Source organism: Mangifera indica, unplaced genomic scaffold (assembly GCF_011075055.1).
Source record: "Mangifera indica cultivar Alphonso unplaced genomic scaffold, CATAS_Mindica_2.1 Un_0011, whole genome shotgun sequence".
NCBI classification, from domain to species: domain Eukaryota; kingdom Viridiplantae; phylum Streptophyta; class Magnoliopsida; order Sapindales; family Anacardiaceae; genus Mangifera; species Mangifera indica.
The window spans coordinates 345,019-417,107 of NW_025401103.1; the positions used below are offsets into that span (position 1 = coordinate 345,019).

The following is a 72,089-nucleotide window of genomic DNA, read 5'->3' on the forward strand; positions in this document are numbered from 1 at the left end:
TTTGTTGGTCTTTAATGCTGTGAGCGGGTTCTAACCATGGCAATGTAGAATAGGTGTAGAAGCTGCTAGGTTTTTAGTGGGAGAGAAAGTATGGTGTGTGGGTTTGGCAAATATGATATCTGGAAACATACAACCCCAGCCTTATAATTACACTAAATCATATGTGCCCCTTGTATTTAAGAAAATAACAAAGAGCTAGACTTTGATAGAAACGTATGACTGAGTTCCAGAACACCAAAATGCAAATTTCTCCCCTATGAACATTTACAGAAGGCTAACTGGAACCTGGCAGAAGGAAGAACATGATTGAATAGTAATATAAAAATAAATTAAAATGAACCTAATCGAAAATCATAAAATAATTGCTAATTAAACATCCAAAAATCCTAAAACTGAAATTTAAAACTATAATTGAAACACATAAACCGAAATTAAAAACAAATGTCCAGAAAAATTAAAATATAAGTATTAATTAAAATAAGATTGAAAGCTTGGGTTGCCTCCCAAGTAATGCCTTTGTTTACAGTTGTCGGCTCAACGTAATGCCTTCGTCTATTTATCAATGTAAACGAGAGCTTTCAGCTCCACTTCTTCGACACTTGCTATTTGCACTCCTTTGTAAAAAGGTTTGAGTCTGTGGCCAATAACTTTAAATACTTTCGAGATCGCTAAGCTCTGAATCTCTACTGCACCATAAGGAAAAACGTTAATAACAATAAAAGATCAAATCCAACGAGAACGTAATTTACCTAAAAATAATCAAAGTCTTAAATGATAAAGGAGAACTTTTTAGCCAAGTGAAAATTCTTTTCTGGAAATCATTTTGTCATGAAATGCTTTTGTTTTCTCCTTATAAATTCTAGAACTCTCGTAAGTGTCATTGTGAATTTCTTCTAATTCTTGCAACTGTAATTTCCTATGTTCACCACTCTCATCCAACTTCATGTTACATTGCTTGACAACCTAATATGTTTTATGCTTTAATTCAACTGGAAGATGACAAGCCTTACTGAATACCAGCCTGTACGGTAACATATCAATTGGCGTTTTGTACATTGTTCTATATGCCTATAGCACATCCTCCAAGCGCAAAGTCCAATCCTTTCTTGTTGGACCAATGGTTTTCTCAATGATAGATTTAATTTCTCTGTTCGAATCCTCAGCTTGTCCACTGGTTTGTGGATGGTACGTCGTAGCAATCTTGTGTGTTACACCATATTTTTTTAGCAGCGCCTCCACTGTTCAGTTACAAAAATGTTTCCCTTGATTGCTAATTAGAGCCTTCGGAATGTCGAACCTATTGAATATGTTAGATTTAAGGAAACCTAAAACAATTTTAAAGTCATCAGTTCGGGTAGCTTTCGCTTCTACCCACTTTGAGACATAATTAACCACTAATAAAATATAAACATAACCAAACAAAGATGGAAAAAGCCCCATGAGATCAATATCCCAAACATAAAAAATTTCATAAACTAAAATAAGAGTTTGAGGCATTTCATTTTTTTGTGAAATATTACCTGTTTTCTAACAGCGTTCACAAGATTTGCAAAAATAGTATGTGTCTTAAAATAAAGTTTGCTAGAAAAATCCATAATCCAGAATTTTTCTTGCTGTCTTTTTGGCTCCAAAATGGCCTCTACAAGCATATGAATGGCAGAAGGTAATAATAGAAAAAATTTCAGTTTCAGGTACGCACCTTCTTATAACCCGATCAGCGCAATGTTTCCACAAATACATATCATCCCATACATAATACTTTGCATCATTTTTCAGTTTCTCTCTTTAAGCCTTAGATAAATCAGCTGCCAATATGTTTGTACTAGGGCAGCCTACAGCTTGCTGAAAATAACTGCTCATCAGGAAATTGCTCCTGCAGATTCTGCTCTGTTTTCACATAAACCAGGCCGATTAAATAGTCAGCAACACGATTCTTTTGTCCAGTTTTATCCTTGATCTCCAGGTCAAATTCACTCAACAGAAGAATCCACCTTATAAGCTTTGGTTTTGCCTCCTTCTTTGTTATCAAATACCTAAGAGTTGCATGATCAGAATAAATAACAACTTTAGTACCCAATAAATAAGAACGAAATTTTTCTAATGCAAAAACAATAACCAAGAGTTCTTTTTCAGTGGTTGAATAATTTTTCTGTGCATCATTCAAGGTCATTGAAGCATAATATATAACATGTGGCACCCTTCCAACTCGTTGGCCCAAAACAACTCCTACGGCGTAATCACTTGCGTCACACATTATTTCAAATAAAAGATTCCAATCAGGTGGCTGAATTATTGGTGCAGAAGTCAGCAGCTGCTTTAACTTGTCAAATGCATTTTACACCCTTCATCAAACTTGAAAGCCACATCCTTTTGCAACAACTTGCACAATGGCAATGTAATACGAGAAAAATCTTTAACAAAGCGTCGGTAAAAACGTGCATGGCCAAGGAAAGAACGAACTTCCCACACACTAGCGGGGTAAGGTAAAGATTGAATAATATCAATTTTAGCCTTATCTACCTTTATACCTCTAGCTGAAACTACATGCCCCAAAACTATACCTTGCTCAACCATAAAATGACATTTTTCAAAATTTAAATCAAGGTTAATTTCAATGCATCTTTGTAAAACAAGTGCGAGATTATGCAAACAATTATCAAATAAATCCTCATGAACAGTAAAATCATCCATAAAAATTTCTATAATGTGCTCAACATAATCTGAAAATATACTGACCATACACCTTTGAAAAGTGGTCGATGCATTACAAGCTCTGAATGGCATTCCTCAATATGCAAAGGTTCCAAATAGGCATGTGAAAGTCATCTTCTCCTAATCTTCTGGAGCAATTGTGATCTGAAAGTATCTTGAAAAGCCATCTAAAAAACAGTAGTAAGCTCGGTCAGCTAGCCTTTCCAACATTTGATCAATAAATGGCAATGGAAAATGATCTTTATGAGTTACAGCATTTAATTTCCTATAATCTAAACAAACCCGCAACCCATTTTGAATTCGAGTGGGTACCAATTAATTATTTTGATTTTTTACCATTGTGATGTTGGTCTTCTTCAGTACAACTTGAACAGGGCTAACCCATTCACTGTCTAAAATTGGATAAATTACTCTGGCTTGAAGCAACTTCAAAATTTCCTTCTTTACTACTTGCATCATTGGCGGGTTCAACCTCTTTTGTGGCTGCCTAATTGGTTTAGCTCCCTCTTCAAGCAAAATTCGATGCATGCATGTAGAGGGACTGATTCCTTTAATATCAGCAATGGTTCATCCTATGGTTGTTTTGTGCTTCTTCAGAATCTACACCAGTTTTTCTTCTTGCTACTTATTTAATTTGCTGGAAATGATCACTGGTAAGGTCTTCCCATCTCTAAGGTACATATATTTGAGGTGATCTGGAAAATATAAGGTACCGATTTTTCATTAGGCACTGGCAGCTCAATATAAGATACATTACCTGTATTTTTCAGTTCCACAAACTCATTTATTTCTCCCACTGTATTCTGCACATCTGAATTTAATTTAAATTTATCACTTTCTTTCAAAATATTTTCATGGTTAGCCACTTCCAACTCATCTTCACCATCAAGTTCAAAAACTTCTTATGCTAGAGAATCAATTAAATCAACTGAATACACAGGAAGATCCACATCAAGATATTTCATAACATCATAAATATTAAATTGGACAGTTTCACCATCAAACTCTATGGTCAGTGTGCCTTTATGAACATCAATTTTTATTTTAGCTATTTTCAGAAAGGGTCTTCCTAGCAAAATAAGTGCAGATTGGTCATTATTTTCCATGTCAACATAAAATCAGTTGGAAAAATTAACTTGTCATTAACCTGAACAAAAACATCTTTAATCAACCCCTTAGGATATGCATTCGATCTATCGGCCAATTGAATAACTACACTAGTTTTTCTAAAGGTCCAAGATTAAGAGTAGAATAAATGGAATATGACATTACATTAATAGATGCTCCTAAATCTAACATGGTTTTTTCAATTTTAGTGCCACCTATTGTGCAAGGGATGTAAAACATACCTGAGTCTTTGCATTTTTCAGGAAGACTTTTCGAATTATGGCTGAAACATTTTCTCCTACCCTTATTTTTTCACATCTTTTGAGTCTTTGCTTTCTTTTCAATGTACACAGCTCTTTCAAAAATTTAGCATAGCGAGGCACTTGTTTGATTGCATCAAAAAGTGGGATATTGACTTCACACTTTCGAAAACTCTCATATAAATCTGCATTGCCTTCGTACTTCAGATTTAAAGCTTCAGGAAAAGGAGAAACAGGTTTATATTCACTGAAAGAAGGATTTCTACCAATCACTGTATTTTCAAAAAAATTATTTTCTGCTGCTAGTTCCTCTTTGTTTTATGCTTGCTATGTTAGTGTAGGTGGTGATTTAATCAGCATCTTCAACTTTTTTTCACTCCTCAACACTATTACACTAGCATTCTCCTTTAGGTTCACCACAGTTTGTGATGGTAGTTTGCCTGAATTTTGTGCTTCCAGCTTACTGATTGTAGTAGCCATCTGACTCATTTGATTTTCCAGATTTTGAATGCTTGTTCTAATTTCCTACTGAAATTTCATAGTGTTAGTAGCCAAAGTTTTAACAAGATCTTCAAGAGATGTACTTGAATTAGAATTTTGAGTTGGTTGCTGTTGTCTAAGAATGTAAGGCTACTGGTATGGCTGAAAGTTATTCGAAGGCTGATTTGCATGTGCATTCCTATAATGAAGATTAGATGATCTCTCCAACCTGAGTTATAAGTATTCGAATAAGGATTATAATTCTGATTTCGCTGCTATTGTCCTAGAAATCCACCTACTGCATTGGCTTGTTCAGAGTAGTCCTCCTGAAGTGTTGGGCATATATCAGTTGGATGCCCCTCCACTAAACAGATTCTACAAACTTTTGCTGCCTCCATTTGACGTACAAGAGTAGTTAGATCATCAAGTCGTTTTTCAATAAAAAAGACATTTACCTCATTGACACGTTGAGATGAATGGTCCGATCTATTCCCAAATTGTTGTGAATTTGACGCCATGTTTGCAATTAAATTTCGGGTTGCTTCAGGTGTTTTGTCAGTCAATGCTCTACCACTCACTGCATCAATCATATTCCTATCATTTGATAGGAGTCATTTGTAGAAATATTGAATAAGGAGTTGGTCACTAATTTGGTGATGTCGATAGCTTACACAGAGTTTTTTAAAGTGCTTCCAGTATTCGTATAAAGACTCTCCACTATGCTGCCTAATGCCATAGATTTCTTTCCTTATACTGGCAGCTCTTGATGCTGGAAAAGATCTCTCTAGAAATAGCCTTTTCAGTGGTGATACTTCCAGTAGGGAGATAATAAAGCCAATCTTGCGCATCATCTTTCAATAAAAACGGAAAAGCTCTCATCTTGATTTATTCTTCGATTACTCCATTCGTTTTCATACCAGTGCACACCACATGAAATTCCTTTAAATGTTTATAAAGATCTTCACCTACGGAGTCACGAAAAATAGGTAAAAAATGGGTCAGTCCAGCTTTTAATTCAAATGTAGTATTAACATCTAAATTAGGAAAAGTAATGCGGCGTGGTTATTGATTCAAATTTGGAGCAACAAGCTCTCTTAAAGTCTGATTTTCAGCCATGTGTTATTCTATTTCACAAGCAAATCTGTGTGCTTGCAATCTCCTTTTTGCTTATTTTCTCAACCCTTTTGCAGTCTTTCCAATCTCTGGATCAAATTGTAAATCAACTTGTTTCGAAGATCACGTAACGAACATACAAAGTAAAAACTCCCCGACAACGACGCCAAAATTTGGTAAGTGCTATTATTGACACTCAAATTAAAATCCTAAATTCCTGCAACAAAAATATAGTAAAGGAAAGTACGGATCATTCCCTCGAAGAGTTTTAATTATTATATCTCACAAATCAATCAAAACAAGAAAATAAAGAAGGCTTTGGAATTGAATGCAAATTATAATTAAAAACAATAAATAAAAATTCAGCAAAATAATCTAAAACAAATAATCAATTAAACAAACCTTGGTCTATGGTCACATCCACCATTGAACAATGATTAATCATCGATACCAAAATATCAAATTAATTATTCAAATATTCGTTGCAGTATTAATTACCTGTCATTCCTTATGATTAGTTAACTAAAAACATATATTCCAATTAACCCTTATTGATTAATAATTCAGATACAATCTCGAATTTAATTAAATAATAGCATTACGAATTAGAAAGACCAACGAAGCAAGACAACACAAGCGTACGATGTTGCATTTAATCTAGTTGATTATTTTCCTAGGATTTATAGTTCCTGACGTAGCAAACGATAAATCCCAGTTGCCACTTCGATTAGATGGATTGAACAATTACAAATTCGGCATCTAAACTAGCAGTAAATTATATTAATTGATAAACTAATCGCACCCCTTAGCAATCAACCAACACAATCATGATAAATAATTCAGAAAGATAATCAATACTTGAATAATTAAAAGATGCATTAAAGAACAAAACTTAATCTCACAATCATTGTAGTTCCATGGTTTCAAATTCCTTCAACCAAGAGAAAATATTCAGCCACTATAAACCATATTCAGCTCTCTAATCCTCCAATTATAATGATAAATCATCCTAGCAAACTAAAAATAAAAATATATATATTTTCTCCCTACTCAGATCTAGAAATAAAGATCAATCATGATCTCTTAATCCAGCCAAATAAATGTAATATATATCTTTCCCAAAAAGAAAGGAAAAAATATATATTTTGATATATATCCCTCCTCCAAAAATATTCTTCCTTATCTATCTCAATTGATCCCCTTTTCTAGCTAATAATTATCCCTTTTCTAGGAAGCAAATCTTGACATTTTGTGGACTTTTTCAACTGATCTTGACGTCCAGATTTAATTTTTGAATTCTGCTTTCGTCATTTCACATGTCCAAGCCTAGTCAGCATCACAGATTTTTGTTGATTCGTAAATCTACTTCATTTTTAGACTTCTTAGCCCAACTTATTCTAAAAAATATTCAAAGCTTCCTAAGTGCAAAAAATAAATAATTCCATTAGATTGAATTAAATTTCCACACAACATAAGCGAATTAGTACTCAAAATAATAACAATTAACGACGTTATCACTTATATTAGATTGGTTCACTGGTATGGAGGATAGGATTACTCGTAGAAATATAGGATCAGTCAAATCGAGAATAGGATGACTCATACGGAGGATAGGATGGTTCATATAGAGGATATAATCACTCATACAAAGGAGACATAATCTTATCACTGCACAGATACTGTCCGACAGGTAAAAAAGTTAATAATTTATCAGATATTTCAGCTATTTATATATGCAAATATATCAACCCTGTAATAATTATATATATTATTACAGTCTCCTTGTGACGATGGTGACGAACTATCGAGAGGCGTTCTGACATTCTTAGCTCTACTTGTTGTCGATGTAAGTGCTAAACATTGTGAGTGTATTGGAAATGATACTTTAGAAATACTTTTAGTCTTCTGTTAACTCGTAAATGTTGATATTGTTACAACATCAGTTCTTTGATGAGGGACCATCCAGAGAGGATCCTATTTTGACTTTTAATGTGGGCAATGACATATTATCGCATGAGGTTTTCCTATTAACACTTTCTATGATGGTTCAAGTAATTATAACGTCGTTTGTAAATGTTATATCCGAATTCAATATTTGTTGATTAATTGCCTATTAACTCGTTACCATCGACATTGTGACAGTAGTCTGGCGTTTCTGAAGCTACATCGATGGGAGATCCCATGATGACATCAACTCTAAAAATAGATGTACGTATAATATCGAAGTACACCTTCTAATCTTGATAAACATAATCTCTGATTAACCAATATAAAATGTTAATACTGTTACAAGATATTGGCGACGATGGATCACCCCACAAGGTTTCCCTAAAGCTCGAGCCCCCGTTTGCCTATAATGAGGTAATATCTTATCTCTATGACATGTGTGTTGGTTATCCAAACGACGTAATTTGAAACTGTCACTTTCTCCCACTTTAATTGCCTGTGCACACCATTTATATTCCTCATTAGAACATTTAACCACCCATATGAGTGTGTCAGATGTGCACTTTAAACTGATATCCCTTCTCAAGAGCATCTCGACTTATCGCATCATTGATATGTTTTTTACTTAGAAATAATGTACCAATTTTTGAAGAATCACTTCTAGGCTTCTAGATATAAATGGTTGATCAGGAAAAGGTGGTAACCAATGAAATGCATTAATACAAACATTCCCACCATCAGGATTTGTTTTACAGAAAACTACTTGTACCTTCAATATCTTCATTAACCTCTGGCTTCTCTTCAACCTCTAATTCCTCTATAGGAATATCATGCATAATCTTCCTATCAAATTCACTTCAATCTGGAAATTTTTCTTTCTTGCCACAAAGAAATTCTTCCGCAATATACAATACATCATCATCTACATCATTTAAGACTGCAAAGTCTTCCTCAGGAAATTCTTGTTTCGAATTGATCTGGAAATTTTGAATCCCTCATAAACCAATCTCTCGATCTTCTAGATAATTACTCAGCTCACCACCTTGTAAACTCTCATATGTTTGTTGAACCTTATAACTATTATTATTAATTGTAGTTGTTACAAAAACTAGAACACATTTTTTAAAAAGGTAGACAGACCAATAAAAACCACAACATCTTCATCATTCGAAATTTCAACAAGGATGTCATCATCAAGATGCTTAGTTTCATGCTTATCTGAAAGTTAAATATCCTTCAATCTATGTTACACTTGTCACTCACTATTTCGATTAATCCCTCAAATGTAGTGTGTTCGGGAATTTTAATCAATTTTCTTGTAACTATAACATATTTTATTACATTGTCACTCTTTTCTATCAACTTCCCCCCGTATCTAATTGAAGCATATCCAACCATTTAAATTAATCTTACAATAAAATATATAACAACATAAATAATATGGCCAGATATACTATTCTTAGATTTGTGGTACATTATTTTATTATTAAGTTTGAATTTTGTAATTTTATTTTTATTACACAATTATATATATTCCATAATTCGATTACATATCAATATAATTTAATTAATGTGATACTAATTTATGAAAATATCACTTTACCCTTATATTGTAAAATATCATTTTACCCTCAACTATTATCTAATCTAATCCTCTAACACTCTTTATTATAAAATATCATTTCACCCTATACTATTATAATAATTACAAAATACCCCCAATAATTTTTATTTATTTCTTTTTACACAACTCTAATTTATTATATAAAACATCACATATAATTACATTATTAATAAAATAATAACGATTGAAGTTATAATAGGTATAAATATTTCGATATCATGAAATTTTTTCTCACTCAAAATCTCAATCACAAACTTCTTTTCTCTCTTAGATAATGAGTAAACTCATATATATTAAAGATAAATGAATAGATGGTTTATATAGACATAGAGGAAAGATATTTTTGTTTTTTTTTTTTTTGGGACATTTTTGTTTAAATCCTTTAAAATGTGAGTATTTAAGGGTAAATTTGTTTACTACCCTTTAAAAAAGGGTAATTTAATTAATTTTCCTAAATATAGAATAAAAGAAGGGTAATTTCAGTATTTTATTGGATATTTAAAATATTTTAGTTTAAATCCTTTAAAGTATGAGCATTTTTATTTAAACCCCAAAATTAGGGATAAATTTTTTATTACCCTTAATAAAGGGGTAATTATTTTAATTTCCCAAATTATAATCCTTAATAAAATCTACACATTCCAAAATTAAAATATATATATACCTCCCCTAACACCCGATTGTCAAAATTTCCATGAATTAACGTCCATTCTCATCATCTTAACTTCGTACATACAAAACATGCCACACGAAGATCCCAACAATGCCAAATCAAAACCTTAATTACAACATGCTTCAACAATCAATACTTTAATTCAAAATTTCTTTCTACAATCAACATATTACACATCCCAGTCATAACAACAATCACGCAATAAACTCTAGACATCTTAATTCAATCTAATCTAGGCAGATTCTACTTGCCTTTGGTGAATTTTTTAAAAATTCCCTTACAACACTCACTGATCTATTCTTTAATTTCACTAATTCTTTCAATTTAAACATAATCCCCAAATTATAAAAATTAGGGTTCTTAGATTCTATTTCAAAACACTCAATTTCCTACAATTCACTTACCTGAAACCTTAATTGATCAAAATCGCCATCAATTTCCCTTGCTCACTTAAAGCATTTAAAACATTTGACGAGAAATAGCCTCTGAGTGAAAAAATGAGTTTGAAGATAGTAATATTGAATGGAAATTTGAAATTGTTGTAAAAGTTAAATTATATTAGTAGTAAATGAGTTCACATCACTATGAGTAGCAAATAAGTACACTATCACTACTTACCCGAAAAAACCAGAAAACATATCACTTACTGTGCATGTTCTCATTTGTTTACAGCAATATACTTTTTTAATAGTAAAAAGTCCTCGCACCTATGGTTGAATTCAATTTAAGTTTCTCAGCTTGAATAATAAAAATCAAATTCAAACCAATGATTAAACTCTTTTTAATAAAATAAATAAAGTTCAAACCAATAAGACTTTCAAACATGAATCGACTTAAATAAATCTAAAATTAAATTATTTTCAAACTAAATTTGAATCTCAACTCATTAATATCATAAACAAACTCTTCTAGACTCAAATCAATTTTGAGATGAACCTTATCTAAGCTCGACTTAGATCAAATCCAACCCTATCTAAACTTATTGAGATGATAATCAAACATAAAATCACAAGAGAAAAAGCATTTGGCACAACCTTGTGCCATAGAAATTAAGCAAAAGTTAAATGTGGCAAATGACATGATTGTATGCTAATTCTCAACTAAAGTAATAAATTGTTGTTTTTAAGGATATCAATAAGCTGCAAAATAATTATAAAAAAAAAAGCTTCAGCTTTACATCCAAAATAATTCAGGAACAAAGCACTCAAATGAACAATAGATCGACCATATATTGCACATAATCAAATTCAGGACTCTGGAATCATACACAACTAGGGCCTAACCAAAGCATAAAGTTTTCTTATGGCATGCCAGCTGCTAAAATATATTATCAAAAAGCAGAGATGAACTTCTGGATTCTGGACTGTGCTCGCTCCTTCTCCTCTGGTCCATCCAATTCCCCGATGTTGTCATGATATTCCTGTTATGCAAAAAGAATACACATACCCCACAAAGTAAGAATGCTCAGTAACATTTTCATGTTAAACATGATCTAACCACCTACCAATCACCGTGCCATATTTCAAACACATCTTCTATTTTTCATACAATACAGCAATTTTTATGGTTTCATCTCAACTAGAAATGATTTTCATGATAAATAGCCTTTCAGCATTTAAAAAAATAGATCTTTTACAAAAAAAAAAAAAAAAAAAGTTTGTAGGATGTTTAATTTAATAAATGTAATATAACTTGCTATTTTAAATTACAAAAAAAGAGATTTATTTAGAAGGAAATGCTTGAGCAAAATATTTAAAAGAACATGAGAATATTCTTGACAGTTCAAAACTTTAAATAAGTTTTAAAATAATTAATGAGAAACACCTGAGTTTTAAGCTTTGTCAAATGAAAATAAAAAAAAATTATTTCAAAACCTATAAGCTCTTTCGAATAACAACCAAACAACACTGAATATCTTCAAAAGAGCTAAAATCGAAAACCAAATGGACATTGAGATCATTTTACTTTTATGGAACTAGAAGAATGAGACACCAGAATGGAATTTCCTTTCCTTTCTGTTATGCCACTAGTCCTTAAGGTTTATAGGAGAAGGATTAGCCCCTGGGGCAAAGTACGCAAAGGATTAGTTCAGTTAGACAATAAGGTGGTGGGGGAAGATTCAGATGGATATCCAAGACTGGACATGAAGAAGAAATAGTTACAAGAGAAGGATAAGAAGGCAGTCCACCCAGAAGTATAGGTAGGGAATTTCCGTGTGGGAATTACAATGGAGGTTCTAGTGCCTCAAAGCTAGTTTATCTTTTCCTTTCCTGCATTTCTATTATTTATGTCTAGAGTATTATTTCAGTTAATTAGATCTACTATGGGTCCACCCAGAAGTATAGGTAGGGAATTTCCGTGTGGGAATTACAATGGAGGTTCTAGTGCCTCAAAGCTAGTTTATCTTTTCCTTTCCTGCATTTCTATTATTTATGTCTAGAGTATTATTTCAGTTAATTAGATCTACTATGGGTCAATAAAAGAAGTATTCCAGATTGTGAGTGTCGGTTGAATTTACATTTACATTTACGTTTATAGATTCCTATCAATGTAGTATCGAAGCATCATTCATGCTCGTGATAAGGATGGATTCATAGGAGGAAGTGTTAGAGAAAGAGATGGGTGAGGTGAAGGAACAATTGGGAGGGTAGACATGAAGCTTGACAAAATGGAAACAACTTTGCCAATTGTACATAATACCTTAGAAGATCTCGTGAAACTTATCAATAGGCAGCAAAATGGAGAAACAACCCAACCTAATCACTCCCATTGTGGTGTTTGCAAGTGGGGATTGGGAACTACACAATGGCCAAAAGGTTATGAGGTAGTAATCAATCAAGAGGGTGGATCTACTCTGAAAAACTAACCATGCCTCAATCGCATAGAAACTACCCATTCTAGTCATCTCAAACTCCTCATGGGCTAGTTTCACACCCCAATCCTTCATATATTTTCACTCACCATAGTCATTAATCAATTAGTAACATCAGCTTGGTCATCGGTTTGCGGATGGTGGGAGGTACCAAACAAGAGCTTAATGTGAAACTTTTCCCATGAGGTCCTCCAAAATGTCTATAGTCCATGGAATCTCATGTAACCTAACAATTTCTTTAAAAAATAAATCCGCCACATGTGACACATTATCAGTCTTATGGCACAGAATGAAATGTGCCATTTTAGAGTCAATCTACAACCGCCATGGTTGCATCTTTCCCCCTTTGAGTCCTTGGCAAAGCCACTATAAAATCCATATTTAAATCTTCTCATGGTTGCTTCGAAATGGGTAATGGATTATTAAGACTTGGTTTGAAATGGCCTCTAGGCATTTTGACATGCAACGCATCTTACAACAATGGCTTGAACATCCCCTTTAATTATTGCCCAATGAAAATGTTCCTTAAGAATCTCCAAAGTTTTGGTATCTCCAAAATCACTAGCAAGCCCTCCTCCATGTGTCTCCCTCACAATAAATTCCCTAAAACTCTCTTTAGGTACACAAAGCTTGTTACTCTTGAATAGAATGCGATCTTAGACTGAATAATCCTTAAATCCTCCCTTACTACTCAATTCCATCTCCTCATTCCTTCATAACACTCCGTCATCATATGAAACGCGAAAACCCTTGCATCTAAAATGGAAAGCAAAGTTCATCCACAACCACATTATTCACCCCTTGCTTGTAATTAGAGAAATACTGAAGATTCAACCCATTCGACATGTCTTGGGCTCAATTTCTGTTAACTTCAATGCTTGATAATCAAAATGTAGCATAAATTGTTTAAGCCTCAAGTAATGGCTCCAATGATCCAAGAGCCTCACAATCACATAGAACTCTAAATCATGTGTTATTTCATCTTCTAAATTCATTCAACCTTTCACCAAAACATTCAGTATGTGTATGCCCGTGATTCCCATACAGTATGCCACGTTCAGGGGCTCCCTTCAAATAGCATAGGATCTATTCTAAAGCTGCCCAATGATCGACCGTTGGAGAAGACATAAATTGACTTACAACGGTGACAAAATATGCAATATTAAGACGAGTCACTATAAGATAATTCAATTTTTCCACCAATCTTCCATATTTTTCAGGGTCATCAAACAATTTACCATCTTTTGTAAGTTGCAAATTGGAGATCATCGGAGCACTATATGGTTTAGCTCCCAATTTTCCTATCTCAGTTAATAAGTTAAGCATATATTTCTTTTAAGATAAGAAGATACCTTTCTTGCTCCTCTTCACTTCAATCCCCAGAAAATATTTCAATACCTCCAAATCAATTGTTTAAAACTGGGTGTGAAAAAACAATTTAAGAGATGAAATTTCTATAGTATCACTCCTAATAATAACAATGTCATCAACATACACAACTAGAAAAATACTACCAATTTCAAATTGTTTGTAAAAAACTGAGTGATCGCACTTGCTCTTTACCATGCCAAACTTTTGAACTATCTAACTAAATTTTCCAAACTAAGCACAAAGACTTTGTTTCAAACCATACAGGGATTTGCAAACTCGACAAACCTTTCCATATACCCTCTAAGCAACAAACCTAGGTGATTGCTCCATATAAACTTCTTCTTGAAAGTTACCATGTAAAAATACATTTTTGATATCCAACTGATATAAGACCAATCATATGTAGCTACCATAGAGATGAATAAACGGATAGAAATCAACTTAGCTATAGGGGAGAAAGTATCAGAGTAATCCACTCCATAAGTTTAGGCATATCCCTTAGTAACAAGACGTGCCTTGAGGCGAGCCACTGATCCATCAGGTTTAACCTTAACTGCAAACACACATTTGCATCCAATAGCTTTCTTTCCTACAAGTAGCGTCTAAAACATTCATCTCTTCTACCGTTAGCATCTAAAACATTCATCTCTTCTACCATAGCATCACGCCAGTTAGGATGAGATAAGGCTTCCCGAATAGTAGGAGTAGAAATATTGTCGATAGAGGCAATAAATGAACAAGTAGAAGAAAACAAGTGATCATAAGAAACAAAAAATGAAATAGGATAAGTGCAGTTGGGTGCTGCAGATTTGAATGTGATGAATTTGTATTTGGATTAATTCCAGATGAATGATTGTAAGAACGAACTATTGATTATCTTTATGAATAGTTTACTGTTCCATTAAAAGTTGCTAGCATAAGTTTATTAATTTACAAATTATCTGCGATTGCATCGTTTGTGGGAGTCATGGTTACAACGGAGTGGATTTACAGGTGAGATTACACTTTCTGAATTCCAGCAGTAGCATAGTGTCATCAGGTTCCTAACAAACTTGGTATCAGAGCCAATGACAAGGATGAAGGCTAAAGTTAACGGAATGGAAAGAGAGTTGGAGACCATGAGGGATAGAATGGATGGGTTTGACGGGAGGTTAAGAGAGATGAACGACAATATACAAAACGTTAACGGACGTTTGCAGGGCATGGAGACTGGAATGGAAACCATGAAAGAGTATCTGAGGGAGTTGAAAGAGCTGTTGACAGTGAGGGACGAGGGACCCTCCAACAAAAGGAAAGCTCCGATGGAGCCCCAATCATCCCCATCGGAGACATCACCGAATGAGGAACCCACACCCCCACCATCAACCAGGCATGTGGAAACAGGACGCGAAGGAGTTTCAAGGGAGCAGAGAGATGAAGCCGATGCTAATACCGGAGATAACCGACGTTAAATGGTTCACCGACGCCTAGAGTTACCAGTGTTCGTAGGAGAGGACCCAATAGGTTGGATATTCCAAGCCGAACAGTACTTTTCCATTAATCATTTAACTGAAAGGGAGAAATTAGTTGCAGCTGCAGTGTGCATGGATGGGAAGGCTTTGAGGTCGCTTTAATGGAGCGAAACGAGACAACACTTTGCCGACTAGAACGAGCTAAAGAAGGAGATGTTGATAAGGTTCTGCTTAGCCCAGGAAGGATCTCTGTACGAGGACCTCATGGCGTTGAGACAAACCAACACAGTAGAAGAATATCGTAGCCAATTTGAGTCCATTTCGACACCTTTGGGTGATGCAGTAGAAAAGGTCCTGCTTTCAACTTTCATGAATGGACTCAGACATGAAGTCCGCGCAGAAGTGAAGCTCTTTCGGCCGCCCTCGTTGAAGGAGGCGATGATCAGGGCACAGGAAATAGAAGAAAAGAATTGGGTTATTGACACCCGACCCGGAAGCTATCCACCTCGCCCCATTTTCAAGACCCAGCACCAAGCCCAATTCCGCCCAATCCACATTACGAACGCAGCTAACCCACCTATCCATAAAGCCTCCTCTGCGGCCCAACCCAATAGCCCAAACTCATATTATAGCCCGCCCACCCATCGATCCAACCCAACCAACACACACCTGATCCAAACTGGCCAACCCGTTCCAACCTGAGCGCCCAAAATTACTCAACTCTACGCAATCATCCCACCCCTAATTCCATTTTGCCACAGCCAAACAGAGGTGTTATCAGTTCTGCAGCATTGACAACGCCGTTAAGAAGAGAAGGGAATTACCGACGCCTTTCTAATGAGGAGTTTTGATCTAGACTTGAGAAAGGCATGTGCTTCAGATGTGATGAACGGTATTATTCAAGCCATAAGTGTCGTTTCAAGCAGTTTCGGGTGATGATAGCTTCGGAAGAAGAAGAGGAAAGGGAAGAGACTGAAGCAATTGAAGATGGAGAGGTGAATTTGGAGGAGAAGGAGATGGAGTTAACTCTAAACACCAGCTCAATAGTGGCGATAGACTCTCCAAAGACAATGAGGCTCAATAAACAGGAGAATGGCAATGGTTTTGTTAGACAACGAGGCCACCCATAGTTTCATTTCCAAAAGGTTGGTGAGAGAATTACAATTGTCAACTACACCGGTAAGATTCGCCGTCATGTTGGCGGACGAGAGAAAGGTAAGGGGTGAGGGCAGGTGTGATAATGTGGAGTTGAAATTTCAGGGGTTATCGGTAGTGCAAAATTTCTTTCCATTTGAATTAGTGAGTATTGACGTCATCCTGGGGGTGGATTGGCTATGCAAGTTGGGTGAGGTCAAGGTAAATTGGAATCTTCAAACCATGATTTTTGACTGGGAGGGAAAGAAAGTTGAGTTAAAAGGAGAAGCGTCATTGAGTCGCATGGAAACTTCCTTAAAGGCAATGGTTAATACAGTAAGACAAGGAGGGGAAGGGTATTTGCTAGAACTTAAGGGAATGGAAAGAAGAGAGGAAGTGGCCGCCTTACTGAGTGAGCCGAGATTGACCCGATTGTTGGAAGAATACCAAGCCCTATTCCGAGAACCTACAAGACTCCCACCCAAGCGAACCTATGATCATGCCATTAGGCTTCTGCCGTCGGTGCCGCCACCCAACATAAGACCATATCGGTACCCTCATTTCCAAAAAAATGAGATTGAACAGATAGTTGGCGAGATGATTGCAGTAGGTGTTATACGCCCTAGTGTGAGCCCATTCTCCAGCCCCGTTTTATTGGTGAGAAAAAAGGATGGTGGATGGAGGTTTTGTGTGGACTACCGTGCGTTGAATAAGGTGATGATACCGGATAAATTTCCCATTCCTACCATAGATGAGCTCTTAGATGAATTAACGAGAGCTGTGATATTTAGCAAATTGGACCTAAAGTCGGGGTATCACCAAATCCGAGTCAAGGAAGAAGACATGGAAAAGACGGCTTTTCGAACCCACGAAGGCCACTATGAGTTCTTGGTCATGCCGTTTGGGCTCACTAACGCACCGACGACCTTCCAAAGTGTGATGAATGAAATATTTAGGCCCTATTTGTGGAAGTTTGTGTTGATTTTCTTTGACGACATATTAGTTTACAGTCAGGAGATGGAGGACCACATGGAACATTTACGCATTGTGCTGGAGCTGCTACGCGATCATCAATTAGTAGTGAACAGAAAAAAATGCGCTTTCGGACAGACACGAATGGAATATTTGGGGCATATCGTATCGGCTAATGGAGTAGAAGCTGACCCGAAGAAAATTCAAGCGGTGGTGGAGTGACCACAGCCGAGGGATTTGAGGGAATATAGGGGGTTTTTAAGCCTAACAGGGTACTATCGGAAGTTTGTCAAAGGCTACAGAAAGATCGCCGAACTGCTTACTCAATTACTAAAAAAGGATGCCTTCGTGTGGGATGAAAGAGCCAGCAAAGCCTTTGAAGAACTCAAAACAGCAATGACCACAGTTCCCGTGCTAGCAATGCCAAACTTTTCGAAGGAATTCATAATTGAGACAGATGCTTCAGGATCGGGTCTAGGGGCTATGTTAATGCAAGGCGGACAACCGATAGCGTTTATTAGCAAAGCATTGTCCTTACGAAATCAAAGTAAGTCGTATGAGAAAGAATTGATGGCCATAGTCATGGCATTCCAAAAATGGAGGCACTACTTACTTGGGCGACATTTCATAGTTCGAACGGACCAGAGCAGCTTGAAGTTCTTAGCGAATCAGCAAGTGCTTGGAAATGACCAGTAGAAATGGGTAGTCAAGATGCTTGGGTATGATTTTGAGATTCAATACAAGCCGGGACGTGAAAATAAAGCCGCCGATGCGCTTTCTCGTCAACCGAACATGAAAGGAGAGATCTGGGCCATTTCCACAGTACAGCCAATGGGGTTAGAAGGTATAGACAAAGAGATTGCTGGGGATGAGAGACTTCAACGCATTATTCATGATTTAATGGCCGATGCTAAGGCACATGCTAGATATGAATACAAGAAGGGCAGGCTACTTTATAAAGGCAGAATGGTTCTCGCCAGCAACTCTACTTTTATTCCTAAATTCCTAGTTGAATTCCATTCTTCACCATACAGAGGGCACTCAGGCTTTATTCGGATATACAAGTGAATTGCAGCGGTATTACTTTGGGAAGGTATGAAGTCTGGCATACGGAGATATGTAACGGAATGTGAGACGTGCCAGCGAATGAAGTACGAAGCTACAAGTCCAACAGGTTTGCTCCAACCTTTACCTATACCTTCGAACGTGTGGGACGATATCTCGATGGATTTTATCATGGGGCTACCAAAGGTAGCGGGTAACGACACCATTCTCGTTGTGGTCGACCGATTAACTAAGTATGCCCATTTCATTGCCCTTCGACACCCTTACACAGCAGTTGATGTGGCCAAAAAATTTATATAAGAGGTGGTTAGATTACACGGGTTTCCTCGTTCAATCGTGACAGACCGCGACAGATTATTTTTGAGTCAATTCTGGGGAGAAATCTTCAAGGCAGCAGGCACCGTTCTCAAGTTTAGCTCAACCTACCATCCTCAATCCGACGGACAAACGGAGATAGTTAACTGGAGTTTGGAAACTTACTTGCGTTGTTTTTGTTGTAGGCAGCCACGACAGTGGCATTCATGGTTATCATGGGCTGAATATTGGTTTAACACAACCTACAATAGCTCAACGAGAATGACACCATTCAAGGCTCTCTATGGAAGGGAACTGCCAACTTTATTACGCTATGTGGAAGAAGTTTCCAAAGTGGAAGAAGTAAACAGTCTAATACATGAAAGGAATAATATTCTAGATGAGCTGAAGGACCATTTACATAGGGCTCAGGATAGAATGAAAAGGTTTGCTTACAGAGGCAGGCGAGAAGTGCAATTTCAAGTGGGCGATCGAGTATTCCTCAAAATGCAACCTTACCGATTTCGTTCGTTGGCAGTTAAACGAAATGAAAAGTTGAGTCCTCGCTTCAATGGACCTTACGAGGTGTTGGAAAAAATTGGCACAGCAGCCTATCATTTATCGTTACCTCCCACGGTTAAGATACATTCGGTCTTCCATGTGTTACAATTAAAAAAATAGATCGGAGATTCATCAAAAGTCCAGCCTCTTCCAGAATGTATGGCTGAAAATGGAGAACTAAAACCTCAGCCTTTGGAAATCCTAGGACACCGTTATTCGTCGCAAGGAGAGCTAGAGATCTTGATAAAATGGGAAAACCTGCCAAACTGTGAAAATTCTTGAGAATCCTTCACTGCCTTCAAACAAACTTTCCCTTTCTTTCACCTTGAGGACAAGGTGCCTCTCGATGGGAGGGGTAATGTTAGGTCTCGAGCGTACATTAACCGGAAAAGGAGAGCACAGGAGGATGGGACACGTGGCGACAGCAGGATCAACAACAAATCAATTCATGCAGAGACATGTGGCAACGCAATAATGGAGCAGAGGGCATGCATGCAGGCACTAGGACCACCAGCAGAAAAGAAAATGACTGATTACAATATAAAGCAAGGGGGAAGCAAAAGGAAGGGGGGAGCTGAAGAAAAAATGGTTTTGGGAGAGTACTAGGCCTTTAGAATTGCCTAGGGAAACTTGGGGAAATTTACTTGGTTTTGTTTGTGTTAGGATTATTGTTCAGTTAGGTGCTGCAAATTTGAATGTGATGAATTTGTATTTGGATTAATTCCAAATGAATGATTGTAAGAACGAACTATTGATTATCTTTATGAATAGTTTACTGTTCCATTACAAGTTGCTAGCATAAGTTTATTAATTTACAAATTATCTGCGATTGCATCGTTTGTGGGAGCCGTGGTTACAACGGAGTGGATTTACAAGTGAGATTACACTTTCTGAATTCCAACAGTAGCATAGTTTCATCAAGTTCCTAACACAAACTGACACGATTCACATTATGACAAAGATACATGAAGAAGATACATAACGAAATTTTGGGAATAACATCTTTAACAAAGGTAAAGAAGGATGTCCCAACCGACAATGTGTTTCAAATGGAGATAAGACGCTGGAACAAGCAATGGGATACGTAACGAAATTTTGGGAATAGCATCTTTAACAAAGGTAGAGAAGGATATCCCAACCGACAATGTGTTTCAAATGGATATAAGACGCTGGAACAAGCAATAGGTCTTGGTATTTGCATGTCAAGGATGTATAGACCCCCAGATTCATATCCTTTACCAATAATTTGTTTCATCATAAGATCTTGAAATAGACAATGATCAGAAAAAAATGCGACAGAACAATTAAAGGCACGAGTGAGCTTACTTACAGAAATTAAATTGAAAGAAAATTTTGATAGGCATAAAATAGATGACAGGGAAATTAATGGAGTTGGATTAACAGTGCTAGAACCAAAAACATGTGATGTTGATCCATCTGCTAAAGTAACACTAGAAGGAGATGCATGGGACTAGAAAGTAGAAAAGACTAAGGTTACCTATCATATGATCTATGGCACTAGAATCAATAACCCATTTGGGTGATGAGGAAACAAGACGTGTTTGGTTTACCTGACTCAACAATAGCAGTGATAGGAGTAGATAAAGACTTCAACGATTCCTAGTACTAAGAGAATTTGGCAAATTCATCTACAGAAATCATAATAGTATCTTCAATTGTAGAATTGGTGTTTACAATTTGTGTTGACTGAGATTTTTGAGTCTGATTCTGCAATTTTCTACAAGTGTGTTTTGTATGTCCAGGCTCATGACAATAATAATGGACAATCCCTCCTGAATCTTGACTCCGATTATCAACACCTCTTTCACAATTGTTGGTTCCTCCTCCTCTATTATTATTTTTGTTACATGAACGTCTTGTGTAAGATGCACTACTTCGACCAATAAGAGCACTATTATTTAGAAACAATGAGGTATTTTTTGTGCAAAGTACCCTAGTAAATGTGTCATGTAACAATGAAATCTCAGGACTAGCAAGAATCTGAGACTTAGCAGTCTCAAACTTAGGAGGGAGATTGGCTAGGAACTCATAATGGTCATCTGTTCTCATTGAGCTTGTTGAACTTTCACATCCAAACTAAATGATAACAACATATTGAGTTCTTCATAAGTTTTTTTAAAGTCAATAAAGTAAGAAGTAATCGTTTTGTCTTGTTTCTCTGCATGATAAAAAGCTTTGCACAACTCATATATACGAGAAATATTCCCTCTCCCAGAACACATGAAATCTAGATACTCCATCAATTTCTTAACCAATTCATAGTGATTAATCAAGCTAATTACCTCACTTTCAATGGAATTTCGTATTTGTAGAAATAATTAGGCATCATCTCTCAGCCATATCTATCTAGTACCATCCATAGGCGAGGTTTCCGTAAGATGATCATCTATCTCAAGGCTTAGCAAATAAAGTCAAACTGTCTTGCTCCATTCCAGGTAATTAGAGCCATTAAGCTTATGCTCCGTGATTTTTGACATTACAGAAACCATATCCCTCATAATTATAGGTTTATTATTAGCCATCATATGTATCCAAACCAACAGGAAGCCAAATCTAGCAAGAAAGTGTCTGATTGAATGATTTTTGCAACAATAGAGGATAAAGATGTGTTGAACGAGGACAGACAATACCAGAAAAAAGTGAACGAATGCGGAAAAGGGAGAAAATCTAATGACAAATACTATTCCGATGACGGTGACGACAAGTGCAACAGCGAACGACGATGGCCTTCTAAGGTTATGATCGTTGGCAGCTTCTGAGTGCAACGATGTCGACGATAAGACTTCACGCTCATCGGAGAAAGAGATCAGCAACTGATGTTGCCAAGAAAAGAGGCAACGCATGTAGCTCACGCGTTAGTCTTTTGATGATCGGATTCTGGGAATCGATCGATCTTCAGGCAAACCTAGCTCTGATACCATGAACAAAGTTGAATGGAAAATATGTTTTATTCATATTCATTGCTATAACGATACACATATATATACAAATTGAGAATCCTATATTAGGAAAGCAAAATATTTGATTTCTTATGATTACAATCCTACCATATTTACATCCCTATAATCTACTTCTACACAGTAATATATGATTTACATATTAGGTAACATAGTACAAAGGGTAAATTGATGTTTCTTGCTAGTTCCTCTTTTTTTTTTTTTTTTTTTGGGGCTTAGTCATTGATCCGATTCCTAAAACCATCCCAAAATCCTTAAAAACATTGCTTCAAATAACCATACACACAAACTTTGATTCTTGGGCACATCACTTCTTTCTCACATCCACCCGCCACAAGGATACATAATCCTTGAACTTAAGTATGACTACTTGACACTTCTTAATATCTGAGCATGTCTTAAATTCAGAAACCCTCAACTAATCAAGAAAATCATCTGAATTTAAACAACTCTTAAATTTCAGAATATCAACCTTAATCCCCCTGTCGTCGTTGTCATCATCATCCTCCCTTTTCCTTCTTCTATTCACCTAAGAGTCACTTGAGAGATGAATTTCTCCTTCATAATGGTGAGGTCAGATGTCTCGGGTGAGGTGGATGGTTTCTTCTAGGGTGTTGATTTGGTTGGGTAATGTTTGTGTTCAGGTGTGATGTGTTTGGGCTTGGTGTTGAGCCCTCATAAATTGAAGAACTACCACTAGTTGCTCTTTAATTGCATGGACCACTCCTTGAAAATTTCTATGGGCTAATTCCCATAGTGGGGCTACAGACGAAGAGTGGCTTCTATGTGACATGTTAATGATATAAGTTAGATATAAATTTGTGTTTAATGTTTGGGTGATTTTGGCTAAGGTGGAACTAGTGTTTAGTGTGATTTTGGTAATGTAAATGCATGGTTTAGTGTATGTGTTAGCTCAGCTAAAGGGATATATTGAGCTTAGGATATGTTTTGGGTAGGTTGAAAGTATTTACGTAGTTCTTAGTGTGTAAAGGTAAGTGCTTAAGCTAAAATAATGAAATCCAACAAAGGTAAAATTTTTTGGTCAAAATATCATAAATTCAACGTGAAATGAAGAAGACAAATCAACAACAAAACTTACACAACCAACCAAAGATCTGATACCAAATGATGTTTATTCAGTTAAATCTGAATGAGTTAATTCAAGTTTATTTAATCAATGTCCAACAACCAACCAAATTTACAACAACCAACTTCAATTCAACGACTCAATCAACACAACCAAGTAAAATTCAACAAGTTCATAAGAAATAAAACTTCATACGAAAAACTTAGAAGTAATGAAGTGTCAAAGAATCCAAAGCATAAAGTCCAAGCCACTAACTTTGGATGTCTTATGTGATTTAAAATTACAACACAAACAAAAGAAAACCATAAAAAATTGGACATTAATTAGCCATCTAGTTATCCCCCAAAAAACACTTTGAAAAGTTATCCCACATTAATAGAATTTTCCAAAATGGCAATGACAATAAGCCACCTATATATGACAATCATGTCTTTCGCTAAAAAAGTATCCCAAAAAACACTTTAACAAGTTATCCCACATTAATAGAATTTTCCAAAATGACAATGGCGATAAGCCACCTATGTATGACAATCATGTCTTCAGCTAAAAAAGGAATAACTTGTAACCACCTTTGTTTTTTTAGTACGTAAGCTTGTATTAAAAAAAAAAATACAAAGATCTAAGTACAAAACGGTAGCCACCCTCCTCAAGACATGCTAGGTTTAGGATAAAAGAAAAATTGAACTTATACATATCAATGTCATCGCTATAGCCTCTTGTCTGACTATTTACGAGATATCAAAGAGAAGAATAAGAGCATTACAAAAGAAAAGCACTAATGCATATGAAGGAAAACCCAATATATCCAATTAATGTCAGAAGGAGGGTCATTTATCTCCTTAATAGAAACATTTTTAGCCAACCTTTCATCAAGTCTCGTCTCCATTAATGCTTTGACATCAACTGAATTTTTTCCTTCCATTTGCATATTCAAATCCCACCAAAGCAAAGAATGTCCAAGTGTTGAAATTGGGCTAAATGGATCACCCACAAGGAAGTTTGGGTGGGCTAGGCAATTTTATGGTTAGTTAGTATTGTCTAGTGCATTATGAAGCATCTAGACAGAATGTGTACTGTTGTTGCTCTCTTGGGTTTTCTCTAAGCTCTTTTGAAGTTTAATGGATGAATTAGAGGTTGAATTCACACTAGATAGGTCCTATTGGAATGAAAAGGTAGCAACTGTGTTTGTTGAATTAAAGGAAGCAATGACTTCTCTACCTATTATAGCTATGTCAAACTTCGAGAAAGAATTGTAGTCGAAATCGATGCTTCTAGTACAAACAGTAAATTTTGGATGTAATATAACAGGTAAATAAACTACCATATTTCACTCAACAACTCTTTGCATGCACAAAAATAGACAATTGTATCTAAGCTTACAGATATAATTACATAAATTCACAGGGCAATGTATATTTAATTGTGTCCCAATTACATAAATTGATAATTGTATCTCAGATCAGGGAGTTTCGATAAATCATGAAAAAGTGAGACATTTATTGATTGGCCCTTCCCAAAGGATGTCTTTATGTGGGTTTTTGGACAAACCAGTTATTACCTAGAATTTGTAAAAGAGTATGGAAAGATTGCAAAACCATTAATTTGACTTCTAAAGAAGGATAGGTTCTATTGGAATCAAGAGGCAACAATTGCATTTGCTGAATTAAATGAAGTCACGATTTTTCTTCCCATTTTAGCTACATCAAACTTTGAGAAAGAATTTGTAGTCGAAATTGATGCTTCTAGTACAAAGGGTAAATAGAAGGTGTAATATAACAAGGAATAAACTACCATAATTCACTCAACAATTCTTTGCATGCACAAAAATAGACAATTGTATCTAAGCTTACAGATACAATTACATAAATTCACAAAGCCATGCATATTTTGTTGTGCCCCCAGTCTAGATGATTGGGGGTTATTCGTCGAAAACAGTTTGTTAGGCAAAATTTTGACACTTTGGTGTGTCCATATTTAGTAACCATATGAAAGAGACTAGAATGTTTGTACCTGAAGTATATCCTTAACTTCCTTCTTTGTAAGCTTTTGTTGCTTAAGTAATAGCTCAATTCTTGCTCTCATTTGGGGGTAACTGCACAAAAGATTAAAAAAACTCATATATTTATGCCAAACAATTAACTCAACATATTAACACCTTCAATGAAGAGACATGAATGAAACTCAAATGCATGTACTTACTCAGAGTACCAAAGATGACCCAGAATGATAGCAATTAACTGCAAGTTCAAACACAAGTATAATAAGACCACTGAACATATTGATTAAAAATACATAGTTCAACAATCTTATTGTGGTGTATAAATATGTAAATCCATTTTAATAGATCCTTTTAAAGAATAATTACTGGAATAAGATTTCAATTGCAAAGATTATTTCTAAAGCTTTAATTTCACATTCTATTCAGCATCATTAATTTCATTTAAGAAGCTGAATTGTAATTATTTAACATAAAATTTGCCAACTTCCCTTTCTTTTCCTTCACTGTGGTGGCTTTTATTAAGTTAATGGCTAAAGCAAAGGATCATATAGGGGAAGGCTCCATTATAAGCAGGATACAGTCAGGTTCTCATCAGCAAAAGGTGGATGACACAGCATTTTCTTCCATTTTAAGGATGAAACCAAGGTCCTGAATCTAGTGGCGTAGCTAAATTGTTTTTTCAACTTCTTTTTCAAAAAATAATCAGAAACAAACAAACAAAATCTGAATAAATGAGATTTAAAAAAAATACAAGAATGGACAAGGGATGCACTACAAATACTCAATTTCTAGGACAGGGGTTCCAAAAGGTATATAAAAACACAGAATTTCACTTATTCATCATCTCCAAAAATAATTGAATTCAGCACTTCTTCTATTTTTTCATGATAATAGTGTTTCTGATGGATTTTACAGCTTTAAAAAAAGAGAAAGAGAGAGAGAGAGAAATAATTCTCTCAAAAAACAGTAGAATTGATATCTGATGATAAAGATTAGTTAGCATCTTTAACAAAGGCAACTGCACTATATGGGCCTAAAACTCATGCCAGTCCATCAAATAAGAAATTATACTGATAAACAACAAGTGAGAATGAAGCCACCAAGAACAATAACAATTTCTGACCTGGAGAGTGTATAGTCCAGATTCAAGCCTCCGATTATACCTTTCTTCTTCATCCATCTACAGAATATAACAAACATTGTACAGTTATTTCAAAGTGGAATATGGATCTAGATACTAAATAAAAAACCAAAGGGTACTATTATTTAGACATTAGCTGTTTAAAAACTGACAAGAAAAAGAACATATGCCCTTAAACCCATTAAAAAGGGTCAGTCAAAAAAATCATCACAATTAAAGATAACAGTTATAAAGGTTATTTATTGCCCCCATGTGAAGTCAAATAATTTAAATTTCACAATCAATGATGACACAAAATATAAATCATATGACATAAATACAAAGAACAAATCACATCAGGACAGGTGGCAAAAGAGGCCTAAACTAAACTAAAGAGGACAAACTTTGAAGCCCAAAGAAATCAAATGCTTCATCTTCTTTCGCACTTCAAAGAAAGAGAAACAGTTAAGTTGCTTACCATTTTTGGTATGAAACTGTTAGGATCCCAAGTACAAGGTATGGGACTTGGATCCCACATTGGAAAGTATGGGCAACTAGTGTGGGGTTTATATGGTCTTGGGCTCTCCATCTCAATAGCTAGTTTTTGAGGTGTGATTCTCCTAAGGTTCGTATCATTTGGTATCAGAGTCATCACCATGTCTCCCAGTTGCAATCGTGCGACGCGGGTGGTGATGCTGGCATTGCAGTGTTCGCCCAGGGCTAGCAAGGAGCTAGCGCACAACCAGCCCGCGTGGGCGCCAGGGCTGCGGAGCGTAGTGGTATGTTAGGATCCCAAGTGCAAGGTATGGGACTTAGATCCCACATTGGAAAGTATGGGCAACTAGTGTGGGGTTTATATGGCTTTGGACTCTCCCATCTCAATAGCTAGCTTTTAAGGTGTGGTTCTCCTAAGGTTCGTATCAGAAACCTAAGAAAAAAAACTTAAATAGCACAACCAAACACATCAAAAGAAAATATTAACCAGTAGAAATGTCTATTTCACTGTTCATTGGCCAATCATCATGCTCAATAAACTCAAAAAATGACACCTCTGAAATAATCTTTCCACTACTATTTTGTTTGACATTCCCTGAGTTATCCCCTGATTATCTGACTGCACACAATGGCATGAAGTTACAAATAAAAACCATAATCATTGTTATCTTTGATGGCAATGGTCCTTTAACCCTTTTAAAGATAACAATGATTAAGGTTTTTATATGTTATCTTTGATGGCAATGGTCCTTTAACCCTTTTAAAGGGTTTCAGGACTTTCGATTTTTCTTTGTCAGATTTTTAAACAACTCCTGAATGAATATAATCTAAATAATAGATTACCTCCAAATCATCAATTTCGAGCTCATTCATTCGTTCAGTCTCTTCTGCAACTCTATCTGAATATCTGGATCAAGTTTTATAATCATTAGAGGGATATAAATCTTATAACAACTTGACCCAAAGTATGGCCAAACCATCCCCTAGTTCCAAAACAGAAAAGAACAACAATGGTTCATTTACTCTTCAAACAGAACAAAGTCAAGATTATCTGTGTGTCATGCCCTATTCAAAGAGAAAAGGATCACACACACACACACACACACATATATATATAAAATTAGTTATTTGGCTACATTAACATCCAAATTAGCCAGTACCTCATATACAACTCCATAAGACGATCTATCTTCTCACACTCGTTTTCCAAAAACTTATTCAACAATCTTTCCCTTCTAGAACCCCTCAAAATTCCACCTGTAAAGGAGGCATTAGGCAAACTATTGAAACACAATAAGTTTGACAAGGAGAACAAACATATAGCAATCACAACGGTACATAACTTCAACAAGAGCTTACATCTAATGTCCTCAGAAGCACAAATTGAGTAAACAAGCAATTAATCTCAACCAACTGAATTTCAACGCAAAAGACATCCCATTAATGCCAACATTCAGTTTAGGAGCAGTTTTTGGTCAACAATGAGCTTATTTTAATGCAATAACCCACATGTTTAGAGGCTTGGTAGTTGTTCAGTGCAATTCTCCAATCAGAACATTACACAGATTCAACAAGCTGAAATTGAATACCCCACAAGCACAAATAAATAATCAGCAAACTGATCTGGACCAACAAAATTTTCAAGACAGCAAGAACCATTAAGATATAACTTTTACAGGTCCTGTACCCAAACATGTAGGTTCAAGATGCAGTCTTATCCAGCAACGAAACCTAAGGTTTGACACATTAACATAACTTGATTTGGGCTCGCATAGCTATGATCAGTCAGATTACTGAGGTTGGTTAAAACATGGTTTCATCAGAAAGAAATTTAAAAAATTATATATAAATACAAGATAACAGAATGAATAATCCTGCTGTTTAATTGAGATATCATGAAATTGAGTTTCTCCATATTTTTTCCTTTTCTTTATATATGCAAATATAACTTAATAGGACATTATTAAACTACTAACCTTTTGCAGTCCAACACATAATACAATATGGATGGTTGTACACCTAGAAGATCTTAATGCAAAACAAGTCAAACAAATTAATCATTCTCCTTGATATTACAAATTAAAACCATAAATACTTGGCATAAATAGATTCACATGGAATGCATGTATTGTATGAAAGTTCAATCACATATGTTCCAGTTCGGTTAGGCTAGATGAAGGTCTAATTCACAGGACCAATCACCGCTAGTTACCGTACATAGGTTGGGAATTAGTTTGAAGTTCAACTTAACATTGTTCTTTCACCAGATTGGCAGCTTAGTTCAAACCATCCAAGATTGAAGATGCCTAATTATCCCTTCCAATACCCAAATTTAGACCCAACTCAATCCTTGACTTACATCAAATTAATGACCTAAGATCCAAAATTGACAAAGCACATTTCTTTCATCGAAGAAAATATGCCACAAACTTACAACTTTGAAAAAGGAACTCAACGAACATCCAATTTCCAGGTAATGTCATGCAAGAAGACTTTCTGATAATTTCAAAGTATCAAGAACAGAAATATGCAGAACAAGATACAAAACCATATCATTAGATTAATAGCCCAAATAATGTCACATCTTCAAAATCTAGAAGTAATAAAAATTAATAAATAATATCAAGAATCTTAAACAAGAAACATTTTCTTATAATAAACTAAAGAAGTGTATGAAACGATGAATTAATGAAGAAGATACAAATATGGAAAGTAGTTAAGACAGAAGACAAAAATCCAATGCAAGACATCCACAGCCTTTACACAAATTAAATTAAAAGTTGACTCAACTATGCAGTTCAAGAAGATTTGAGGTCTTTGTAATTGATTTTATCTTCACACATATTGTAGAGGGTACAATGCAATAAAAACTATTCTTTGACTAGTCACCCACTGCATTTAGGAGGTGGAGACAGAATAAATACTCAATATCCCAGTTATATCAATTCCAATAATAGACGAGATTGTATTCTGGATCTTTTGACCCATGAACTGAAATGGTTGACCTTTGATCCATTTTGCATTTTCTTCTCTTCAAGATACCAACAAAATTCAAATTCAATATAATTACACTAAATAAACATACTATCAAACTTAAAAAACCATTTATTTATGTACATATTTAAATGAATCACAATATAAACATAAAACACAAGTAAACACTCTTAAAGCTATTCACTTGCCTGCTTACCAAATAATGATGCAATTAGGGACACAAGGCGCTCCTCTAACTCCTCTTGGTATTGCTCTTTCTTGTTCTTCTTGCTCATGGGAATCTAAACAAAACAGATGACAAAATCATGGCTCATATAAATGTAAAATCTCCAAACTAGTTAACCATAAGTTTAGAAAGTCCAGCAGTGCCATATAGATCTAATAAATGTAAGAAACTTATGAATATACTATATAATTCTACTGGGAAGGGGCAGGACAGACAAGGAACTCCTATATTCATCAGCTGATCAATGTTTTAATAACCAAACCAGACCAAGAACTGGTCAAAAGGGCCTAGTCTAGGTCTTTCACAGTTGGACAACAACACCTGCACTCTACTTAAATATATATATACAACATATAACAAAAGAAACTTGTGGCCTCGTGATGCATTGCATTCTCTGCAAATGTTGGAAGTTGTGTTGGAAATGAAAGAGTCATACTGACGTCAACATGATGTTGACATCAGCATATGCTAATGTCCAATTAAAACGCCTTGACCCGGCAATTGTATATATTTAGACCTAGAAAAATTTGAAACGACCCATTAACCCAACATGACAATATACGAAAAAAATTAGGTTAAAGTTATGATTTTTGACACGAAAAATAGTTCAGATCGGGTTTGGATTGACCCCAAAAAAATAGGGTTGTGTTTAGATTGATACGAGGCCAACACGAATAACCCGAAAATTGGTAATAATACAACTGAATTATTATTATTATTGGTAACATTATGATTGAAAATTGATACAAAGCTTAACCCAATGTAGTTGAAACACCTGTTGGGATCAAAAATTGGTTGTTTGGTCAAATTTTTTACATATTTATTACATATTATAGTTTCAAATATGATTTACATATTTATTTTTTACCATTTCCTTTTTATGTTGATTTAGAAAATAATAACTTTAATTTGAATGAAATCACAGAGGATATTACTGATACTAACACAAGCAAAGAAGATTTTCAATAAAGACAATGCTTTAACACTCCTCTGTATTATGATTTTTTTGTTAAAACTTAATTTTAGTTTTTTTATTAACTTAATTATGTTAGTTACTTTAAATTAACTCTTAAATAGTTTTACTCCTTGAAACATTATAGAAATTAGTTGGTAATTTCGTTTGTTATTGATAACATTATTTTAAAGTTTGAAATTGTATACTTATTTGGATTTTTTAGTATGATATTTTGATTTTTTTTAATTCTTATAAATGATCATATAAAGAAACAATAAGCAAACTATTAATATTAACTTGAAATAGAACAATTTTATTTTGACAAAATGTCGTTTTATGTTAAATTTTGTTATGTGAGCGTGTGTTTTTTTTTTTAAATTAAAATCATGTTATTTCATGACATATTACAACGTATATTATTTCTTAACAAATCATATCGTTACTTGTTGTGTGTTTGACATGACTTTGTCTATTATATAGTTTGGATTAATTTGAATCAAGTCAAGTCAACTCAAAAATATTTAAGTTCGCCCTAAGATTGGGGTTTAAAAATTTTAACTCAAAACTCAAACTAACACGATACAAACACAACCTAATAACACAAACTATCAGGTCTACACATGTTCACTTTAAAGTTGATCCAAACTACACTAGCCACAAGGTACCAATCAATCCGACCTATCCAATTCGGTTTTCAAAACATTGCAGCCCCTTGTTGCCTTTTCTAGGACTTTCAAGCTAACAAAAGTTGCACCTGAGGGTAAGTCTTGTGTAGGTACAAATTTTCAAGAGAATTTGTGGCCTTAAAATACAACAAAATACTAGGATGTAATGGAAAATAGATATAACTTGTGCCCATTGAGAAATAGTTTGCTCTTTGGCACAAGAAGGAGGGTTGAACCCATCCCATTGGCTTGGTAATAATATCTCAATTTTTATTTTTTCACTTAAGTATACAGATATAGGCTATCTGTCAGTCAAGGAAATGTTATTGATTAATATCTTTTGCTTTAGGCAAGAATTTTTAACCTGATAGCACATACTTTTGATCAAATAATTATATATGCACATCCATGTCTTCAGTCCAAATATTTTATCAGAAGGGAATGAGATCTGATTGTCGTCTAGAAAATTTTCAATGTAATCAAAATGTTTCCCATCAAATCCGAAAAATTTTGTAGCACTCATATTCTTTGTACAACCTCATTTGGAGCAATGCAGATAATTAGATACTCCATTCTTACTCAGCCACTAGAAATGCAGCAAGTAGACAAAAAGAAATTCATTGGAATTCATGAGAAAGAAAACAACAGCTTTTGCAAGTTGTGATCATATAACAAGTTATTTTTTCACTGCTCGTTATTTATGCATACAAGGACTAATTGAGTAACAACATTCAGATTCAGCAACACTGAGGTAAAAAGCATTGTAATTGAAATAATAACAAAGACTGTAAGAAGGGAATGAAGAACTTGCCTTACCCATAAAAGCAGCAAAAGCAGTCTTTAACCCCAAAACATCCACAAAGCGTTCACAAGCTGGCGGATACTTGGTCATAGCAAAATCAAGCGCCCTTATTGCTGAGCCATAAGCCAATTTTTTCTGCTTCATAATAATAATCATCAGCTCCACTCCCTCAGCCTTAACAAACCTCTCCTTATTCTCCAAAGGCATCAACAAACAACACAAACAGTCAAATAGATTCTCCAACATCTCCTCCTCATCAGAACTCTTAGGATCCTTTGACTTGTACATAGCCACAGCTTGCAAAAGCACATCCACACCGTTCATCTGACCTAACCTCTTCTGATTAGCCGTACTGTTCTGTAACAAAATGGCCAAAATCTCCGAGGCGTACTGCTTGTTACTATCAAATTCTCTCACCTTAATCTTCCCTAACAACCACCTCAACAACTTCGTCCTCTCACAAACTAATTCAGCAACCGAGGGTTTCACCTCAATCAAATTCTCAATTGTAGCTAACGTATTATACACAGCCGCCATCTCATCCGGATCCGAATCCGATAATCTATGCAAGTTTTGAACCAACAACTCCAAGACATTATTATCAATCAAACAATCCACCAAGACGCGTGCAGTTTCATCGTTATCCTCCAAGACATCCTCGTCCGTCAAATCTTGTAACAAATGAACGACATCGATTGCAATGTCGGTGTTATCGTGAGAGAGGAGACCTAAAATAGAGGGAATGACGTTGAGATTAACAAGGTCAGGGTACAACTCGGACCGCCGGCGAGGACTTTGAGCTTCTCGAGCTCGTCGTGGAGGTCGACCTCGGTGTCGGCGAATCGGTCAGGTTGGTCGGGGTATTTGAGACGAGCTTCAATGTTCTCTTTAAGACGACGCTCGAAAGAAAGGACAAGCTTCTTGAGAGCGCGAAGGTCAAGAGCTTCGACAGCGGATTGAGATTTCTCCAATGCTTCGAGTAGACAGAGGTCGATGTTGTTGCTGTTGTTAAGGTCGTTGGAAATAACTTCACCAGTTCGTCTGCGTTTGCTGCCGGCTTCCATTTCGTTCTTCGCGGTGTCTAAGCCCTACTAACTTTTAGTGTCAAAATGTAAAACGTTAACAGAGCAGTTACCCGGATATATATATTAGGGGAGTTTGGTTTAAAGAAGAGGTAATTACCGAAATTAATGGATTCCAATAAAAATAAATATAAATAAGTACGGGAGTTATTAGTTATAAATTATTAATATATTTAATAAAATTTAATAAAATTTAATAAAATTAAATAAAATTAAATAAATATAAATAATTAATATATTTAGTTAAAGATAATAAAAAAATATTAATATATTATTTTATTTAAATAGTTTCAATATAATTATTTTTAAATAGTTTTTTATATTATTTATTATATTAATTAAAAATAAAATTATTTTTATCCTAAAAATTAATAAATAAAGATTTATTTATAATAAAATAAAAATTATTTTGATAATCTTTTATTATCTAAGATAGAGATGATAATGAAATTATCTTTTATATTATCTGTCATATTACTATTAATAATAAAATATTATTAAAATTTTTTATTACTTATAAATCAAATAAAATAATATAAATAATAAAAAATATGTTACTAGAATAATATTTAAAACTCATTAGTCAAGCGCCCCTATAGAGTTTTTGAAACTCCAATTGTAAAGAGTTATAGTCTTTTCTTTTCAAATAAATTAAATACCCAATTTTGTATTTTTCAAAGCAAAAATGTCCACTTTAAAAAAACTTAAAGACAAATATCCAAAATTTAAACTATTTAAAAAATATCCAAACATTTTTTGAGAATACTAAAATACCCTTTATGTCTATTATATAAACTCTAACCATTCATGCATCTTTCATGCTGTGAAGATTTTCAATTTTACTCAATATTTGACACTATGGTTCAATCAAAAGGATATAAATTTGTGTTTCTAAGTTCGATTCAGAGGAAATCAATTCGTGATATCGAGTTATCTATACGAATTTTAACAAAAAACTTTATTCAACTATTAATTAATGGGGTGTTTTAAATATTTGTATAGAATTGTGACTAAAACAAGCTTAAAAAAATGTAGAGGATTAAATGATATTTGCCAATGAATAGTATACATGAATTTTAATTAAAAATTGGGGGGCTAAATTGATATTTGTCATACCTTGGTGTAATATATGAAGTAGCGGTAAATTGATAGATATTTAATGATAGGAGATAAAGTGATATTTTACAAAATTCATATAGAATAAATCAAAGTACATTATTAGTTATAATTTCAAATAAAATTTTGGAATATGTGTAACCAGTATAGATGTAATAGATAGATATTTTATCATAAAACTCTAAATCTTTAAAATCATATAAATAATATAATTCAAACTCCCTTAAAGTCTGAAATTGTAAAACATTACAACCTATATTACCCAAAAAAAACTAGTAAATTGAATTCTTGTTGATGAATTAAATGGGATTATATTGATATAGTTTAATATGAAATTTTCTGATAAATTTTGTTATCAATATTAGTCATTATAGGATCGACCAAAATGATAGGTTATGCTTTAGTTTGATATAGAGGAGAATAGATCGAAAGTTATCAAAACATAATGAAACACGTTAAAGGCGATAGCAAAGTGATTAAAATTCCAAAGAAAATGACACTTGATAGATTAATCCAATTGTTGAGTGAAAAGTGTCATATCGATTGGACCCTAAACAACATTTAGCTATGTATAAAACCAAAATAGATCAAACTCAAATACCCTAGCAAAAATCGAAAATGATGAAGATATCATTTTATTGACTTGTCTAACTACTTCAAGAAATGTGTTCCAATTTTTGTCATAACCACCCTTATCAAAGTACAAAGCAGAAAGCAGTAGTTACAATAATAGTGATGATGATGGATTAGTAGGGGTTGAAAATGTTAGGTTAAATCTAAAACAAGAAGCTTGTGAGAAAGACTTTGAAGGTTTTCATAATGATGTATTGTATATTGGGGTGACTTTAATGGGGACAACATAGTTAATATTTCTTTCAATGAACCAAAGTTCGAGGTGAAGACACATGTTAACTAGGATTTCTCTGACAGAATTCCACAAAAGGTAAATAGAATTTCTTTGCACTCCATCTGCTTTACTTGTAATAAAAGACTAAAAGTTTGTTTCTCTTATTAAGATTGATTGATATTTATGTGACCATATGATTAATCTTTGTGACGGATACATTGATTAAATGAATTGTTAGGAGTTAGGCAAACATGATTTTAATTCAATGATTAAAGTAGTAGTTAGAAATATGATGTTTAGCATTTATGTGGCTTGATGGATGTTGTAATGTTCCTGGAATTACAGAGTTATCGCATATATGGTGATTAAAGTGTTGTTGTTAGTATCTACTTGTGTGGATAACCTAGTACCCTATGGGATGCATTTGAATTAGCTTTTTGGTAATATTGAATTGTGTCGTATGGGTGTGGTGTGCTTGAGATTGAAAGGAACACATAAAGACGAAGTAGGGTGCGTTTTAGGTCTATTTTTCGAATTTTGGAGTTTGCCACACAGTTGTGTGGTATAGGACACATACTTGTGTGCACAAGTTGTAGTTTGTAGGATAAGTTTTCCAATAATTCGATGAGCGTTAGACATTGTTGACAGATTAGCAAGCAACTAGGGCATATGGACTTCCCACGTGTAATAGAAGCATGACTGTGTGTAAGGTAAAATTATCATAATATCCCTGAGAAGTAGTATGGTTGAGAAGTGAATAAAAAGGAAAAATATGTTAAATATTTGAATAATACACGCTAGTGTATTCATAAATAATGGCACACGAGGAGAAGTCACGGGGAAATGGTTGTATGTGAGAAAAGTAAATAGACAAGCCCCGTGTATTAAGATATACACATCTGTGTGTATAAGTTAAGAGAAAGAAAATAGCAAATGAGTTAAGCTAGAGAATTAAAAGTCATCCCAAGTAATAGTATAGATAATCCAAGTATGCAATAATCTTTACGTGTTTAAGAGTTAAGATATAGAATGACAGAGATACATTTTAGATGGAAGTGAGAGTGAGCTAAAGTTAGTTAGGGCTCGAGATGCATGCATGTTAGACATCATATGATCGTTACAATGGGGCACACTAGATAGGAATCCGAGGGAGTGGTTCCTTAAGTGACTAAACAGGGCATAGTTTAATCCGAGAGTTAAAATATACAACCTAAACAACCCTTAAAGTACAGTATAAACATAGAGTCAATATACAAGACCTATCATTATCCATAGCGAAGGTTGATGTTGACTCTAGATGACAAAACTAGTATGGGTCAAGTTTAAAGGCATTTTAGAGATTTTAGTAAAAGTTATCAGTTGAGTCTCTTACTTACTGAGTGTTTTATCCCTCACTTTCCTACTTTCATGTGTGCAAATATGGGTACTTGTGTTTACTATAGGTTGAGTGGCAATCTACGAGTGTAAAATAGCAAGGGTGTTTCTATCTTTTCAGCTTTTATTTTATTCAAATTTTCATAGATGTATTAAACTACATATACTATGTTTTTAGTTTATGTTTTCATATTTTGACAACTTTTGAACGCTTTCGATTTAGTTTTGACAAGGGTATTTCAATCAGTTTAATAATTTTTAATAAATAAGATTTTATTCATCTGTTTAATAGATTTATCACTAATTTGATTTGAATGCATGTTTAAAATAGACAATTTAGTGACGTCTTCCTCCAGAGGATAGTACTTTTGGAAGATTATGTAATCAAATTAAGCAGGAATGTAAGTCCCTCATGCCACACTGATCGCACTCGCAGCCTATAAGTTTAGTTTTATTTATAACTGCTATGTTTTTATGGAGACTTATAGTTGTGGGTTTTTTATGAAAGATGAAGAGAACAAGAAGCTAACACCAGTAATACCTAAACTAAGAAATTGTAGAGGAGCCATAGTGAAGGGGCAGTACCCCTCATTCTCCAAGTAGGTCTGAGTGCTTAAGATGTCAAAGACATATTTAGGGAGATGTTCAGGGAGTAGGGAGGTGCCCTAGTTTAGGCCAATAAGTCAACACATATACCACCAGCATAGGCACAAGGCTTAGTAGAGATAACCTTAGCACCAATAATAGTACCGACAACAACATCAACCAAGACTTAGTTACACCCTATCTTTAATCTACCCAAAATGCACCAGTGCTAGAAGTTTGATAGTGTTAAGGATCCAATTACAGTTGAGTTATTAGAGTCGGTGGAGAGCATTATAACCATGTTTGATATGATCGATCAAAATAGAGTTAAATACGCCATATAATTTTTCAAGTCAAGTGCCTAAACATGGTGGAACTGGTCAAATAGATGACCAAGACCTTTATGATGTCTTATACAAAATTAAGGAAGAGATCTAAGGCCAAGTATAGGGGGCAGATGTGATTTGCATTAGAGCCTAAGAGTTCCTTACTTTGACATAGGTACATATATAGTGAAGGAGTACTCCACTAAGTTTAATCACGTAGTGATGTATATCTTTAAGATAGTCAGCTTAAAGATAGGGTGAATGCCAACTATAGCTTGAGATGTCATGATAAGTACACAATTGCCCCAAACTTATAGTAAGGCCATAAATAGGGCTTTAAGGGTAAAGGTTTTTGTGAAAAGAATGTAAAGTCAGACCTTAACCCAGACAGTTCCGCTACTAGTATAAGTTCTAACACCAATACTAATGTAACAATCGGGCAATAGTAGTGCCCCAATTCAGAAGGGTTCCTCATTAGAAAGAAAAGGCAAAAGACCATTCTAACCCAAGAGAGGCAAGAAAGGTTGAAAGAGCAACAAGAAGCAGAGAGGCCCTGAGATTCCAACTTGTCAAAGATATGGCAGACATCACAGAGGATAGTGTTTGACAAGGTAAATAGTCTTCTATAGGTGTCGTTAGCCAAGGCACATTATTAGATCTTATTCTAGGGTTCCAACCATAGTTGATCAGTCAGTAAGGAGAGCCATTGCCATCGTGTATACCATCACCCAAAGGCTGGCTGAGGCCAACCCAATAGCATTTGTTAGATTTCTTTCCTTGGTACTCTTTTTTATATTTTGATTAATTGTGGTGCTACAGATTGTTTTGTAGCTAAAAGTTTAATAGAGAGATTAGGAGTATAACCAGTGAAAGTGGCTTAAAAAGGTAAGATAAAGCTGCCAAATGGTGGATCAATAGTAAGTGATGATATGTTAATGCGATAGACTATTGAGATTCAGGGTAGGCAGTTTCTTGTGGACTTGATAGTGTTGAGATGCCAAATTTTAATATGATACTACGAATGAATTTCTTGGGGAGGAATAAAGCTAAGATTAATTGTCAACATAAGAAAGTTTGGTTCAACCTTGAGAATAGGGATCAATTTGAGTTTGGTAGGGGGTATATCAGAAATTCAATGATTAGTGCTTTGAAGGCAATATAAATGCTAAGGGGTGCATTGGTTTCTTGGCTTAAGTAGTAAGCAATGTAGAGTTAAGCTTGAGCAATGAAGAGACACCGATGGTTTAGGAGTTTTTAAATATTTTCCTAAAAGAGTTGTTAAGATTAGCTCTTGAGTGAAAGGTTGAATTTAATATAAAACTGATGTCGGGCACAACATTTATCTCCAAGGTACCTTACAAAATGACCCTAGTTGAGCTGTAAGAATTAAAGAAGTAGCCCTAAGAGTTACTTGAAAATGGATTCATCAAGTCAAGTCACTCTCCTTTGGGAGTTCCTATCTTGTTTGTTAAGAAGAAAGATGTGTCCATAAGAATATGTATAAACTATTAAGAGCTGAACAAGGCCATAGTAAAGAACAAGTACCCATTGCCGAAAATAGATGATCCATTTGGCTAATTGAGCGGATTAGTGGTATTTTCTAAGATTGATCTTAGGTCCAGTTATCATTAGTGGTAGCTAAGTTGGATATACCTAAGATAGTTTTTTTGAACAAGGTATGAACATTTTGAGTTTGTAGTGATATCATTCGAACTAACTAATGCTTCTGTAGTGTTTATGAACTTAATGAATAGGATATTCCATGACTATCTAGATAAGTTTATAACGGTCTTCATTGATGACATATTGGTGTAATCTAAGAGTCATAAGGAGCATGAGCAACATTTAGGACTTACTTTGCAAAGTTTGAAGGAAAAGCAACTCTATGCAAAGTTTTTCAAGTATGAATTTTGGCTTGATAAAGTAACCTTCTTAGGGCATGTGGTTTCAACAGAGGTTATATTAGTGGACCAAAGCAAAATTAAAGCAGTTGTAGATTGGCAAATGCCAAAGAGAGTTAAAAAGGTTCATAGTTCTCTTAGTTTGGTGGGGTACTACCGAAGGTTCATTGAAGGGTTTGTCAAGCTAGCAAGACCTCTCACAACTCTTACTAAGAAGGAAACTTAGTTTCAATAGTCAGATTTTGTGATGAGAGTTTCCAAGAGTTAAAAAAATAATTAACTTCTACTCTAGTGTTAACCCTACCTGAGGAGGGGGTCAAGTATAATCTATACATTAATGTTTCTTACAGTGGTTGGAAGCAATGTTGATACAGCGAGGCAAAGTTATAGCATATGTCTTGAGACAGTTGTAAGAGTTTAAGACCACATACCCTACTAATGATTTAGAGCTAGTAGCGGTAGTGTTTGCCTTCAACATTTGGAGGCACTATTTATATAGGGTAAGATGCAATATCTACATTGATCACAAGAGTCTTAGATACTTTTTCACTTAGAAAGAGCTTAATATGAGACAAAAGAGATAACTCAAGCTAGTAAAGGATTATGATTGTGATATCAAGTATCATTATGGCAAAGCTAATGTAGTCGCTGATGCCCTTAGTAAAAAAGTGTTTTGGTTACAATTGATGGTTCAAAGGGAGATTCAGACAAATTTGGATTGAAAGTAGATTGAGTTAGTAATTGAGGCTCTAGCCAAATTAGAGATTAAATCCACATTAGTGGAGAAGATCAAGACAACTCAACTTTAGAATAATTGGTACAAGTAGAGGGTTCAGAGAATTCATGATGGACTCGAGATAGACTTTCAGGAGATTGATGGTGTCTTTAAGTTCAGAGGCAGAATTTGTGTCTTACAGTGTCAGAGTTAAGGTAGAGGATTCTTACAAAGGTTCATAATTTTCTTTATAATGCCCATCCTAAGGGTTTAAAGATGTATCAAGATTTAATGAGAAGTTTCTGGTAGTCCAGCATAAAGAAAGATGTAGGTGAGTACATGGCCAAATGTCTAATCTATCAATAGATTAAGATTAAATACTAGAGACCATTAAGATTACTTCAACCTTTTAGTGTACCTGAGTGGGAACAAGAACATGTTTCTATGGACTTTATTATTAGATTCCTGAGGGCTCAAGGTGGATATAATGCACTTTGGGTAATAGTTGACAAGTTGACTAAGATAACACATTTTCTACCTATTAAGGACACCGCTACTACAGATTAGTTGGGGAAGTTATATGTTTGAGATATTATCAAGTTACATGGTATGCTTAAGATGATAGTATTAGATAGGGACACAAGGTTTGTGTCAACTTTCTGAAGGAGTTTACATAAATCATTAGGCACTAATCAAACATTCAATATAACTTATTGCCTGTAGATAGATGGTTTGACTGAAAAAACCAATCAAGTGTTAGAGGATATGATGAGAGCCTATTGCTTGGACTATAGGGCAAGTTAGGTTAAAATGTTACCCTTAGTGGAGCTAACCTTTAATAACAGTTATTAGGTGACGATTCAAATGACACTCTATGAGGCATTTTATGGTAGGAGGTGTTGTTCTCTTCTATATTGGGATGAGTTAGGTGAGAAGGATACCTTGATTTAGTCTCTTAGACCAAAGTCAACTTAGAAAATGATTGAGGATGTTTTACTTATTAGATAGAGAATGAAACAAGCTTAAGATCAATAAAAAAGCTATACGAATCAAAGACATTAAGATATGAAGTTCAGTATAGGTAACAAAGTTTTCATTAGAGTTGCTTTGAGAAAAGTAAGTTGGCTTCTAGGTATATTGACCTATATGAGATAATAAAGAGGGTCAATAAGGTGGCATATAAGCTTATGTTACCAGTGAGCATGAAACATATTCATGATGTATTCCATGTCTCGTTATTATACAAGTATATTGGTAATCCTTCTAATATATTGAGGACTAAAGAGATTAAGCTATCAAAAGACTTGAGCTATGTGGAGAGACCAGTTTATATCCTAGATAAAAGGGTCAAATAGTTGAGGAATTGACAGATTCCCTTAGTCAAGGTGTTTTGGAGGGATCACAAGGTTAAGGAGGCTACTTAGGAGATTAAGTAGACCATGAGAGATAAGTATCCCGAGTTGTTCCTAGTGAATTTTAAGATAAGAATTCCAATAAAGGGAAGGAATTGTAACACCCATAGGTATGTCTCAAAGGTAAAATAGTTTTTTTTTTTGCCATGAGTTAGTATGTTTTTAAAAGTCCAAATATAAGTTTTGGATGATACACAATTATATATCATTACCTCATTAGCCAAATAAGAGGAATCTGCATAAAATTCAAGTTTAAGTGACACGTTTGTGTACCTCAACACACACTTGTGTGTATTGAATGCAAAATTAGTTTTTATATAGGGCATATTACTGTGTTTTAGGGATTGTTATCCCAATCCTTAAATGCATGAGAGAAAGAGAGGAAAAAGAGAGAGGTTTCAAGTCTGATTCACCAACTCCTATTTCGTAGTTTTTTATGGTGTTTTTTGACATCATGCTGGAAGAAAAATGGGGAGAGAAAGAGCCTTCTGATCAGCGTTGATGTGGTAGAATTCCATAAAAGGTAAGTAGGATTTCTCCACACTCCATCTAATTTACTTGTAATGAAGGATTGAAAACCTATTTCTTTTATTAAGATTGATATTTATGTGATCATATGATTAATCTTTGTGACAAATGCATTGATTGAATGAATTATTAGGAGATTAAGCAAGCATGATTTTAATTCAATGACTAAAAGGTTAAGTAGCAGTTAGGAATATGAAGTTCAGGATTTATGTGGCTTAATGGATGTTGTAAAGTTCTTGGAATTAAAAAGTTATCACATATATTGTGATTAAAGTGTTGTTGTTCTTGTCTACTTGTGTGGATGACCTAGTATACCCTATAAGATGTGTTTGAATTAGCTTTTTGATACTATTAGATTGTGTCATATGGGTGTGGTGTGCTTGAGATTGAAAGGAATGCATAGAGGCTGAAGTAGGGTGTGTTTCAAGTTTATCTTTTGAATTCTAAAGTTTGCCTCATAGTCATAGGGTCTAGGATACATGCTCGTCTTAATTAGTATACACGCCTATGTGTTCATGCCCTATGTAGTGGCACACGAGGAAAAGCCACGGGGAAGTGGTTGTGTGTGAGAAAAGTAAATAGACATGCCCCATGTATTAAGATATACACGCTTGTGTATGTAAGTCAAGAGAAAAGAGATAGAAAAAAAGTTAGGTTAGAGAATTAAAGGTTATCCTGAGTAATAGTATAGATAATCCGGGTATGCAATAGTACGTTACGTGCCTAAAAGTTAATATATACAATGGTATGAGGTACATTTTAGGTGGTAGCAAGAGCAAGCCAAAGTTGGTTAGGGCACGAGATGCATGCATGCTAAACATCATAGGATTATTACTAAGGCACATCCTGAGTACACATGTTAGGGTAGATACCCTAGAGTTAATCGAATTTGGCAATTGTTAATGTAATTTTATATTAATAATTAATAAAATGATTGATTGTTATTCAATTCATATATTGTTTATTTATATGATTGTACAAATAACATGCCCTTAGAATGGTAAAACTATGATAAAAGGATCAAACGACTAATTATGAGAACCTTATATACACATTAAATAGTCATTCTAGAAATGTCTATAATCTCGATATTACAATGAACGAAAACATATGTAATGATAATGAGATTATCATAGTGTTAAGCAACCCTACTAAAAGTGGTAACAATTTTCACATCTCGAAGCTATTATAGACAGCTTAGTGTAACACATGAATGCACATTGTAAACTTGTTTATCAGATTGACTCGACCAAAGGATATCTTTATCGATGGTTGCTTCAGTGTCTATGAAATAAATCCTCTAAACAACGTGGATACATGTGATTCTTTGACTTAAGGTCGTCAAATCATCTTATGTAAAGATCGGTATGGTTTGATATTATCTAACGTGCCATCGTAACTGGGGTAACTATAAAGTTAGTAATCAGTTATATCATGAGATACATGAAGGCTATGATTGATTGATAAAAGATTTGTCATTCTTGAGTACAAGAGAAAATATTTCACATGAGAATACTAAAAAACATTTATGATTGCTTGAATTTGTGGCCAAAATGGGATAAGGTTGTAACCTAATCGATGTTAGTCATTAATGTGTGTCAGTTCATACTGAGGAATTACTAAGATAGACATATTTTCATATCTTAGCCTCGAGAGATATTGGTTGATGAAAGGATTGAATTACACGTAACTATGATGTTGTAAAAGGTTTAAAGATATTCGTTGACACTCTGTCTTCCTAGTGGCCATGACACTTTGCTAGAGGCCAATCTTGGTCTGTGTTTAAATTCACCATGAATTCAAACACTACTGATTTGATAGAGAGCATATGAGTCACATGCATAAAAGAGTTGAATCAAACTAAGATAAGTGGGTTGTTTGTTGATAATCTTGGTGTTTAAGGCTAAGAGAGAAATCACGAAATAACCGGATTTGCCTAATGGGTTAAGTGGACTTGGATTTAATTATGCATTGACCAAGTGCCACTTATGTACTTGGTATAATAGTGTTAACCATACAAATGTATGATGTCGAGCGGCACCATGAAATAAAGTTTGTTAGTTGGCACACTTAAGTGTGCCAGCCGTGTAAGCAATTAAGCTTGCTAATCGGCATACTTAAATGTGCCAACCATGCAAGTGAAACATGCCAACTGGGCATTTTTCATGCCAGTCGTGCATGTGTGTTAAAGGTGTCATGCATGCTTGGAATTATAGCTAAACTCAGACATCTGCACATATAAAATAAAAGGCATAAGTTTTTCACTAAATACATAATATACATAGAGTGAAACCTAGTTGTCATTCCTCTATTTTCTCTTCTTCCTGTGAACATCGAAAGTTCAGTTAAAAGCCCGAACAACCTATTCACCTAGATTTCCTCTACTTGTGTTCATGCTTCGCATGGATACGAAGGCATTGCTTCTCGAGGGTTGGATAGTGTTTGGTCCCAATCCATGTGAAAATTTAAAGGAGCCATCAAAGTAGATATAAATCTGAAACACCTTATGAGTGTTTTACATATTCATAAATATATTTTTTAAAATAGGTATCCTGGTTAGGGATTTTCTGGCTTATTTGATTTTTAAATTTTTAAATTTTGTTGCACTATTGGTTATTGACCCCTGAAAACCCTATATTGGTATCAAAGTCACCGTTTAACATATTTTTATGAAAATTTATATCTGCTATTAGTTTTGATTGATTTTATATGTTGATTGCATGTAATTGGATTAATCAAAACTATTAAAATTGATAAAGATTATTTGCAATCATGTTGTTGCACGATTTATTGAGTATCATTTATAACGTAAACTGTGTTAAATTGTTGAGTAATGATTTCTAAATTTTGTTTGAGTTTTGTTATAATGTCATAGGTTTCACATTGTTGCACAAAATCATGTTTGAGTTATATTTTTTGGATGATCCAAGGGTTATCTTCTGTATGAATACGGTTTACATGTTGTATTCCTTCACCCTAATGATAGGCTTACTGAAAGCTGGAAGGTTTTCTGAATTTTTCATTGTTAGAAAAACCCAAAAAGCCAAGACTGAAATTTAAAGTATAAAACACAATTGGACCAATTTTTGGTCTATTCATGACTATTTGATGGCATCTTGGCATCATGAAAGTGGCATGGTTGGACACATTTTTGTCCAACCATTCTTGTCTCTCGGTGCCTTGGCACTATGTGATTTGCATTAGTAAACAAGAATTGGTCCAACCAGGCCTTTTTCTTGGTACCAATTTTTGTCCAACCATAATCTATCCTTGGTGCTTACCACCTTGGTTTTTCCATCCATGTCTAAGTTGTGACTTTAACAGTGTAATATTCTAGAATTTTGGTGAATTCCAAATGCACAGCTAAATGTCATACCTGCATGTCCGATAAAGTTAAAAGTTATGATTTAGTCCTATTTTGTCAAATTTGGACTGAATTAAAATTTTCTTGAACTTTAGGGATTGGATTACAACTTTATAAATCTTCAGAGACCAAAAATAATTTGACATTTAGGATAATAATAATTAATATTTTATTTTTATTAGTATGTATATATATAGATGTATGTATGCATGGTGCTCAACACATAACCAAAAAACCTTGTGGATGTTTTATAATTTATTTTATTTTTCATTTTTAGGTTATAATTCCTAAATAGGGTCTATGCGTTCTGTCTTTATCCTTTTTCTTCTTTTAGAATAGACTATTTTTACTTTCTTATAATTCAATAACTATGAAACAAAATCATGTAATAATTAAAAACTGGAGATGAAAAGACAAGCGCAAAGACTGAAAAAAGAAGATCCACTTAGGTTGATCAGTTAAACACTGTTTGACTCGAGGGGTTTGATATTAGTCATGACTGTGTGCTAATATGTTTTTATTTTACATTGTAGAATGTGTAGATTTTATTATACAAATATCATCTAACAAGCAGCTTAAAATCTGATGAAACTAAATAATAAAACCCTTAACTTAAATATTAAGTATAAGATTTAATTGGTGTCTTCCAATATGATGCCTTAATTAAACCTCTACTCGTTGGAACCTTGTTCACCAAAGCAAAGGGTACACTTCTAGTAAGTGGAAAGTTAAGTGACAATTATGTTGGGTTCAACTTAGCTAATGTATTTTGCTTGCTCGTAAAAACGAAGGTGAAGTGTGTTAAAGGCATGAGTATATAATGCATTTGTCGATGCAAAGAGATATGTAACATCCACCCTACTAATGTAAAAAGTCATGTTTAAGGTCGCATGATTTGTTGGGGTAACACCTACTTGAGATCGTGAGCTTTTGGTAATTAATTTGAAATTTTACTATTCGATTAATTCGAACTTGTTTGCCAAAATGAAGGAGAGAATTAATGCGATGGGACTTAGTCCATTAGGAAGTTCACTAGAACTTTTTGAGTTCAATAGTGAGAGCTATTAGCTTAAGAAAAATATTGGGAGCATTTTAATTATTAAATCCATAATTAAAATAAATATTAATAATTAAATAAAATTTCTGATTTTTTATTTGTAAATTATAAATCATATAATCACTATGTCAAACCTAACGTATTGATCAATTCTCAAAAAAAAAAAAAAAAGCTCACTGGAAGCAATTTTACTTATTAGTATATAAATCTTCGGATTATTCTACGTTAGAAGAACAGATTATGTAACCTTGAGAGATTATTGCCCTCTAAGCCTAGTCCTAATGCCACCCAAGTGGAAAAAGATACTTTTAATAAGTATCTTGACTTTGTGCAGGTTCAGTGACTCATGCTGACTTTCATGTCACCTAAGTTTAAAAAACAACATAAGGAAATGGATGCACAATTTATATGTTAGACCTACAAGGAGAAGGAGACCAAATCCCAAGTACCAAGATTAAAGCTGCAATTGAAGCTCTGAAGATAAGGGATTGACTTGACTATTAGCCGTTACAAGAGATATTGGTGCTTCTGTTAAGATTGCTTCATTTTAGGAACTCTAGGATATGGTAGACTTGGTTCAATTTGTTGAGAATAATTAGCATCGTTAGTTTCAATTGTTATTATAAATAGGTAGCTACTGCTTTGTTAAAGGAGGCAGAGAATTAATAAGCATTGTAAGGGGTTTTGTCCACACCATAAGCTGAATAAATTTAGTAAAAATAAGTACATTCCTGTTTGATTCAGAACAAACAATCTTTGTTGCATATCATAGCCAGAACAAGTTCTATCAACTTGGTATCAGAGCAGGTTTATCATGGCTACAAACAGAGATCGAATTGACCGTCTTGAGACTGAATTGCAAGAAGTACGTGACCTGTTTAGAAACGCCACTTCAGAGAATGGGGAAACACGGGTTCGACTCACGGGAATGGAAGGAAAGCTACAAGAAGTGTTAGAGTCAATCTCAAACCTTCGAATTTCTAGAGAGAAAGCCATACTAAGACCAACTGAACCTGGTTCCTCATCATGAAGAAATGAGCCAGAAGAAGGATTTCAGCCATCAAACCGCTTCATTAAGCTGGAATTCCCTAAGTTTGTAGGTGGCAACCCAACTAAATGGCTTAACTGTGCAGAGCAGTACTTTGAATTTCAGGAAACCAATAAAACTCGAAAGGTTCAGCTTGTTGCCTTTCATCTAGAAGGGAAGCTAACCAATGGTGGTAATGGCTTAAGTGAGTCCAACGCGACGAAGGGGTGAACGTTACCTGGAGAATCTTTAAAAGAGAGGTTCTAGCTTGATTTGGTCCAACTGGATATGAGTGCTCTGATGAAGCTTTATCCCACGTCAAGTAAACTAAAAGTTTACAAGACTATCAATGTGAATTCGAGAGGTTAGGAAACAGGGTCACAGGATGGCCACAAACGATGTTGATTGGAACTTTTCTGGGCAGATTGAAAGAGGAAATTACAGACGAAGTTCAGATGGCCAAGTCGCAATCACTTTGAGATGCAATTGATATCGCTAGAATGAATAATGAGCAAATCACCAGAAAACGCAGGCAAGAGAGATTCGACCTGAGGAAAAACACAACTTAGAGATCAAATATCCAGACCACTGCCAATCCCAACTTTTTATCCACCACGGTCATTCCCCAAAATAGGAATGAAACCACTTTTAAAAGACTGTCTTGGGACGAGATGCAAAGGCGAAGAGAGAAGGGTCAATGTTTCAACTATAATGAAACGTTCACGCCAGGACATAGATGCACTGTACCGCCATTATTCATGATTGAAGGAGGTGACTTAAGAAACGAAGAAACCGAACAAACTACGATGGAATGGGAATCAGAAAAAAATGGTGACCTAGTCGAAATTACTCTTCATGCGTTCTTAGGATGGAAGGGTCCACAAACTCTAAAATTACAAGCCTTCATCGGAAACTAACCTATTACGGTGTTGGTTGATAGCGGTTCTAGTCACAATTTCGTAAGCGATAGGTTGGTTCAACTACTACATTTACCAGTCACTCCTACAGATGAATTTAAGGTGAAGATAACTAATGGGGGGCACTTAGCATGCCAAGAAAAGCTGGACCAAGTGAAGTTACAGATACAAGGAACCATCATTACCGTAACTTTATTCACAATTCCTCTTCAAGGGATGGATATTGTGTTAGGTGTACAATGGCTTAAGGAACTGGGTCTGGTTCTATGCGATTGGGATAAATTGGTAATGTAGTTTTATACATAAGGGGAGATGAAGACACTGCATGGGATATGGGATCCAACTTCAACTGCAATTTCTATCTAAACTCTTGAAAAAGAGTTGAATAATAGTGGGACTCTTTTTACAGTAATCCTTGGAAACGCAGGAAATGATATTCAGACCTCTCCAGATAACTCTCAAAGATATAAACCAGATATTATCCAATTATTACAAGATTTTTTAGGAGCCCAAATCATTACCGCCAGCCAAGGACATCGACCACATAATTCCATTGAAAGAAAGAGTTTTGGCTATAAATATGAGACCTTACTGTTACGCATATTTTCAAAAAAATGAAATCGAACGACAAGTGACGAAAATGCTGCAAAATGGAATTATTAGACCTAGCCAAAGTCCTTTTTCATCTCTGATTTTACTGGTTAAAAAGAAGGACGACACATGGAGGTTTTGTACCGATTATAGAGCACTAAACGAGGCGACCATCAAAGACCGATTTTTTATTCCAACAGTGGATGACATGATCGATGAATTATATGAAGCTCATTATTTCACTAAATTGGACCTTAGAGTTGGATATCATTAGATTCGAATTCACCCCAAGGATGTGCATAAAACAGCATTCAGGACCCATAATGGCCATTATGAATATCTGGTCATGTCATTCGGTTTGTGCAACGCCCCTTCAATATTCCAAGCCACGATGAATTCAATTTTTAAAGCCATATTACGCAAGTTCGTATTGGTTTTCTTTGATGACATCCTAATCTATATTCAATCATGGGAGGATCATTTAAGTCATTTGCGCACGGTATTAGAAATCTTGAGCAATGAACAATTTTTTTTAAAGCAGTCTAAATGTGCTTTTGGTCAAACTAAAATTGAATACTTGAGGCATTTTATTTCAAGAGAAGGAGTGCAAGTTGATGACAGCAAAATCGCAGCCATGAAGAGGTGGCCGAAACCGCGAAATGTAACTGAACTTCGGGGATTTCTGGGCTTAACGAGATATTACAGGAAATTTGTTCGAAACTACGGGACCATTGTCGCACCACTCACCCAATTATTAAAAAAGGGCTAATTTAATTGGAACAAAGAGGCAGAATCCACGTTTCAGGCTTTGAAAAAAGCCATGACAACCACACCTATGTTGGCAATTCCTAATTTTTAGGAAACCTTTGTCATAGAAGCTGATGCATCTGATACTGGTATAGGAGCAGTGTTGTCTCAAAAGGGGCATCCTGTAGCTTACTTAAGCCGAGCCTTAGGACCTCAGAAAAAGGCTTGGCCCATTTATTCAAAGGAAATATTGGCAATAATGAAGGCAGTAAAGAATTGGAGACCATATTTATTAGGAAGAAAATTCCAAATTCTGACAAATCAACGAAGCTTGCAATATTTCCTAAACCAGAGGGTGATTATGCCAGAACAACAGAAATGGGTTACCAAACTCCTGGGATATGAGTACGAAATAAAATACCGACCTTGCAAAGAGAATAGTGCGATAGATTCCTTGTCCAGGGAAGAGGAAACGGCAATATTGTGGGGAATTTCTACACCTGAATTTAAGATTTGGGATGAATTAAAAATTGAATGTTTGAATAATCTGTAGGTCCAACAAATCTTGTCAAAACAATAAGGTGTAGCTAAAAAGGACCCTAATTTTGATTGGATAGATGACTTGTTACGTTTTAAAGGGAGAGTTGTTGTGCCTCCAAATTCAAAATTGAAAAGAAGTTTGCTATAAGAATTTCTTGCGAACAAAACTAGTGGACATTCAGAAGTTCTACACACTTTGAAAAGATTAACGCAAAGCTTCTTTTGGTTCGGCATGCGAAAAGATGCCAAAAATTTCGTGGTGTCTTACGATGTCTGCCAATGCAATAAGGTAGAATCCAAAACACCTGTGGGACTATTGCAACCTCTGTCGATACCATCTCAAGTATGGGAAGACATCTCAATGGATTTTATTGAAGGACTTCCGAATTCTCATGGTAAAAGTGTGATATTCATTGTGGTGGATAGGTTAACAAAGTACGCTCATTTTATCGCCATAAGCCATCCGTTTACTGCCAAAAGTATAATTGAAGTGTTCGTTGATAGAGTGGCTCAATTACATGGAATCCCACGAAGTATTGTGACTGATCGAGATGTCGTGTTTATAAGCAAATTTTGGTAGGAGTTCTTTAAATTACAAGGCATACAATTAAAGATGTCATTAGCCTACCATCCGAAAATTGATGGACAAACTGAAGTAGTTAACCGAAGCCTTCAACAATACCTACGTTGTATGACAAGTCAAAACCCGAAGCAGTGGAGCAGCTAATTACCATGGGCAGAATTCTGGTACAATACAACATTCAATAGTGCAATCAACATCACTCCTTTTCAAGCTCTCTATGGCTGGCTACCCCCAAGTATGATTCGACATCTACTAGACAATACTACGGTAAATGAAGTTGATCAAGAACTGACAAATCGAGATGAGTTATTAAAATTGCACAAACAAAACCTGGAAAAGGCACAAAATAAGATGAAACAGATAGAAAACCGACATCGACGAGATGAACAGTTTGAGGTCGGTGATAAAGTGTATTTAAAACTTCAGCACTTTCGACAAAATTCTGTCTTCAGAAGAGCAAATAAAAAATTAGCAAGTAAATTTTTTGGCCCTTATCCCATTATCAAAAAAATTGGTGTTGTGGCTTATGAGCTATTGCTTCCTGAAGGTTCTAGAATCTATCCGGTTTTTCATATATCTTGTCTTAAAAAAAGGATTGGTGATAATTTAATTCCAATTAGTTCAGTACCATCAGTCTTGGATGATGGAAGTTTACATGTTAGTCCCAAAGCAATTAAAATGAATCGGTGGGTCAAAGTGGGCAAATGAATACAGCCTGAAATTCTTGTTGAGTGGTAGCACCTTCCTGCCAAGGAAGCAACGTGGGAGCTAGTGAATGTGTTCGAATAGCAGTTTCCAAACTTTAATCATGAAGACATGATTGATCTCCCAAGGGCGACAAATGTTAAACCTACAAGGAGGAGGAGACCAAATCCTAAGTACTAAGATTAAAGCCGCAGTTGAAGCTCTGAAGATAAGGGATTGACTTGACTATTAGCCGTTATAAGAGATATTGGTGCTGTTGTTAAGATTGCTTCATTTTAGGAACTCTAGGATATGGTAGACTTGGTTTAATTTATTGAGAATAATTAGCATCGTTAGTTTCAATTGCTATTATAAATAGGTAGTTGTTGCTTTGTTAAAGGAGGCAGAGAATTAATAAGCATTGTAAGGGGTTTTGTCCACACCACAAGCTAGATAAATTTAGTAAAAATAAGTACATTCCTGTTTGATTTAAAATAAACAATCTTCGTTGCATATTATAGTCAGAATAAGTTATATCACTATACTTGCACCCTTTCAAGAGTTATACACCACTCGTGTAAAGGCTGAATGATATAAGGTGTTAAATGCATTGTTTGATTGCAAACTCTTAAAAGGAGGACAAGTTAGCCTTTATATGGTTAAGATGATTAGCTATATTAAGAGATTGGCAAGCTTGGGCTTCATAATGGATAATGGCCATTAACTTGGTGTTAAAATCCTGCTCTAAATCGTAGGCTAATTTTGTTATGAATTTTAACCTAAACAAAAAGGAGAAAACCCTTCAGAAGTTGTTGTATATGTTCAGGCAAGCTAAACAAGAAGTCCAAAAGGTAACTTTGACTAATCTACTTATGGTTGAAGCCCAGGTATCAAAAGTCAAAGTTAAGGCTCAAGGCAAGGCTAAGCCCGAGCCCAAAACGAATAAGCAACCTGATATTGTGACTCAACCTACATGTGGCATAGGGAAAGGAAAAGTTATTTGCTTCTATTTTGGCAAGGCAAGTCATTAGAAAAGATATTATAAGGCTTTTCTAGAGAACAAGAACAAAAAAGGCAGCTAAAAGTTATTTGCTTCTATTATTGGTGGTATTATAATCATCAGCTTAAATAATATTCTCTATAGAACATCTGAATTACATAATGGTTTATACATTCTAAAACTAGATAATAAAATTCTTAATGTGCAAAATGATAAACGATTAAAATTGAATGATATGAAAATCACATATTTGTGGCATTGCAGGCTAGGCCACATAGGATTGAAACATATATCAACACTTATTAAATAAAAAATCTCACAATCATTTGACTTCTAGTCATATGATAAATGTGAATTATGTCTATTTGGTAAGATAGCCAAAACACCCTTCATTGGACATAGTGAAAGGGTGACTAAACTGTTAGGGATTATACACAATGATGTCTGTAGGCCCATGACAGTGTATAACATATATGACGAAACTTATTTCATCACATTTACTGATGATTTCAATTGACGTGAACCTTGTCAATTTGATGCGAGACCTAACGTCCAAGAAGATATTTTCCTTAGGATTGAATCAATTTCGTCAATTAGATGACCCATGACCTGAATTGATATAGAATCGAACGAACCTTAGAATCGTTAATGGTGAATGTCACAAGGCGAATCTTGATAAGTTTAAAGAGTGATAATTCAACAGTAAGAGAACTATCCAAAAGTTGGCCAAAAGATTCATTCATCGTAAAAAAATTAAGTTTTATAGTGCAATACCAACTTAAACCTAAAACTATCCATGACCCAATAGACTTTTGAACTTTCCACGCCTATTACCTAATTAACTACCCAAACACTAATTAAATTAGTAGGAAGTATTTCAATTGGGCTCAATAAAGTCTGGCTCAATCATAAACAAGAGAAAAATCATAAAAATCGAAAATCCTAAATTTGGTAGAATAAAAACTGCCTAATACATATTGAAATGGCCTTTATTTTTCCTATAAAATTAGGTGTAGCTAGTAAAGTGAGTTATCATTATAGAGCTCAAAACAAGCTTCGCGTTGATTTATTACAAGCTCAGTAACTCCTCTTGGATCAAAAGTTATGGCCATTCAAAGTCTATATACGCTCTTTGGATTAGATTTCTCCATAGGCTTAGCCCTGAATTAAGTTGACCTCTCTATTGGCTCCTTCTAGCATCCAGTCATCCTTGAGTGACTTGGTTTAGTCTCTAAGCCCTCCACGAGCCCTTCTAAGGCTTGTTGCACCTTTTTAGCTTTGCTCCTCGTAATTGGCCCAATTGAAATGTGTAGCAGATCTCCTTGTTGGCTCAATTCTTTCACAATGCCTCTATCATCAATAGATATTGCTATGTATTTTTTATAAAACACAAGTTTGAATACTTTGATAAATTCAAAGAATTCAATGACGAAGTAAAAAAGCAACTTGGGAAACAAATTAAAATCCTCCAAAGTGATCGAGGGGGTAAATACCTGATGTTGAATTCAGACAATACCTAAAGGAAAATAGAATTTGTATCTCAACTCACTCTTCTTGGTACTCTACAACGCAATGGTGTACATGGATAGAGGAATATGATCTTAATAGAAATAGTCAAGTTTATGATGAGTTTTATCGATCTACCCATGTCTTTCTAGAGTTATGCCCTAAAAACTACTACTTTTACACTGAATCATGTCCCACTTAAGTTTGTGGATAAAACTTTATACGAGTTGTGGACTAGGTGACAACCCAATTTAGATTACTTGAGGATTTAGGGTTGTGAGGCTTACGTCAAGAAATTGACTTTGAACAAGCTAAGTGTTAAGTTTGAAAAGTGTGTCTTTGTGGGGTACCTAAAGGTTACTAAGAGATACTGCTTCTACCATATGGAAGAGCAAAAGGTCTTTGTTGCTTATACCAGTGTGTTCCTTAAGAAAACATTTGTTCTCAAGAGAACTAGTGGGAGAAGGCTGGAGCTCAATGAAGTTCCTATACCATAAGATATTATAGATGTTTAAGTAGAACGATGTGTCATCATAAATGGTTAATCATGATAAGGAAGTTCTTCCATTTCAGGTGGAACAACCTCAACACACACAAGGGCTACATAGTTCTATATAAGTACATCATAAGAAAAAAAGATTTGATTTTCTTTTAACATAGCACGATGATGTACTGGTTGTCAATGATGACAAACCTAAGACCTACGATGAGGCTATTTCAAGTCCAGACTCTAATAAATGGCTAGATGTCATAAAATCTAAAATAGATTCCATGTAATAGAACTAAGTATGGATTTTGGCGGATACATCAGAAAAGGTAAAACCTGTAAGGTGCAAATGAGTTTTCAAAAAGAAAACTGACATGAAAGGTAACGTGTATACCTATAAAACATGATTGATTGCTAAATGTTTCACTCAAAAGTATGACATTGACTATAATGAAACCTTTTTGCCAGTTACTATGTTTAAATCTATTAAGATTATGTTTGTTATAGTTGCATACTATGACTATGAAATCTTTCAGATATAGATGTCAAAACTACTTTTTTGAATGGTAACTTTATAGAGGTCATCTATATGGTACAACCCAATGGTTTCGTTCTTATTAGACAAATAAACAAAGTATGCAAGCTATAAAGGTCCATTTATGGACAAAAGTAAGCTTTGAGAAGATGAAATATTCATTTTAATGAAGTTGTTCATGAGTTCGAGTTCATAAAAAATGAAGATGAACTGTGTTGTACTAGAAAGTCAATAAGAGTGTGATTGCATTTTTGGCATTGTATGTCAGTAACATCTTGATTATTAGAAATGACATGCCAAACTTGCAATTAGTAAATGCTTAGTTATCCAAGTGTTTATCCATAAAAGACTTAAGAGAAACAACCTACATTCTTGGGATTAAAATTTACCAAGATAGAAAGTGTTGACTGCTAGGCCTAAGTCAAAATACGTACACAGATAAGATATTGACTAAATTCAATATAGAAGAATCAAAGAAAATATTTCTACGCATGTACTATGGTGTATATCTTTTAGAAGAGATGTGTCCATATACTGAATTTAAGAGAGGTAAGATAAGTCAGATCCCATATGTTTCAGCTATAAGATCAACCATATATGTCATGCTTTGTACGAGAATTGATGTCTTATATGCCTTGAGCATTTGTAGTAGATATCAACCTGATCCAGGTAGAAGACACTAGATCACTATCAAGAATATCCTAAAGTACTTCAGAAGGACTAAGAATGCATTCTTGGTTTATGAAGGTGGAATCTAAACTTATTGTAAAAGGTTATGGTGATGCAAGTTTCTAAATTGATTTAGATGATTACAAATCTCAATCAAGATTTGTGTTTTGTTTGAATGGTGGTGTAGTTAGCTAGAAAAACTCCAAACAAAATATAATGGCTGATTCTATAATAAAGTCCGAGTATATTGCCCTTTAGGAGTGACAAAAGAGGTTGTATGGATCAAAAAGTTTGTTATCGAACTTGGAATGGTTTTAAGTATCGCTGACAATGCATTTTCATCAAACTAATGCAACAACACACAACACAAATCTTGGAATCACTGTTCATATGATTGGGCATTTTTTTTCTTCAAATTTTACAATTCAAATAATTTCCAAATCACATCAAAATTATATCAATGCAAAGAGGACTCAAAGAACTTTCTATCAAGCTATGACAATATTCAAAACGTATCAGATAAAATAGTCAAAATAAGTGACAAAGTCAGTGGTAAAACTGTAATTATCTCTCAATTCTCTGTTAGACAACTTTAATACATACACATGCAGTCAAATTTGGATTTTTAAGGAAAATAAAAACATTAACCAAGGTATAAAGGAAATTCCACCAACCTTGGGGTCTTCCATCACCAACTCTTCCACCAAGAAGGAATTGGATAAAGGAAAACGGAGAAAAAAAGCCAACAAGCTTTAACTTCAATTTATATATATATATTCAAGTGTCTAAAGTCTTACAAAAGTATGGCCACCCTTTATATTGGGAAGAAGTGGTGTTAAAATAGACTTTCCAATACAAAATCTATTAATTTTTTCATACAAAAATCCCTTGAATTAAGCTAAGCCATGCCTCTTAGTTGCTAAAGACAAAGTGAGTTTTCTTTTCCCTAAATCTAGGAACTATGTCTCCTAGCTTTGCAACTAAGGTTCCATCTAGTTCTAAGCCAACTAAACACACAAGTTTGAGTTAAAATGGGCTTCAAAAGAGTCTTAGGTAGATTGGGCTTGGAAAGGTACCATGTGAAGCTTATTTTAGGCTAAAAGAGCAAACTACTCAAGGGATTCTTGAGTCCAACTAATGAGGCTATGGTCAAAAGTGAAGTTAGGCCAAAATTGAAGGTGCAATGCTTTCTTTTGCTTGGGATTTGCTAGAACTTCATTCTTCTTGGCTTAAAAGGTTACATGAAGATTTGAGGATGGCTTGGAACCTAAAAATGACAATGAAGTTGTGTATACATCAATCGAGTTGATTGAGCTCTATTATGACAATAATAAAATAATTGCTTAGGCAAAAGAGTTATGGTTTTATCAGAGGTCCAAACACATCTAAGATGATATCACCTAATTTGAGAAATTGTATGAGGTGACATACAAATAGCAAGGATTGATATAAATGACAATTTGGCTAACTCATTGATAAAACCTCCATCACAGGAAAAACATGATAGACATGTAGCCGAGCTTGACATTAGATATATAACCAATTGGCTATAATACAAGTGAAAGATTGTCAGGGTAAGTGCTCTATAACCAACAGAATTTGACATTTAGGGGATGTAAGCTTATATTAATAATTAATAAAAGGATTGATTGTTATTTAATTCATATATTGACTATTTATATGATTGTATGAATAACATACCTTTAAAATGGTAGAACTGTGATAAGAAGATTAGATGATTGATTATGAAAACCCTATGTACTATTAAGTGGCTATTCTAAAAACATTCATAGTTTCGATATTACAATAAACAAAAGGCACATGTAATAATGATGAGATTATCATAGTGTTGAGTGACCCTACCAAAACTAGTGATAGTTCTCACTTGTCGAAATTATTATGGATAGCTTGATATAACACATAAGTGCACATTGTAGATGTATTCATCAAACTAACCCGATTAGAGGATATCTATATGAATGGTTATTCTATTGTCTATAAAATAATCTTTTAAACATTGTAGCTGCATATAATCCTTTGACTAGAGGTTGCTAGACCGTCTCGTGAAAAGATTAGTATGGTTTGATGTTATCTAATGTGTCGTCATAATTGAGGTAACAATAAAGGTAGTAATCGACCATATCGTGAGATACATCAAGACTATAGTGGATCAATAAAGGATTCATCACTCTTGAGCACATAAGAAGATATCTCATGTGAGAATACTGAAAAACATTTGTGACTACTTGAGTCTATGGCCATAGTGGGATGAGGTTGTAGCTCAATCTATGTTAGTCATTGATGCGTGTCAGTTCATGTCAAGGAATCACTAAGATAGACACATTTCTATGTCTTAGCCTCGAGAGATATTAGTTGATAAAAGGATTGAATTGCACGTAACTGTGATGTTGTAAAAGCTTAAAAGATGTTCATTGACACTCTATCGTTCGGGTGGCCATGATGGTTTGCTAGAGGCTAATCTTAGTTTATGTTCAAATTTAAGCTAAATTTAGATATCACCAGTTCGATAGAGAGCTTATAGTCACACTTATAAAGGAGTTGAATTGAACACAGATCAGCAGATTATTTATTGACAATCTTAGTGTTAAGTTGAGAGAGAAATAGCGAATGGACCAGGTTTGCCCAATGGGTTAAGAGTACTATAGTTTGATTATGCCTTGACCAAGTGCCACTTGTGCACTTGGTATGATGGTGCCAAATATGAAAATGCGTGATATCAGTCAACACCATGACATAAAGCTTACTAGCTGGCACACTTAAGTGTGCTAGTTGTGCAAGTGTTGAAGCTTGTCAATTGACATGCTTAAGTGTGCCAGTGGCACAAGTAATTAAGCTTACCAATCGACACACTATGTAAGTGAAACATGTCAACTAACCATTTTACATACCAGCTATGCATGTGTGTTGAAGGTGTCATGTGCACTTGGAATTTCAACCATATTTCGACACTTGTACATATAAAATAAAAGGTATAAATTTTTTGCTAAATACACAATTACACAGAGTGGAACCCAAACATCATTCCTTTATTTTCACTCATTCTTGTGAATATTGAGAGTTTGGTTAAAAGCCCTAGTAGCCTTTTTGCTTGGATTTCCTTTGCATGTATTCGTGCTTCTACTGGATACTAAGGCGTCGCCTCTCTAGGTTGGATATTATTCCTTTGCTTGTGTTACATCCATGCATTCCAATGACATATTCACTCAATTATTACATTGATGCTGCTAACCTAAAGGGTTAATATATAAGACATTTATTTCTCATTGTGGCATTGAATGGTAATAATCAGATTTACCTAATAACTTTTGACATTGGAGGAAAGGAAGATCATCCAACATGGTCTTGGTTTTTGACAAAGCTCAAAGATTTCATCGGTGAAATACTAGAGTTAACAATAATTTCATATTGATATCATGTTATTAACTCTACTATGCCTGAGGTCTTTCCAAATGTACACCAAGAATCATGTTGTCATCACCTTCTCTGTAACTTATGATCAAAGTACAAGCATAACTCAAAAGTCACTTGCTTGTATTGGGAAGTAGTGAAGACCTATATAGAGGCAGAGTTTGAGGTCATGATAGGAGCACTTCACGATATGCATCCTTCAACAATAGATTACCTATATAAGGTAAGGTTTCATCGATGGACTAAGAGACATTTTCCAAGGCATAGGTATAATACAATGACAACCAACATCATAAAGTCATTCAATGCAATTGTTAGAAGTGCACTAGATTTGCCTATCATTATATTGGCAAAGTTCATTCAAGGCACCTTACGATAATGGTTTTACAATAAGAGAAATAATGTAAGTATGTATAATTTATTACCAATTTTTGAAATCACCATGTTTAGTTAAACTTATGATTAATTACTTATGGATAAGCTGATGCTTTTACAAATTGTAGATGTTTGCACCCATCAGGTAACACCATGAATAGAAGAGAAGCTTGCCAACCATGTATGAAAGTCTTTGAACTTGGAGATATGTCCTATTACACATGTCTATGAATGCCTATTAATGTGTTTACCTCAACTACAACACCATATTCTATCGTGTAGTGTATGTGGAAGTTGTTAATCCATTTAGGGTTCAATTAGATTGGTTACATGCTGAGGATGCTAAAGTTATCCATCAAACCTTTATCAATCGCCATTAACCAGTTGTCCTTCAAACAAAGTTTGACATCCTTCGTAAGGTAAGTGATGCAAACTTTGACGATTTAATGCAAAACCCAACGTCTAAGAAGATATTTTCCCCATGATTGAATAGGTTTTATCACTTAGATGACCCTTAACCCGAATTGATATGGAATCGAATGAACCTTAAAATCGTTAATGGTGAATGCCACAAGAGGAATCTTGATAAGTTCAAAGAGTGATAATTCAACAGTAAGAGAACTATGCAAAAGTCGACCAAAGATCCATTCATCATAAAAAAAATTCAGTTTTATAGTGCAATGCTAACTTATCCTTAAAAACTACCATGACCCAATGGACTTCTAAACTTCCCAAGCCCATTACCTAATTAACTACCCAAACACTAAATAAATTAATAAGAAGTATGTCAATTGGGCTCAATAAAGTCTAGCCCAGCCACAAATAAGAGCAAAATCATAAAAACTAAAAATCCTAAATTTTGTAAAACAAAAACTACTTGATACATATTGAAACGACTTTTATTTGGCCTATAAAATTGGGTACAATCAACAAAGTCCATCTGCATGTTGATATATTATAGGTCTCGTAAGTCCTCCCAGATCAAAAGTTATGACCATTCAAAGTCTATCTGCTTGCTTTAAATTAGATTTCTCTATAGGTTTGGGCTTGAATCAAGTTAACCTCTCTGTTGACTCCTTCGAACATCCAGTCATCCTTTAAGTGAGTTGGTTTTAGTCTTTAAGCCTTCCACGAACCCTTCTAAGGCTTATTGTACCTCTCAGCTTTGCTCCTAGTAATTAGTGCAACCAGAATGTGTAGCGAATCTCCTTACTAGTTCAATGCTTCCACGATGCCTCTATCAGTAAGGTTATTATACCATAGGTTTGTAGTCAATGTCATCAACTTGGGCATGCAGGACTGAAACACAAAAGTCCATAGAGTAATCAATTAAGAATTACTTACCATATCTCCATTGAATATAGTTCTGATATCACTCTTGATGTGATCCATGGAAGATCAAGAACATGTGATTCAATAATGAAAGACTATGGCAAGAGTGTGGTAGGATGGATAACATTTAAAATGTTGAAGACACAAGCTAAAGGTAAAACACATGATGTAGCAGTTAAAAATGACATGACAAATGATGTGGCAACCATCAAATACATAAGAAATGATATGGCACATCCTTGGTGACATTTTTACTTGTCAAAATATGAAGTGGAAGCTTGATTAGACAAAAATTCATGTGAAGAAAGCAAAAGAATTCAATTAAAGTTCAACTTCCTAGTATTTCTAGTGTTCCAAGTTGTTTGGGAGTTTTATTTATTTTATAAGTCTTTGTTTTATTTTCTTTAGGAATTATAATTACATTAGGATTATTATTTAAGATTATTATTATCTTATTTAGGTTGAAATTTTTATTATCCTAAAGATTAGGATTGTTATTATCTTAGAGATTATGTTTGCTATTATCCTATTCAGACTGGGGATATAAATAATCATGCAACCTTCGGATAGATGATACATAATGGCTTAATGAAATTGTGAGATCTTTTCTCTTGGTTCTTTTGAGAACTGATGAATTTATCAAGACAATTTTTTCTGTGACATTCAAATATGAGTTATCACTCTCCTTCTTTTCTATTCTAGGGTGTGGCGTCAACTTATACTTTTGGTTCATGTTAATTATAGACATCAGGTCATTGTTTTTATACTTTTGGTTTATGATTATATATAATCATTGGGTCAAGGGTTTTTAAACTTTTGGTTCATGTCAATTATAGGCATTGGGTCAAGGTTTTCTTTAATTTGAAATTTGATGTAGCTTTTCTGGGTTCCTAGCTTCCTTTACTTGCGTGTAGGGTCTCATATAGAAGACCAAGAACATGTAATCCAATAATGAAGGAGTATGACAAGAATGTGGTAGCCTGGATAGCATTGAAAACATTAAAGACACAAGCTAATGGTATAAAACATGATATGACAGTCAAAGATGACATGGCAAATGACGTAGAGAGCATTAAACACACGGGAAATGATATGGCACATCCTTGGTGACATTTTTACTTGTTAATATATGAAATGGAAACTTGATTAGGCAAAAATTCATGTGAAGACAGTAAGAGAATTTAATTGAAGTCCAGTTTCCTAGTATTTATAATGTTCCAGTAGTTTAGGAGTTTTATTTGTTTTAAAAGTCTTTATTTTATTTTCTTTAGGAATTATAATTATATTAGGATTATTATTTAAGATTATTATTATCTTATTTAGATTAAAATTGTTATTTTCCTAGAGATTATGTTTGTTATTATCCTATTCAGACTAGGGAAATAAATAATCATGCAACCATCAGATAGATGATACACAATAGCTTAATGAAATTGTGAGATCTTTTCTCTTGGTTCTTTTGAGAACTCATGAATTTATCAAGAATATTTTTTGTATGACGTTTAAATATGAGTTATCACTCTCATTCTTTTATATTCTAGAGTGCGGGGTCAACTTATACCCTTGGTTCATGTCAACTGTAGACATCAGGTTATTGTTTTTATACTTTTGGATCATGACTATTTATAATCATTGGGTCAAAGGTTTTTAAACTTTTGGTTCGTGTCAATTATAGGCATTAGGCCAAGGTTTTCTTTAATTTGAAATCTGATTTAGTTTTTCTGGGTTCCTAGCTTCCTTGCTTGCGTGTAGGGTCTTATATAGAGGATCAAGAACATGTGATCCAATAATGAAGGACTATGACAAGAATGTGGTAACCTAGATAGCATTGTAAACATTGAAGACACAAGCTAATGGTATGAAGCATGATGTGGCAGTCAAGGATGACATGGCAAATGACGTGGAGAACATCAAACACATGGGAAATGATATGACACATCCTTGGTGACGGTTTTACTTGTTAATATATAAAATGGAAACTTGATTAGGCAAAAATTCATGTGAAGAAAGTAAGAGAATTTAATTGAAGTCCAGTTTCCTAGTATTTATAGTGTTCTAGTTGTTTAGGAGTTTTATTTGTTTTAAGAGTCTTTATTATTTTTCTTTAGAAATTATAATTATATTAGAATTATTATTTAAGATTATTATTATCTTATTTAGATTGAAATTGTTATTATCCTAAATATTAGGATTGTTATTATCCTAGAGATTATGTTTGTTATTATCCTATTCAGACTAGGGATATAAATAATCATGTAACCTTCAGATAGATGATACACAATGGATTAATGAAATTGTGAGATCTTTTCTGTTAGTTCTTTTAGGAACTCATGAATTTATCAAGAATATTTTTTTTGTGATGTTCAAATATGAGTTATCACTCTTATTTTTTATTCTAGAGTGTGGCATCAACTTATACCTTTGGTTCATGTCAATTATAGACATCGGGTCATTGTTTTTATACTTTGTTTCATGTCAAGGTTTTCTTTAATTTGAAATCTGATTTAGGTTTTCTGGGTTCCTAGCTTCCTTTGCTTGCATGTAGGGTCTCATATAGAAGACCAAGAACATGTGATCCAATAATGAAGGACTATGATAGGAATGTGGTAGCCTGGATAACATTGAAAAACATTGAAGACATAAGCTAATGGTATGAAGCATGATGTGGCAATCAAGGATGACATGGCAAATGACAAAGAGAGCATCAAACATATGGGAAATGGTATGGCACATCCTTGGTGACGGTTTTACTTGTTAATATATGAAATGGAAACTTGATTAGGCGAAAATTCATGTGAAGAAAGTAAAAGAATTTAATTGAAGTCCAGTTTCCTAGTATTTCTACTGTTCCATTTGTTTAGGAGTTTTATTTGTTTTAAGAGTCTTTATTTTATTTTCTTTATGAATTATAATTATATTAGGATTATTATTTGGGAATATTATTATCTTATTTAGATTGAAATTTTTATTATCCTAAAGATTAGGATTATTATTATCGTAGAGATTATGTTTGCTATTATCCTATTCAGACTAGGGATATAAATAATCATGCAACCTTCGGATAGATGATACACAATGACTTAATGAAATTGTAAGATCTTTTCTCTTGGTTCTTTTGGGAACTCATAAATTTATCAAGAATATTTTTTTTGTGACGTTCAAATTGAGTTATCACTCTCCTTCTTTTCTAATCTAGAGTGTGGCCTCAACTTATACCTTTGGTTCATGTTAATTATAGACATCGGGTCATTGCTTTTATACTTTTTGGTGCATTTCCATCAAGACAATGCAACAATACACAAACTCAATTATGGAAATTACTATTTATTTGGCATAATAGCAATTTGTCTTTCAATTTTAACCAATCAAATGACCTCCAAATCATGCAAATTGTATATCATTGGAAAAAGCATCCAAAGAGCTTTCTAACGGTATATAAGTTCAATCATAACTCAATCAACAAGGCATTCAAAACTAGCTTTAAAGTTTGCTAGCAAAAACTGGAAATCACAAAATCATACACTGTGAACAGTACCTAAGGCATACAACACGCATTCAAATCTTCATACTTTGGATTTCAAGGATAATAAGAAAATTAACCAAGGCATAAAGGAAAGTTCCACTAACCTTAGGATCTTCCACCACTAATTCTTCCTCCAAGATGAATTGGATAAAGAAACCAACAAAGAAAAGCTAACAAAGCTTTGCTTGAAATTTTCACTATCAAAGGAGTCTAAAGTTTACAAGTGAAAAAGTCACACTTCTATAAAAGAGGAAGTGGTGGCAAAGTGAGCATTCATAGGCCATTAACTAGACAAGTAAGCTATGACCTTAATTTAAGCTTAGCCAATCAAATAAACTAATGTCATACCATATTAATAAAGAAAATGACAAAAAGGGAACAATTTTTCCCTAAAAAGTGGAACTATGTCCACCAACTAAAGTTACTTGCTTCCTTTTTAGTTATAATTGAACTAAATGGGCTTTATGGCATATTGGGCTCCAATTTAAGTGATGGATGGCTACCGTATCTACTTGGGTTCAAAGTGGGCTTGTAGTTGGCTTTTTGGACTCATTTAAGCTTCTATTTCATTAAAACCTTGGATGCAAGTAATGAGAGTGCATCCAAAAGTAAAGTTGGGCCAAATTGGAGATGGCAAAGATTTTTTGGGCTTGTATGGAGCTTTTCACTCATTTCTTTCATTAGCTTGGGCCAAATGGTGCATGGCTAAGAACTTGGGGACCAAAAATGTTGAAGTGGTCGGAGATACATCATCCTCCTGGGTTGGGAAGGACTTACCCTTAAGTTTTCAAGGTGGCTATCCTCTATGTATAGTGAAAGATCTCCAATGTTGAAAGTGGCTGAGACTCCTTCTGTTTCATTCGAAAGATTCACCTTGTATGTATTGTTATTCACCCTCTCAAGCACTTTAAATGGTCTATTAGCCCTTGGTGCTAGCTTACTCATCTTCTTGCTTGGAAATCTCCTTTTTCTCAAATACACCCAAACCAAGTCACCAGGTTTGAAAATGGATGGCTTCCTATGCTTGTTGACCTTCTTCTTGTAAGCTTCATTAGTCTTCATGATCTGAAATTTGATGGATTCATTGAGTTTTTTCGTGGCAGTAGCTTTCTCCTTGGCTTCCTTATGAACTTGCACATCAAGAGGCAAAAAAGTTAGATCCAAAAGAGTTGAAGGATTGAGACCATACATTACCTCAAATGGAAAGTGTCTGATTGTAATGCTTGGACTCTTATTGTATACAAATTTAGCTTGGGCAAGATTCAAATCCCAATTTCTCAAGTGTTTGCTGACCATTGTTCTCAAAATGGCTCCTAAGGTTTTATTAGTTGCTTTAGTTTAGCTATCCATTTATGGGTGATAGAAGATGCTAAACAGGAGTTTAGTGCCCAATTTACTCTACCAAGTCCTTCAAAAATGGCTTAAGAATTTGGTATCCCTATCCGAAACTATGGTTCTAGGGATTCCATGAAGTCTCACCACTTCTTTGAAGAATAAGTCAGCCACTTTGCTTGCATCTTTAGTCTTCGTGCATGGTAGAAAGTGAGCCATTTTGGAAAACTTATCAACCACCATTATTATTGCATCCTTCCCTCTTTGAGTTCTAGGAAGAGCTACCATAAAATCCATGCTAAGATTTTCCCAAGGCTGTTCCAGAACTGGCAAAGGCATGTAAAGACTAGCTTTGAAATGAGATTTGGACCTTTAATAAGTGTCACACCTTGCTACAATGGCTTAGATGTCACCAACCATCTTAGGCCAATAGAAATGTTCCTTAAGCATATCCAAGGTTTTATTTATGCCAAAATGACCTGTAAACCCACCACTATGTGTCTCCCTAATGAGAAGCTCTCTAAAAGAACCTTTAGGGATGTATAATTTGGTTCCTTTGAAGAAGAAACCATCTTGGACAATGTAGTCTTCATAGACACCTATTAAGCACTTCTTCAAGATCTCTCCAAGCTCTTCATCTTCATGATAATAATCTTTCATGAGCTGAAACCCAAGGTCCCGTGCATCAAGTATGGATAATAGATAATGTCTCCTTGAGAGTGCAACAATAACTACATTAGAAGCTCCTTGCTTATAGGAAGAAACAAAAGAGAAAGCTTGAAGGAATTCTACCCATTTAACATACCTTACACTTATCTTTTGTTGGCTACTAAGAAACTTCAAAGCTTGATGATCTAAATGGAGAACAAATTGCTTAGGCCTTAAGTAATGGCTCCAATGATCTAAGACCCTAATAATAGCATGAAATTCTTTATCATAGGTAGAATATCTTCTTTTTGTATCATTAATCTTCTCACTAAAATAAGCTATGGGTCTTTGAGCTTGAGTGAGGATTGCCCCAATGCCAATTCCACTAGCATCACACTCTACTTCAAATACTTTATCAAAGTTATGTAAGGCTAAGATGGGGGCTTCACATAACCTCTTTTTAATCTCCTCAAATGCTTTGAAGGCTGTCGTGGACCATCCAAACCCATTCTTTTTCATGCATTTAGTGATAGGAGCCATGAGAGTGAATTAGGCAGAAAACACCTATAGAAAGAAGTAAGGCCATGAAAGCTCTTTACTTCAGTAAGAGTCTTCGGTTAGGGCCAAGTTTTAATGGCTTCTACCTTGGATTGATCTACTTGGATGCCATCTTTGGAAACTACATATCCAAGGAACACAACTTGGTCTACAAAGAATTCACACTTCTCTTCCTTTGCATACAACTTATTCTTTTTCAACACATCAAAGACACTTCTCAAGTGCAAGACATGATCATCACAAGTTTTGCTATACACTAATATGTCATCAAAATACACTACAACAAAAGAGCTAATGAAAGGTTTGAGTATCTCATTTATAAGCCTCATAAAAGTGCTTGGGGCATTTGAAAGGCCAAAGGACATAACCAACCATTTATATAAACCTTCTTTAGTCTTGAAAGTTGTCTTCCATTCATCTCCTTCTTTCATCCTTATCTGATAGTAGCCACTATTTAGATCAATTTTGGGGAAGACACAAGCACTATGTAACTCATCAAACATGTCATCAAGTTTAGGGATAAGATACCTATACTTGATGTTATATTGTCAATGTCTCTACTATCCACACAAATCCTATATGAGCCATCTTTCTTAGGAACAAGTAAGGCTGGAACGGAACATAAACTCATGCTAGGCCTCACAAAACCTTTTTCAATCAATTCTTCCACTTGTCTTTTCAACTCTTTAGTCTCCATGAGATTGCATCTATAGGCTGGCTTATTGGGTAATGATGTACTTGGAACCAAGTCAATTTGATATTCAATGCCTCTTATAGGAGGGAGGCCGAATGAAAGTTCTAGTGGGAACACATCTTCAAATTCAACCAAGAGAGATTGAACTAAGGGATGAGCTTATTTCTTCTCGTGTTTGATCTCCCCTTCAAGTATAAGTAATGCAAAGACAGGTTGTAAACTCAAGAGAGCCTCTTCTACTTGCTACCCATTCATATACATACTCTCCTTTCTAGCTTTTTTTCCTTTTGATAGCCTTATTAGCTTCTTGGGGACTAAAAGGTAGCAAAGTAATTGTTTTCCCTTTGAATTTGAAGGAATAAGTGTTCTTTTTACCATTATGAGTCACTTCTCTATCAAATTGCCAAGGTCTCCCCAGCAACAAATGACATGCATATATGGGAACTATATTACACACAATCTCATCTTGGTAATGTTTACCAATGGAGAAGGAAATAAGTACTTGTTTGGCTACTTGAAGGCGGTCCCATTGCTCAACCATTGAAGCTGATATGGTTGAGGATAAGGTATGATAAACACTCCAATTTTCTCTACTAATATAGATGTAGCCACATTTTCACAACTTCTACTATCTATAATCAAAGAACACACTTTGCCTCCAATGTTGCATCTTGATTGGAAAATTTGGAGTCTTTGTTCCTCATATTAAAGGGACTTGGAATGTAATGCTCTTCTAATGAATAACATCTCTCCTTCATCAGCCATTTGCATGACCTCTTCTTCTTCTTCTTCGGCAACTTCGTCTTTATGGCCATAATCTTCATTTTATTCATCTTTTTTAAGAGATTCTTTAATAGCTTGAATCTTCATCAATGACAAAGCTCTCTTATTTGGGCATTTGGCTTGGAAGTGTCCATAGGCTTGGCATTTGAAGCACTTTTTATTGGAGAGATCTAGTTTTCCTATCTTTGCTTTGTTCTTGCTAGGTTCTACCACCTTTTCTTTCCCTTTCTCCTTGGAAGTGGTTTTGACAGCCTTGTAGTTGGATGAGGAACCCTTTTGAAAGGTGGTTCCCTTGTTGAAAAAAGGACCTTTGGAGAATGAAGTCCCTTTGGTAAATAGCTTGGCAACCGTGGACTTCATGGCCTTCTTTTGCTTCTGCACCTTAATAGCCAACTTACAAACATTTTCAAAAGTGCAATATGGTTGCAACTCCACCATATGAGCAATGTCTTGGTTTAAGTCACCAATGAATCTTGCAATGGTTTGCTCTTTCACTTCTGGCAGCTCACTCCTCATTAATAACTTCTGAAACTCCATTATGTAATGTTCTACTCCATCATTTCCTCGCTTTAGATGTGTAGCTTGAGGTAAAGATCTTGTTTATGGTTTTTTGGGAGGAATCTTCTCTTCATAAGCTTCTTTAGTTTCTCCCAAGATCTCACTCTCTCTTTACCATCCCTTTCCCTTTGCTTCTTAAGATTTTTCCATTACAAGGATGCATAATCCTTGAATTTCAAGATGACAAGCTTACATTTCTTCTTATCTGAATAGCCCTTATATTCAAAAACTCTCTCTATAACATGTAACCAATCAACAAAATCATCCAGACTCATACTCCCTTCGAATTCTGAAATTTCAATCTTTATGCCCCTATCATCATCATTTTCTCTCCTAGGTGGCCTCTCTTGTTCTTCCTCGCTTGAGTCATCATGAATTATCAATTCCTCCTTAGTATGTCTAGGAGGAGGAGGAAAAGGTCTAATATGTCTTCTTGGGTGATGTAGTTGGGTTGGGTGAGGTGGAAGAAGGGGTATTTGGCTTTGTGTTGAAGTTTGGGGTTGTGATAAAGGTGCTCGACTTTGAATGAGGATCAAGTCTCTCATCATTTGCATCATTTGATTCATTGGTCCCTAATGGCCTTAAGTTCTCTTTTGACCTCTTCTTTTAATGTTGTATGGGCAAACTCCCAAAGATGAGGAGGTAAGAAGGATGAGGATAAAGTTCTTTTATGGGACATTTTTGGTAATGGCTAGTGGGTAAAGGCTAATGGTTATAAGTGTTTAAAGGGTTAGGGGGAGTATTGGTAAGTGTTTAGGTTAAGGAAGTTTTGTGTTTTAGGTAAATTAAGGTTTTGTGGACACTAACTTTATGGTAAATAGTAAATTTTACCTTGAATAGTAGCTCTGAGAAGAAGATTATAGTCAACAAATCACAAAAACAGCCTAGGCTCTGATACCAAATAGTGTATTTCCATCAAGACAATGCAACAACACACAAACTCAATTCTGGAAATTACTATTCATTTGATACAACATCAATTTTTCTTTCCATTTTAACCAATTAAATGAACTCCAAATCATGTACATTATTTATCATTGGAAAAAGCATTCAAAGAGCTTTCTAACGGTATATAATGTCAACCAAAACTCAATTAATAAGACATTCAAAACTAGCTTCAAAGTTTACTGGCAAAAACTAGAAATCGCAAAATCATACACTATGAACAATACCTAAGGCATACAACGCACATTCAAATCTTCACACTTTGGATTTCAAGGGTAACAAGAAAATTAACCAAGGCATAAAGGAAAGTTCCACCAACCTTGGGATCTTCCACCACTAATTCTTCCTCTAAGATGAATTCGATAAAGGAACAAACAAAGAAAAGCTAACAAAACTTTGCTTGAAATTTTCACTATCAAAGGAGTCTAAAGTTTACAAGTGAAAAAACCACACTTATATACAAGAGAAAGTGGCGGCAAAGTGAGCATTCATAGGCCATTAATTAGACAAGTAAGTTATGGCCTTAATTTAAGCTTAGCTAATCAAATAAACTAATGTCATACCATATTAATGAAGAAAATGATGAAAAAGGAACAACTTTTCCCTAAAAAGTGGAACTATGTCCACCAACTAAAGTTACTTGCTTCCTCTTTAGTTGCAATTCAACTAAATGGCTTTCATGGCATCTTGGGCTCTAATTTAAGTGATGGATGGTCGTTTCTTCTACTTGGGCTTCAAAATAGGCTTGTAGTTGGCTTCTTGGACTCATTTAAGCTTCTATTTCATTAAGGCCTTGGATGCAAGTAATGAGAATGCACCCACAAGTAAAGTTGGACCAAATTGGAGATGGCAAAGGTTATTTGGGCTTGCATGGAGCTTTTCCCTCATTCCCTTCATTAGCTTGGGCCGAATGGTGCATGGCTAAAAACTTAGGGGCTGAAAATGTTGAAGTGGTTAGAGATACATCACTTTTGGTTCATGATTATCCGTAGTCTTTGGGTCAAGGGTTTTTAAACTTTTGGTTTGTGTCAATTATAGGCATTGGGTCAAGGTTTTCTTTAATTTGAAATCTGATTTAGCTTTTATAGGTTCTTAGCTTCCTTTGCTTACGTGTAGGGTTTTATATAGAAAACCAAGAACATGTGATCCAATAATGAAGGACTATGACAAGAATGTGGTAGCCTGGCTAGTATTGAAAACATTAAAGACACAAGCTAATGGTATGAAACATGATGTGGTAGTCAAGGATGACTTGGCAAATGGTATAGAGAGCATCATACACATGGAAAATGATATGACACATCCTTGGTGACGTTTTTACTTGTTAATATATGAAGTGGAAACCTGATTAGGCAAAAATTC

General features: G+C 34.7%; 1 protein-coding gene across 1 annotated transcript; it reads right to left on the minus strand.

Moving 5' to 3' along the window:
• Nucleotides 1-10,981: 10,981 nt before the first annotated feature.
• On the minus strand, nt 10,982-34,081 carry LOC123205658 (beta-catenin-like protein 1). Its single transcript, XM_044622679.1, is given in 9 exon segments — nt 10,982-11,336; nt 25,712-25,793; nt 25,901-25,938; nt 26,824-26,880; nt 28,159-28,222; nt 28,476-28,572; nt 30,506-30,590; nt 32,967-33,733; nt 33,736-34,081. Coding segments are annotated over 9 exon segments (1,566 nt in total). The 5' UTR covers nt 34,022-34,081; the 3' UTR covers nt 10,982-11,246.
• Nucleotides 34,082-72,089: the final 38,008 nt, after the last annotated feature.